Consider the following 62,442-nt stretch of genomic DNA (forward strand, 5'->3'; position numbering starts at 1 on the left):
GATTGGTCTATCAATGGCTGGTAGTTGTGAGAGCCATATGCATCTTCTGCAAGAAGTATCATTCCCCCCATTTCCAGTGCTGGGAACCTAAGTAGAGCCGTGCTGGATCAGACCAAAACCCTAAAGGTCCAGCATTCTCTTCCCACAGTGGCCAACCACTGCTATTCTATGAGGCACAGTGGCCAACCACTGCTATTCTATTCTTCTAACCCTGCTATTCTATGAGGCAAGACTTGCATGATTGAAGAGCCAGGACATTTTTTATTAGCTGGGACACCGACGTCACCTGTCACCCCCCTCAGACTTCCCGGTTCCTCTGAGCTTAGCCGCAATCCGCACCGGGTGGGGTGGGGTGGGGGAATGGATTTCCCCAGCAACAATATATTGTTCCTATTGTAATGCAGAGTATTTGGGGGTTGCTTGGCTTTGAATGAGCAATCTAGAACCATTTGTTTTACAAGAGACCTGCTCCTGGCAGAGATTAAACTGCTAGAACGGGTTTGTTGATATGGATCAACAGAGCCGCCTGCAATATCAGACTCTCCTTTGGGGGGTTACATCATGACAATCCCTCATTGTCATGATGAGTAACTGCACTACAGAGTTTACCATTATACCACTGGGAAGCCCACAGGCAGGACACGAACGCAACAGCACCCTCCCGCCCATGTTCCCCAGCAACTGGTGTACAGAGGCTCACTGCCTGTGATCCTGGAGTTAGCATAGAGCCATCAGGACTAGCAGCCATTGATAGCCTTCTCCTCTGTGAATTTGTCTAATCCCCTTTGAAAGCCTCCCAAGTGGGTGGCCATCGCACCATCTTGTGGTAGCCAATTCCATAGCTTAACTACGCGCTGCGTGAAGAAGGACTTATTTTTGTCCATCCTCAATCCCCCGCCACTCAGCATTGTGGGATGACCACACTGGGTTCTGGTACGATGCAGGAGTAATACAAACACACAATGCTGACTTGGAATTGCCCATATTATTATCTGGTGTCGTGACAAAGTTTGTTCATGTGCCTCCTTCCCCTTACTTCTCAGGCGTGGCTTTGCCGTTATTTCCTTGGGAGGCTGTTGGAAGATCTTCCGCGGAGCCCTGCGAGAAGCAGAAATGAACATTGGTTCCTGTCCAGGGCACAGGAAGCGAGACCCGAGGCCTGGACTCTCGGTACCACCTGCCCTGTTGATCCTGCCAGCGCTGGGTCCGCTGCTCTACCTTTTCCCAACAGGTGAACGCCTCATTTGGTAGGGAATGTGGCCACCCAATGGAACATTGTGGGGAGACTGTCTCAGGGGGCTCACCCATTTTCAGCCAGCAGGTCAGTCAGCCTCTGTCCTCAGTGCTGGTCAGATCCCAGATATTTTAACCAAGCCCCAAGGCACAAGAGTGCTTGTGACCACCATTGGCTTCCGCTGTGTGTGTCACTCTCTCTCCCCCTGTCCTGCTCACGGTGGCATAGGGACGGGGCTCCAAGGATTTAGCCATGGCCTGTCCCAAAGGCAAGATCAGTACGCAGTCCAGCGCTCCAACACAGGGGGGTCCAGAGAAGAGCAAACGTGCCAGGTGAAACAAGAGGCATCTGAAAGCAGGTGCAGAGACGTTGTTCCAACGCTGTGTGCCTAGAACAGAAGGCTTTTAAGCTGGAGCCTCACCCAGAGCACAACTGCAGGCCATCGATGCCGCATGAGGCATGGTCTACTCATGAGTAGAGCCTTTCTCACGAGTATGCCTTTACTCACGAGGAGTCCAGGTGAGCACTCCTGCCTCTGGGAGCTGGCTGAGCCTGCACCTTTAGGCATCTGGCCTCCCTGGGGTTGGTAGCCACTCAGGGTCTGCCTCCGGGTCTGAGAGCGGGCTAAGGGGGTCTTGAGGGGAAGGTGTGACAGCCATCTCTCCCAAGGGCTCAGGAACCCCCTGATCTGCCTCAAGGTCCGCCAGGACAGGCAGCTCCTCCGTGATGGTCAGCTCGGGGGTCTCCAGGTCATCCTCGGAAGAGGAGTCTTCCAGAAGGAATGCGACACCCTTTTACTACTCTGCTGTAGTCCTCCCTTCTGACAACCTTTAGATTGTATGCGCCACGAGGCAGAGACCTGGGCACGAATGGGGCTGTATAAAACAAATAGAAACAGGAAGTGGCTTCAGAAAGGTATGTCTGCAGGATGTCATTCCCTTGTAACCTCCAGAACTGCTTTATGAGCGCTTTCGCAGATGACATGAGGAATCAGCGTTGCTGGCTACCACCATAAGTTGCGGGGTGTTTTTTACAGTGTGAATACGATAGAGAAATGGCCATTTACAATTTCATAAGAAGAGCCGTGCTGGATCAGATCAGAGAGACGTCTAGTTGAGCGTCCTGTTTCCCACAAGCCGATGAGCAGAGCATGGAGGTAATAGCCCTCTTTTGCTGCTGTTTCCCCCCAGTACCTGGTACTCAGATAGACGACCTCTGTACATGCGGGTTCCCTGCCTAGAAAGCCTTGTCTTGCCTCCTCTTTGCCCATCTTCCGCCACCTGCTAAAATCCTTCCTTTTGGGGCCTATCAAGCTAGAAGACTGTACTTGGTCTTCTCTAACAGAGAATGACATTTTATGCGGGTGTGCCTTGTTTTTAATCTGCCTTGATATTTTTACACTCATTTAAAAAAACACAAAAATTGTGTTGGGGGGGGTGTCTAAAATTTATACACACACAGGAACATTGGAAGCTGCCTTAGACCGAATCAGACGCTTGGTCCATCTAGCCCAGTCCTGTCGATACTGACTGGCAGCCATGGCTCTCCGGGGTTTCAGGCAGGATTCTTCCCTAGCCCTACCTGCAGGTGCAGAGGACTGAACCTGTGACCCTCTGTACGCAAGGCAGGTGCTCCACCACTGAGCCACGGCCCGTCCTGAGAATATTTGGAGCTGGTCCACCTCCATGCATTTAACAACCTGGATCACAAATGGCTAGAAGGGCAACTTAAATCTTCCTGCAAGAGCAGGAAGAAATGCACCTGAATATGGCCAACCTTTCCAGCCTCTCGACTTATCCTGATGGCCGTGAGAGCAGAGATCTTGGCTTTGGTGCTCAGCCAATCCTTAGGAACAGGAACATAGGAAGCTGCCTTATCCCGAGTCAGACCCTGGGTCCATCTAGCCCAGTACTGCCAGCACTGACTGGCAGCAGCAGTTCTCCAGGGTTTCAGGCAGGAAGCTTTCCAGCCCTACCTGGAGATGCCGGGGATCGAGCCTGGGACCTTCTCCATGCAAAGCAGCTGCTCTACCTATGGTTGATAGTATAACTCATATCATATGATTTCCTAATGTTACATTGTAATATGTTTTGATACTGCATTGCCAGCCACCTTGGGCGTTTTCTTTCATTGAAACTAGGGATGCACGATTTGTGAAATCTGTTCTGTCACCATTTTGTGGATTGTCAGGTGCCTTTTGTTCTGTTGCCTGCTCATTGGCTGAATCAGTCCCCCCCCACCGATTTCCTGGATTTGCGCAAATGCGGATTTGCGCAAATCCGCATTTGTGGAAATTCGCACTTGCAAAAATGCGCAAATCCCCCCAAATGCACAAATCCCCTCAAAATAAAAGCATTTTCATGCTTTAGCCTATGGGGGGAATGTTTTTTATTTTATGTATTTTTCTGCGACATAATCTGAAAGTAAAAATACCGTTCACAAGTTGGCAGAATCTGTTCAACTCAGGAAAAGCCGGCCCACTGCAAAATCCATGGGTTGGATTCATAGAAATCTGAACTCATTTGCTTCCATTACAGATTTCTCCAACATCCCTAATTTAAATTAGCAAATGGACCAGGTTGGAATGACTGGGTGAAGGAGCCAAGTTTGCAATACATTGGATTGGGTCACCAGTCCATAAGAACTTAAACAAGAACAGGAAGAATTAAGCTTGATGTCTCATCCAGCATATTGTGTCACACTGCTGACTGATCATTCCTTTGTGAGGCAAATTTCATTTCATTTCTTTCATTTTCTATGCCACTCAATAGCCGAAGCTCTCTGAGCGGTTCACCAAAAATACACATCACAATACAAGATAATTAAAACATAATGTAAAATCTCTTACGTACAGAATTTAAAAACAATTTAAAACAATGAAAACAGTTACAGTGAGATACTGGACCTGATAGAAACAAATGATTTAATTGCCCCATCATATGCTGTCAAATGCGTGGGAGCAAAGGACAGTCTTAACCCGGCGCCGAAAAGACGATGGTGTTGGTGCCAGGCAGGGAGAACATTCCACAATCAGGGGGCCACCACTGAAAAGACCTCTCCCGTGTTGCCACCTTCCGAGCCTCCCTCGGAGGAGGCACTCAGAGGAAGGCCGCTGATGTTGTTCATAGTTACTAGCCCAGAATATTTGGCTGATGGGAGATAATGCTTAGAATATAGGGGTGGGTAACTTGTGGTCCATGGCCTGGGCCTGGCTCCTGATAGCCCCTGAGCAACTCTCCTTTGTTGTCGCAGTGATTACAGACTTTGCCGCTGGATGGAATGGAACCACTGCTGCAAGGAGTGATGGAACCACTGCTGCAAGGCGGGTGTGATTGGATATCGACCCGCGGGCAGTCATGTGTGTGAAAGAGCCAACCACAGGGCACGGTAGCTTAAGCGTCCCTTGGAACAATGCTGTGGCCACTGTGCTCTTTTGGCCTCCCAAACTGCACATGTACCTGACAGCCTGCCTGTCAGTCTCAAGAGTGGGGGGGGTGAGAGGGGGGGGGACAGAGAGAGAAAGGACAGGGAGAGAGAGAGAGAGAGAGAGAGAGAGAGAGAGAGGAGGGGGAGGGAGAGAGAGAGACTGAACAGATTGTGGAAGAATGGTGTGTATAGGTGTGCGCGTTTGTGAGAGAGAGAGAGAGTATGGATGGGTGTGCAGTTTGTATATGAGCAAAAAAGAGAATGAAGGGAAGAAAGTGGAAGAGAAGGGGTAGGGAGGAGAGAGAGAGAAAAGGGGCGTCCTGCTCATTTGGGGCTTTAGCCCCACCCAGCACTGCTGCACAGCCTCTGACCTCTTCCTACCCAAGCGAATGCAGCCAGCCCTTGACTTCAGAAAGGTTGCCCACCCCGAGCTTAGGATCTAGTGGGAATCTATTAATCCATTTTTGAACAGGATGCCCATGACAGCTCAGAGAAAGTGAAATACCCTGCTCCCCATTTCCTGGGAAGGGGGAAGTCCAAAGTTCAGACAGGTAGACAGAAGCAGAGGGCTAAGCTAGACATAAAGACCATGTGTAGGAGGGGGTCCAGTCTGGATCAGGACCTTGGCAGGGCATAGGGAGGCTTTAAGCCTCTGCCCCCACTGTGGTCCTGGTCTGGATCAGTCCCCCCACTTCTCGCTAGCACCTGCTATTTCAATGCACTAAGGAAATGACATCAGATCTAGTTTGTCCCAGAGAGAGAGAGAGAGATTGAGAGAGAGAGAGAGAGGGAGAGGGAGAGGGAGAGAGAGTGAGAGAGAGAGAGAGAGAGAGAGTTGGCTGAAGACAACTTGTGGGGTACAGGGCTTTTTTCTGGGGATCTAATGTGAAATTAGATCTGACGCCTTATTTGGGATTTCTTAGAACATTTGTCTTACGCTCTTGCTTGCATGTTTGTAAATCAAGCAAAAGTTTAAAAGACGCCTTAAAAATATAGTCCGAAGGAAATCAAGCCCAAGTCACCGTGCCCCCTTGTCGCCTGGGGAAGTGGAGAGCACACACAACCCCCAAATCCAGTCTAGGGATTTCAAATGTCCCGTTTTGAAGTCCCCCAAATGCCATTTCCGGCTTTCAGTCCAGGCCAGGGTTGTTCCGCCGCACGCCAATAAGCAAGTGTCAAGTATCTAATCTGCACTGAGTGATCTTGAGGATGAACTCGGGCACGGGGACGTGAAGCCGGTTCTGTTCCCCAGGGAACAGACAGCCCCAACCACATCTGCGGCTTAATTGCTTTTGCACCAGAGTATTGCTCTATGTCAGATGCATCCAGGCTTAGGGCCAGCAAGTGCGCCGGTACTGTGTTAATCCTCAGGTCTCCCGCATGGTGCTTGTGAGCTATGCCCAGGGATACCTCTGTTGGACTCACCAAGCTCCCTGCCCCTCTTGATTTTCATTTTATGTTTTAATATTTTTTAAAATTATTGTCTTTAAATTGGTTGCTGCAATTTAAACATGACATGCTGCAAAGTGAAGTGCCAACTTTCAGAGCTACCTTCATTTCCCGGAGTGCCTCTGGGATCCATGTGCCAGTCTTGGCCAGGTCTCTGGTCTCTGAGCTTCATCCGTTCGCTTTCTATGAAATGGGCATTGTTGATTATTGATATTAATTATAAGCTGATGCAAAGGCAAGGAGCCTTTGCCAGGAACATCTTGTTTTCATTGCCCGAAGCCTTCTCTGTTTGGATCCATCATCGTCTGGGCTTTTGGGAGCACTCTGCACATGGACTGGAACTTTGGATTGTTAAGGACTTGCCATGAAAAGTACTGTGAGGCTTTTCATAGACTTGAACTCTCATTGCTGTGGATTGTGGGTGTCTGTTTGTCGTTAGCTCAGCGTACTGGCAGGCTGGCTTTGATCTACGACTTTTGGACTTTCCTCTGCCTGGACGCATGCAGTGTGGAGTCGCCCATGCGAAAGCGGTGGCGGTGAACTCCTTGCGTGTCTGGGTTTACCCTTCCCCTGATCTTGATAGGCCTCGACCATGTAGCCTGGAGTTATCAACAAAAGATTTACAGTTGGACTCTCTATGGGTGTGGGGTTAGGCCTTTCAAGAAGTTATCCCTTGATTGCCTGATGGGGTCATTGCAGGAATCATTCCCATTCCATGTCCAGGTTTGAACCCCATGAAAGGATTGCCTGGGTTAGGTACCCAGGAATCCCGAGTCCCTTCCCTTGTGTTCAGAACCGTGGAGATGGAAACGGAGAAACCACATTGATGAGGATCGCAGTCACGGTAGTAGTATTTAGCTTTGGACGGTTCTGTAACTGCATAGAGCCTATAGCTACTGACCACCAGCTCTGTGATTTCTGGAGAGTGTAACCATTAAGCTTTTGCCGTGGGAGTCCCTGAAATAAGGAAATCTCACTGATTTGGGTGTCCGGTGTCAGATTGCCTGAGCGTGTGCGCTGGGGGGATCAGGAAACCTGACAAGGGTAAAGGAACTTCTATCTTGCAACTTTGATTTTCTTTTAAGGCCTTTTGCATCACTCAGCTCTATTGTGTAAATTCCTGTAGTCATAATTTGTTTGCTTTAAATCTACTAGTCAACGGTTGTAGTTAAACCCTGTGTCTAGAGTGTCAGTCACCCCACACCTACAGCCTAAACCCCATGTTACTTGGAAGGGAAAGTTTAAAAGAAAGGAAGGTGGGACTCTTAAGGAGGCAAGAGATCCTTAAGGAGTTGCTCAGGGAGTCCTGAGGATACCCTGGAGAAGATGCTGACAGGATACCCTGGAGAAGATGCTGATGCTAGGGAAAGTGGAAGGCCAAAGGAAGAGGGGCTGACCCAGGGCAAGATGGATGGATTACATTCCGGAGGTGACGGACTCGACCTTGGGGGAGCTGGGGGTGGCGACGGCAGGCAGGAAGCTCTGGCGTGGGCTGGTCCATGAAGTCACGAAGAGTCGGAAGCAACTGAACGAATAAACAACAACAACAAACAGGGAGTCCAGGTCATAAGTGGAACCTTGACAGATGGGAATCGTAGTCCAACAGCATCTAGTGGGCCACCCTCCCCCGCCTTTTGTGCTAAGCAATATAGCAGCGGGATTTAGAGTCTTCAGGAAATTCCCAGATGCTCTCCCCTTGCGCTCTACTGGTGTAGTTATAAATTTGGAAGTGCAGGCACCCATCATGACAGTCCCCCTAGCCATGTACCCAAGGAGAGTCCTAAAATCCAGGTAGCTGTATTGATCCATGTGAACCAACAGTTCTAGCTGTGAGGATTGCTGCTAAGCTCGGAAGGAGCAGGGGCGTCTGAGACGGGTGGCAGGTGACGGCAAGTGTCCCAGCTAATAAAAAAAGTGCCCTGTGAACCCTGTCTCCACTACACCATTCGGATGTAAGTGGAACTGGGACATAATTCAGACAATGGACCATTATCCTTTCTGTCTCAGCCAGTGGCTCTGAAGTGGCACTGATGCCCATTCCAGGTGAGATCTTATCCAGTTAATGGATGTGAGGTAGCAAGGCCAGGAAAGACATCTATCTATCCCAGATGCTGGACAGCTTCTGCCCCCAGGAGTAAACCAGCCTTCCCCCAACCTGGTGCCCTCTAGATAGGTTGGACTACAACTCCCATCATCCCTGTGGAAGTTAAACACAAAGTTTAACCAGCAGTGGTGGAGTGGTAAACCTTGAAGCACAGGTGGTCATCGTGACAGTCTCCATAGCCACGCCCCCAAGGAGAGTCCAAAAATTGCAGGCAGCTTCACTGATCCATATCAACCAACCAGTTCTAGGAGTTTTCCTCTCCACCAAGAGCAGGTGTTTTGTACCGTTGATGGGTCTTAATTGCCCGTTCAAGACCAGGCAGCCCCCAAATCCTTTGCGTTACAACAAGGAACAATAGATTGTTGCTGGGAAGATTCATTTCCCCCCTAGCTACTTTGGGGATTGCAGCTAAGCTCAGAGGGAACAGGGGCATCTGAAGGGGTGGCAGATGATGTCAGCGTCCCAGCTAATTAAAAAGGTGCTGGTGCTGGGTCCCTGTATGCCCTGTCTCCACTACACCACCGCCCACTAAGTATGCAACTGAGACGTAATTCAGGTGATTAACCATTCTCTTTTCCATTTCAGCCAGTGGTTCCGAGGCAGCACAGATGCCCATTCCAGGTGAGATCTCATTTCAAACATACATGCACGCACACACACACACACACACACACACACACAAAGATTAAGCCAACTCTTTAGAGAGTTGGGAAAGAAAGTCCTTAATAGTGCCTGGAATTCCTAAACAGTGCCTAGAACAGTCATAGAATCATAGAATAGTAGGGTTGGAAGGGGCCTACAAGGCCATCGAGTCCAACCCCCTGCTCAATGCAGGAATCCAAGTCAGAGCATCCCTGGCAGGTGGCTGTCCAGCCTCGTCTTGAACACCTCCAGTGTGGGAGAGCCCACCGCCTCCCTAGGGAATTGGCTCCATTGTCGTATTGCTCTAACAGTCAGGACGTTTTTCCTGATGTTCAGCCGGAATCTGGCTGCCTGTAACTTGAGCCCATGATTCCGTGTCCTGCACTCTGGGATGATGGAGAAGAGATCCTGGCCTTCCTCTCTGGGACAACCTTTCAAGGACTTGAAGAGCGCTCTCCTGTCTCCCCTCAGTCTTCTCTTCTCAAGGCTAAACATGCCCAGTTCTTTCAGTCTCTCTTCACAGGGCTTTGTTTCCAGTCCCCTGATCATCTTTGTTGCCCTCCTCCAAACCCTCTCCAGGTTGTCTGCATCCGTCTTAAAGTGTGGTGCCCAGAACTGGACACAGTACTCCAGATGAGGCCTAACCAGTGCTGAGTAGTCCTGAGAGGAGGCTTTGGACTAGACAAGGGCATAAGGCAAGGGAGTTCTACAGCCATGGGGCATTGTCTCTGGAGATGGCCCTCCATGGGGCACAGCCCTGAGAGCAATTGTGATGCGACAGACTGTTGCAGAACATTTGCAGTTTCTCGCCTCTCCCAATTGTTCTGCTGTGAAGACAAAGGTTCCGATAATCCCATGGAACCAATTTTGGGTAGCCCCAAGTTGAGGAATTCTTTCTTTTTGGGTGGCTGTGTGAGATTCTTCTTCATTCTCACACCGATGGCTAGTAGTGGGTAGCTTTTATCCTTCCAGTGTCATAGTATCAGTCTTTAAGCACCCAAAAGGGTACGAAGGATCCATTTAGGCTGAACATGTGTTACATTCCAAAGAGCAGGTAAGTAATTTAAGAGAACATTTACATCAGTAAATATTAAAGAGCTTTCCAATACAAGATTTATCCGTATAATAACTTCCTCCCCAAAGGAGGCAACTGTTGGGCATTTCCAAAACATAGGAATAAGAGAAGCGTTAACTGCATTACGCCTCCAACAATTAGCCGAGTTTGACAATTAGCCGAGCCGATTAAAAAGGTTTAATAACCTTTATTAAAGAGACATTGTGATGTCCAGTAGACCTGAAAAATGAAAGGTTTTGCTGAATAAGGCGTAACCGAAGATCCATAAAGATATCCAATACAGACACCAAGACGGCGGTCCATTGATTAGACAAAACAGGACATTCCAGTTCCCTGTTCCATTCCTGCTGTAGACCACATGTATCAGATTTATTCATTGATAATAAGTATTTGTAAACATGAATCCTGGGTCGATATATCTGGTCAGCTTCAATAGGTTTTTCCAATAGCAAAGGAGACTCTGAGGCAGTAAAAGCAGCAGGACCAAATCTAGATACTAACAAACATTTCAACTGCAAATGCTGCCATTCTGCTGTAGCAGGCAAATTGCATTTATCTTGCAAAGTTGAAAATAGCAAAAACTCATCATCAACGCCCAATAATTGATGCAGGGTAAAGATAATTTTATCTGTCCAGGTCCACCACAAGAACATTTTCTTTCCAATTATTAAATCTGGATTTCCCCGTGAAGTCAACTTGGCATGGGAAAATGGGTCAAACTGTAATTGGCATGACATCATACGCCAGACGTCTCTAACTGCCAAGATTGTGGGAGGAGCTCTGTCTACTTTAATATGCTGAGAACCTAATGCCATCCATTTAGAGAGAGGCTCCAAACAAGAAGATTCCAACACTGAACTGACCAAGGTGGAAAATCAAATCTGAGTGGAAAGACCAAAATTTAGTACAGGTCAGCAAATAAGTCCAATGGTATGAAGCAAGATCCGGAAAACCAGACCCGCCTTCGTTAATTGGAAGTTGCGTCCTTTTCAAAGATATTCTTGGTGGAAAGGAACACTAAAAGAATTTACGAAACAAAACATTAAGTTTTTGGAAATATTTGCCAGGTATAGGTATGGGGATCCCACATATAACATAAATAATTCGAGGTATAGTATTCATCTTAAGTGAATTAACCTTGCCCCATAAGCTCAACTTTAAAGATGCCCATCTATGTATATCTTGTGCAATATCATTAATCAACTTAGGGAGCAATTCTACCGGGATAGGCGGCTCCCTCCGAACTCGGAGGCGACCGCATATCTAACGCAGGGCAGGAGAAGCGTGGAGGGGATCGTCCCCTCCGCGCTTCACCCGTCCTGCATTTGCAGCTAGACGGCCAATTTCAGAAGGCGGAGCAGGGCAAGCAGCTGCTGGATGACATGTTGGATGTGTCATACTGGCATTTCCACCTTCTCCGCCCCGGAACGCCCCATTTTCGCCTCTCCGTGCTCCTCCTCTGAGCGTGGAGTGCGGGGTCGTTCCGAGATGCCTGCGAGGCTGTGTGGGAGGGGGGGAAGGTTGGTTCTCAGGAAACTGACCTCGGAGCGTGGACTCTGAGGTCAGTTCCCGGAAACCAACGTATCCTATGGCCGTCTAGCCGCTGACTAGTGGCCGTAGGATTGCTCCCTTGTTTAATTTAACATAATCATTTGAAATATATCTCTAGGGATAATTATTCCCAAATAAGTAATAGACTCTGGGCACCATCAAAATTGCCAATTGGATAATACACTAGAGTATACTCTGCCTCCAATTAGCATTATTTCCTACTTTGACCAATTAATTTAATAGCCAGATAATTCACCAAAAGTATTAATCAATTTCATCAAAGCCAGAACCGATGACTGGAGTTTTGAGATAAACAACGAAAGATCATCAGCATAAAGGCTAATTTTAAATTCTAAACCTAAATGGACAAATCCATGAATACTACTATTTTGTCATAGAATCATAGAATAGTAGGGTTGGAAGGGGCCTATAAGACCATCGAGTCCAACCTCCTGCTCCATGCAGGAGTCCAAGTCAGAGCATCCCTGACAGGTGGCTGTCCAGCCTTGTCTTGAATGCCTCCAGGGTGGGAGAGCCCACCCCCCCCAGGTCATTGGCTCCATTGTCGTATTGCTCTAACAGTCAGGACGTTTTTCCTGATGTCCAGCTGGAATCTGGCTTCCTGGAACTTGAGCCCAGTCTTCCGTGTCCTGCATTCTGAGATGATCGAGAAGAGATCCTGGCCTTCCTCTCTGGGATAACCTTTCATGTCTTTGAAGAACGCAATCCTATCTCCCCTCAGCCTTCTCTTCTCAAGGCTAAACAGGCCCAGTTCTTTCAGTCTTTCTTCACAGGGCTTTGTTTCCAGTCCCTGGATCATCTTTGTTGCCCTCCTCTGAATCCTCTCCAGCTTGTCTTCATCCTTCTTAAAGTGCGGTGCCCAGAACTGGACACAGTACTCCAGATGAGTCCTAACCAGTGCCAAGTAGAGGGGAACTAGTACTTCCCAGGATTTGGAAGCTATACTTCTATTAATGCAGCCCAAAGGAGCATTTGCCTTTTTTGCAGCCACATCGCGTTGTTGGCTCATATTCAGCTTGTGATCTGCAACAATTCCAAGATCCTTCTCACTTGTAGTATCGTTGAGCCAAGTATCCCCCATCTTGTAGCTGTGGATTTGGTTTCTTTTTCCAAGGTGCAGAACTTGGCATTTATCCCTATTAAATGTCATTCTGTTGTTTTCTGCCCAGCGCTCCAGTCTATCAAGATCACTTTGAATTTTGTTTCTGTCTTCCACAGTATTAGCTATCCTACCCAATTTTGTGTCATCTGCAAATCTGATCAGCATTCCCTGCACTCCCCCTCCAAGTCATTAATAAAAATGTTGAAGAGCACTGGGCCCAGGACTGAGCCCTGCGGTACCCCGCTCATTACCTCTCCCCAGTCTGAGAAGGTCCCATTGAGAAGCACTCTTTGAGTCCGATTCTATAGCCAACTGTGGATCCACCGGATTGTTGTTTCACCTAGCCCACTTTGAGCTAGTTTGCTCATCAGGACAACATGGGGCACTTTGATGAAAACTTTGCTGAAGTCGAGATATATTATGTCCACAGTATTCCCACGGTCCACAAGGGAGGTTACCTAATCAAAAAATGAGATCAGATTCGTCTGGCAGGATTTGTCCTTGACAAATCCATGTTGTCTAATAGCACACGCCAGGGGTTCCAAACGTAAGTTGAATATCAATGGGGAAAGTGGACAACCTTGTCTGTGTCAGGGTTGGAACTGAGCCCATAGAGCACCAAAGCAGCTCTGATTTTTTCGTCTCTCAGAGGTGCAGCTGCAGGGAGAAGGGCCCCCTGCTCGCATTCCTGAGAGAGATAGTGACCCTGGCAGCGAAAGAACGGGAGATCGGTTGTTGCTAGATGCGACACGCCGGCACAGAGGTGCAAGATGGAGGGCGCCGAGAGGAGGTGCCTTTCCTTGTTCTTGAATGCTCCTTCCTTGTTCTCCTTGACCTCTCAGCGGCTTTTGATATCGTTGACCACAGTATCCTCCTGGATCGCCTGGAGGGGTTGGGCATTGGAGACACCATATTGCGGTGGTTCCGGTCCTTTCTCTCCGGCAGGTACCAGAGGGTAGCACTGGGAGAGGAGGTTTCGCACCTATGGCCGCTCACTTGCGGGGTGCCACAGGGTTCCATCCTCTCCCCGATGCTATTTAACATCTATGTGAAGCCGCTGGGGGCCATCCTCAGGAGGTTTGGGGTGCAGTGTCATCAATATGCGGATGACACGCAGCTCTACCTCTTGTTCAAATCTTCACCATGGTTGGCCTGTCCAAATGTCTGGAGATGGTGAGTGGCTGGATGGGGAGGAATATGCTGAAGCTGAACCCTGACAAGACCGAGGTACTTCTGGTGGGAGACAAGAGGAGGCTGGGGATGTTGACCTGGTGTTGAATGGGGTACAGTTACCCTTGAAAGACCAGGTCCACAGCCTGGGGGTCATCTTAGACTCCCAGCTGTCCATTGAGGCCCAGGTGTCAGCTGTGAGCCGGACAGCGCTGTACCAACTCCATCTGATACGGCAGCTACGCCCCTTCCTTCCCGACCATCTGCTCCCATCGGCAGTACATGCCCTGGTCTCCTCTCGTTTAGACTACTGGAATGCGCTCTACGTGGGGTTACCCTTGAAGACGGTTTGGAAGCTGCAGATGGTACAGAACGCGGCGGCTGCCTGATTAAAGGCAGCCGCCGGCGAGATCACATCACTCCAGTGCTGAAGGAGCTGCACTGGCTACCAGTTGTTTTCCGGGCCAAATTCAAGGTGTTGGTTTTGACCTTTGAAACCCTATATGGCTCTGGCCCAGCCTATCTCAAGGAGCACCTCCAGCAACACCAGACAGGCTGCTCAACAAGATCAGCCTCGGATGGCCTTCTCTCTGTCCCATCAGCCAGGACAGCTAGGCTGGTGAGGATGAGGGCGAGGGCCTTCTCTGTGGAGGCCCCCACTCTGTGGAACTCCCTCCCTAGGGAACTCCGTCATGCCCCCTCTTTAATGAGCTTCCACCATGCATTAAAAACATGGTTGTTCAGGCAGGCATTTGGGGTGGGCTAGGGTAATTTTAGAAATGTGATGTTTTTAATGTTGAATTTTATTGTGTAAACTGTTTTTATTGTTGTACATCGCCCAGAGTGGCTGGGTGACCGGCCAGATGGGCGATTTATAAATTTAATAACTAACTAACTAACTAACTAAATAACTAACTAACTAACTAACTAAATAAATAAAAGGTGCTCAGCCTGCTTGGCGCTATGGCAACGGCTGTGTCCCGATGCCCCACAGGATTCAGAGCTTTCCCACCCTTCTCCTCAAAACGGGGACCAACTGCATAGATGGAGCATAGATTACCCTGTTAGGATACCCTTTGCAGTTCCTTGCTTAGTGGCTGGCAATGAGCATCTGAAAGAGTCATTCAGCTGTAAAGAAATAAAGCCTTGGAGAGAATCCCTTTTGTCTGCGTCTTGTTTGGGTTACTGGAGGGGACTTTAAGAGGCAGTTAGGGCGCTCCTGACAGTCTGGTGCCCCACCCAAGTAAAAACCAGAAAATAAACTGTTAGTCATTACTCTCGCTCTTGGAGCGGAGTATAAAATTTTAACCCATTTCAAAAATTCTATAGGAAAACCAAAATTAGTTAATGTGGTAAAAATAAATTTCCAGTGTCTTTTGTTAAAGGCCTCTTCTGCATTCAAGGAAATAATGGCCGCCTGGTCAGTTCTTTCAGCGTTTCAAGCTACTAGATTTACAACTAATCTAAGATTATCAGCCTCCTGTCTATTTTTAATAAATCCCACCTGGTCCGGTCTAACCAATGTGGCCACAACTTGTTGCAATCGATCGGCCAAGAGTGCGGTTCATATTTTGCTATCTGCATTAATTAATGATTGTTGTTGTTCAGTCGTGTCCGACTCTTCATGACCCCATGGACCACAGCACACCAGGCCTTCCTGTCCTGCGCTCTCTCCCGGAGCGTGCCCAAGTCCATATTCATTGCATCGGTGATGCTATCTGGCCATCTCATCCTCTGCCGTCCCCTTCTCCTTTTGCCTTCAGTCTTTAATTTCAATTAATGATATAGGTCGATAATTAGCACAATAGGTTGCCAGGCTGAGGAATAACGGTAATATAAGCATAATTTAGCAATGAAGAAAGGGGGCCCATCTCAAAAGTGGTTATAGAGGCAGTACAACTTTGGAGCTAAAAACTGGAGAATGTTTTATACCACTCAACTGGGAATCCATCTGGACCGGGTGATTTCCCAGCATTCATTTTCATAATTGCATTCATAATTTCCTCTAAGTGCACAGGAGCTAAAAGGAGCCGTTGTTGTGAAGAATCTAAACACGGAAGATTAATCTGAGAAAAAAAGCATCCGTATCTTGCTCTGATATCTTGTTACCGGTGCTGTAAAGATCAGAATAAAACTTTAAAAATTGTAAGCTTATGTCTATAGGAGAAGTATATACTTTGCCACTCTCATCTTAGTCCAGGGGTGTTAAACGTCAAGGCTGTGGGTCAAATCCAGCCCATATGGGGTCCCAGTCCGGGCCTCCAGGGTTCCTCAGATGGCCACATCCACTTCTCCCCAGTCACTGATTTTGTGGGTAGCTTCCAAATTTTGATGCATTTTCCCTCCATTCTCAAAGGTGGAAATGCCTGAGTTAGTCACAGGAAGAACTTTAAGGTAAAATATGCTGGTATTTGGGGTATTTTGGAGCTGGCCCTTTTGCCTTTGGCCCCGCCCTCCACTGGCATGTGGCCCCCAAGAGCTTCTCTGAAATGGAGGTCGGCCCCTGGGCTGAAATTGGTTCCCCACCCCTGGGCTAGTCCTTCACTGGCCATGCCATGCCTCTCTCTGCCCCAGCAAGGAGTCCCTCTTTGAGTTGTCTAACAACAGGGGTGGGCACCCTGGCACCCTCTAGATCTCTTGGACTACAACTCCCATCAGCCCCTTCCAACATGGTGAATGACCAGGGGTGCCATCTGGAGGACGCCAGGTTGCCCGCCCCTGCCCAAGCTGTTGGTGTTGGACCTGACTGGCGACCTCTTCTTTCTTCCAGAGGTACGGCTGGTCAACGGGCGCAGCCGTTGCCAGGGGCGTGTCGAGATCCTCTACAACCACACCTGGGGCACGGTGTGCGACGACGACTGGGACATCGTGGATGCCAACGTGGTGTGCCGCCAGCTCGGTTGCGGCCACGCCATCGCCATGCCGGCCACCCTCTCCTTCGGCCAGGGGCGCGGGCCCATATTCCTCGACAACGTGGACTGCAAAGGGAGAGAGGCGGCCCTCAGCGAGTGCAGCAGCCACGGATGGGGTATCCACAACTGCTACCACTACGAGGATGTGGCCGTCACATGTAACGGTACAAAGGCTGGGGCCCATTGGGTTGCTGTGGTGATGGGGAGGCAGAGAAGGAGTTGGGGGGCTTGTATCCAGTGGTGGAGTGGCGAACTTTGAAGGGCAGGCGCTCATTGTGACAGTCTCCATAGCCACGCCCCCGAGGAGAGTCCAGACATCCAGGCAGTGTGTGGATCCCTATCAACAAACCAGTTCTAGCAGTTTTATCTCCACCAGGAGCAGTATTTTTGGAAACCAGGTACCCATTCAAGACCAAACCATCCCCAAATCCTTTGCATTACAACAAGGAACGCTCTATTGTTGCTGGGAGGAGTCATCCCCCCCCCTCGGCTCCTGTGAGGATTGCAGCTCAGCTCAGAGGGAACAGGGGCATCTCAGGGGGATGGCAGGTGACGTCCACGTCCCTGCTAATAGAAAAGTTTCAGGGCTGCATCCCCGCGAGCCCTGACTTCATTACACCAGTGTCTGTATTAAAACACACCCTCCATCCGAACACTGGTGAGAATGTGGGCTATGCTTATGCTCGGTGCCTGAGGACAATGGAACCCATTCCCTGGGGAGGTGGTGGGATCTCCCCCACTGGAGGCATCCAAGACAAGTCTGGACAGCCACCTGTCAGGGATGCTCTGACTCGGACTCCTGCACCGAGCAGGGGGCTGGACTCGAGGGTCTTGCAGGCCCCTTCCAACCCTGCTAGTCTATGATTCTATGAGGCCCCTCTCCTCACCGATTGCTGAAAGTTTATTTTCATTGTATTTATTTGAAGCCTTCCTTGGTAATCTTCCAGGGCAAAGCCCCTCCCAAGGCAACGTAGTGTAAAGTAGACATAAAATGGCAGTTTAAAATATGAAATCTTGTCATGCTGAAGGGGACTCTGCAGCCGTGCCGAAATGCGTGTTTCCGTTTGGGTTCTCTTTGCAGAGCTCTTGCCCACCCAAGCAGCAAGAAGGCCCAGCAGCAGAACGGCGATGCCCTCGTTGCAAAATGGGAAAAGTGAGTGCTTTAGGGAGTTCTCTCAACAACCCTCCTTAGCTGTTGGTAATATTTTTAAATTATTCATCATGGTAGTAGACTTACATCTCTCCTCTGTTTAGAACGGGGGTGCGGAACATCTTTGGGGCGCGGAGCCCAGTTGGCTGCCCTCAGGCCCTCTGTGGGCCAGATGATGTCGGTGGGTTTGGCCACACCCACTGGTGTCATGGCCCTGCCAAGCCCTGCCCCCTGGAGCAACCCCAAGAGCCCTGTGTTGGGAATATTGCAATCCCATCTGCAAGTCACTGGAAGGGGCAGCGTTGCAGTTAGTTAGTTCATGGGAATTTTGACCACAGCTGGCCTCTGGATCTCCATAGCCTACAGTGTGGTTTCCTGTGGTTTCTCCATAGCCTACAGTGTGGTGTCCTCTGGTTTCTCCATAGATCTACAGTGTGGTGTCCTCTGGTTTCTCCATAGATCTACAGTGTGGTGTCCTCTGGTTTCTCCATAGATCTACAGTGTGGTGTCCTCTGGTTTCTTCATAGATCTACAGTGTGGTGTCCTCTGGTTTCTCCATAGATCTACAGTGTGGTGTCCTGTGGTTTCTCCATAGATCTACAGTGTGGTGTCCTGTGGTTTCTCCATAGATCTGCAGTGTGGTGTCCTGTGGTTTCTCCATAGATCTGCAGTGTGGTGTCCTGTGGTTTCTCCATAGATCTGCAGTGTGGTGTCCTGTGGTTTCTCCATAGATCTGCAGTGTGGTGTCCTGTGGTTTCTCCATAGATCTGCAGTGTGGTGTCCTGTGGTTTCTCCATAGATCTGCAGTGTGGTGTCCTGTGGTTTCTCCATAGATCTGCAGTGTGGTGTCCTCTGGTTTCTCCATAGATCTGCAGTGTGGTGTCCTGTGGTTTCTCCATAGATCTACAGTGTGGTGTCCCCTGGTTTCTCCATAGATCTGCAGTGTGGTGTCCCCTGGTTTCTCCATAGATCTGCAGTGTGGTGTCCCCTGGTTTCTCCATAGATCTGCAGTGTGGTGTCCCCTGGTTTCTCCATAGATCTGCAGTGTGGTGTCCTCTGGTTTCTCCATAGATCTGCAGTGTGGTGTCCTCTGGTTTCTCCATAGATCTGCAGTGTGGTGTCCTGTGGTTTCTCCATAGATCTGCAGTGTGGTGTCCTCTGGTTTCTCCATAGATCTGCAGTGTGGTGTCCTCTGGTTTCTCCATAGATCTGCAGTGTGGTGTCCCCTGGTTTCTCCATAGATCTGCAGTGTGGTGTCCCCTGGTTTCTCCATAGATCTGCAGTGTGGTGTCCCCTGGTTTCTCCATAGATCTGCAGTGTGGTGTCCTCTGGTTTCTCCATAGATCTGCAGTGTGGTGTCCTCTGGTTTCTCCATAGATCTGCAGTGTGGTGTCCTCTGGTTTCTCCATAGATCTGCAGTGTGGTGTCCTCTGGTTTCTCCATAGATCTGCAGTGTGGTGTCCTCTGGTTTCTCCATAGATCTGCAGTGTGGTGTCCTCTGGTTTCTCCATAGATCTGCAGTGTGGTGTCCTCTGGTTTCTCCATAGATCTGCAGTGTGGTGTCCTCTGGTTTCTCCATAGATCTGCAGTGTGGTGTCCTCTGGTTTCTCCATAGATCTGCAGTGTGGTGTCCTCTGGTTTCTCCATAGATCTGCAGTGTGGTGTCCTCTGGTTTCTCCATAGATCTGCAGTGTGGTGTCCTCTGGTTTCTCCATAGATCTGCAGTGTGGTGTCCTCTGGTTTCTCCATAGATCTGCAGTGTGGTGTCCTCTGGTTTCTCCATAGATCTGCAGTGTGGTGTCCTCTGGTTTCTCCATAGATCTGCAGTGTGGTGTCCTCTGGTTTCTCCATAGATCTGCAGTGTGGTGTCCTCTGGTTTCTCCATAGATCTGCAGTGTGGTGTCCTCTGGTTTCTTCCTCTTGCTCTTCCCCTTCCTCCCCGCCCCCCGACTTCCACCATTGCTGGGAGCACATACTGTACTTTTGCTCTCACTCCTGCTGATGTAAAGGAACACAAAATGGACTGAACAAACCTCTTTTGAAAACTCTACGCTGCGCCTGCATTCTATATGCAAGATTATTTGTGAGTAAAACCATTTGACCTTTCCTTCACCAAAGAAGGGTGCGGCGAAGATAGCCTCGTGTGCACTTGGGGCTGGTAAACACTCGTTCCGTTTTGCCTTTTTGTTTTTCTCCGCGAATTGCCTTTCTAACGGGAGGCGTCAGGGCTAAATAATCCCATCAAGCTGCAGGCTGGATTAGCCCCACAGGCCAACAGTTCCACACTCCTGTTTTAGTAGAACCACTCAAAATTGCAGACCGTCATCGCCATGTGGGGGATCGCTTAGAACGGCCCCGTGATTCTCTCCTCTCCTCCAGGTGATGGCAGCATCCGGCTGGTGAATGGCGCCAACTCCTGCCAAGGCCGGGTGGAGATCTTATATGAAGGGAACTGGGGCACAGTGTGTGACGACGACTGGGGGCTCAGCGACGCTGGCGTCGTGTGCAAGCAGATGGGCTGCGGTCGTGCCGTGGACTACCGGACCAACGCCTACTTTGGCTACGGGACGGGGCGCATCCTCCTGGACAACGTGAACTGTGACGGGAGCGAGCCGCACCTCTCGTCCTGCTACAGTCTCGGCTGGGGCATTCATAACTGCGGCCACCACGAGGATGCGGGGGTCATTTGCTCCGGTGAGCCACCTTGGCCTTGCAGGCATCCACCGGGGGTCAGAATTCAAGGGACATTGGCCTCCGCTGCATACATTTGGGGGGCGGGGGGGGAGAGTGAGTGGTGGCCCCCAGTTTGGGAGAAGAAGCTTCCCTCTCGGGGCTGGGAGCAGTGGAGGCTGGTGGCTCCGACGTCAGTGGGGCGGTGAATCTGCTCTGGGTTTCAGTCAGAACCAGTCAGAACTCTAAAGGAGCTCTCCAAGGTGCGGACGATCCGCTCTGGGTTTGGATTTTAGTCAGAACCAGTCAGAACTCTAAAGGAGCTGTCCAAGGTGCGGATGATCTGCTTTGGGTTTGGGTTTCAGTCAGAACTCTAGAGGAGCTATCCAAGGAGCAGAGGTTACGCTCCAGGTTTCAGTCAGAACCAGTCAGATCTCTAACGGAGCTATCCAAGGTGCGGATGATCTGCTTTGGGTTTGGGTTTCAGTCAGAACCAGTCAGAACTCTAAACAAGCTCTCCAAGGTGTGGACGATCTGCTCCAGGTTTGGGTTTCAGTCAGAACTCTAACGGAGCTATCCAAGGTGCGGACAATCCGCTCCAGTTTTGGGTTTCAGTCAGAACCAGTCAGAACTCTAACGGAGCTATCCAAGGTGCGGACGATCCACTCCGGGTTTGGGTTTCAGTCAGAACCAGTCAGAACTCTAACAGAGCTATCCAAGGTGCGGACGATCCGCTCCGGGTTTGGGTTTCAGTCAAAACCAGTCAGAACTCTAACGGAGCTATCCAAGGTGCGGACAATCTGCTCCGGGTTTGGGTTTCAGTCAGAACCAGTCAGAACTCTAACGGAGCTATCCAAGGTGCGGACAATCTGCCCTGGGTTTGGGTTTCAGTCAGAACCAGTCAGAACTCTAAAGGAGCTGTCCAAGATGCAGATGATCTGCTCTAGGTTTGGATTTCAGTCAGAACTCAAAAGGAGCTATCCAAGGAGCAGAGGATATGCTCTAGGTCTCAGTCAGAACCAGTCAGAACTCTAACGGAGCTATCCAAGGTGCGGATGATCTGCTTTGGGTTTGGGTTTCAGTCAGAACCAGTCAGAACTCTAAACAAGCTCTCCAAGGTGCAGACGATCCACTCCAGGTTTGGGTTTCAGTCAGAACCAGTCAGAACTCTAATGGAGCTATCCAAGGTGCGGACGATCCGCTCCGGGTTCGGGTTTCAGTCAGAACCAGTCAGAACTCTAATGGAGCTATCCAAGGTGCAGACAATCTGCCCTGGGTTTGGGTTTCAGTCAGAACCAGTCTCTAAAGGAGCTGTCCAAGATGCAGATGATCTGCTCTAGGTTTGGATTTCAGTCAGAACTCTACGGGAGCTATCCAAGCAGCAGAGGATATGCTCTAGGTCTCAGTCAGAACCAGTCAGAACTATAACGGAGCTCTCCAAGGTACACCGACACCAGTGTACAGCAGCTTTCCCAACCTGGCGCCACTGTCCCTCCCTGCTGGCTGGGAAATATGGGAGTTGCAGTCCAACACATCTGGAGGACGACAGGCTGGGGAAGCCTGGTTTGTACCGTGCACAGCATTTAGCTTTGAGTTTAAGTCCGACTGGGTGGAGCGTGCTCAGCTCTACATAGAGGGCTGTAGGAATTCGTTCCCCGTCATGCAGCCCTTGGCCCGAAATCTGTTGCTGGCGTAACAACACCGTGTGACCTCCCTTTCCTGCTGCTGTGTCCTCCCAGGTCTCGGGATGACAACAGTCACGCCTGTCACCACCTCAGGGGCCCACAACTACGAGGAGTTGTTCACCGACACAGCCACAGGTGAGAGAGAGCACGGCGGGCTTCATCCCAATCCCCCCAAATCCCAGCATGGACAGTTGACGGCAGGGGTGGGCAGTCATCAGACTTGCAGGATCTACTTTGTTTTTTTACTAGAACCCCAAGATCCAGCAATCAAAGCCTGGTGCAAAAGACACATAGAATTCAAGCAGTCTTCACCAATCTGGCACCCTCCAGATGTGTTGGAGAACGGCCGTGCTGGCTGGGAATGATAGGAATCGCAGCCAACACCTCTGAAGGGCGCCATGGTGGGAAAGGCTGAATTAAAGAATTCTGCACCCAGAACTTAGTTTTGCACATGACCAGCCATCTCACTGTGCACCCTCATGTGCCTGCATCAAGTGGCACAGCTGGAGGAACAACAAATTGTGCCACTGTCCTTCCCCTCCCCGCCAACAGGGCCTGCCGCCACCTCCACCAGTGGGTGCCCCAGAACCCCGCCAGCCACTGTCCCAGTGTGACATTTGCCGCAGGAAGAGAGCGGCCAGCGGGGCTCTCCAGAGCAGCCACCAGCTGTCTGTTGCTCTCAGCAAGTGTTGCGCAGCTGGAAGACACGGCCACACGGCTCTTGCATGAGCTTGTCCGGGTTGTGCGAGATCTCGTGGGATGTTGCGAGATCTCGCAGGAGCCCGGCTGGGTCTTGCGAGACCTGGGAGGCTGCTTCCTCCAGCCGCATGGCACAGCAGCAAAGGTGACGGGGTGGTGAATGGGAGTGCACATGGCAAGAGGGGGGGTGAGGTGGTGGAGGGGCAAGTTATCCCTTGCTTGAGGTGGGGAAAAAGCTTGTGCCGGCCATGGTCTCAAGTACCAGAACTGAACGGAGTTCACAGTCCTTCCGCTCCTAGTTACTTTGTGGGAGGGAATCATTTCAGTGGGAGGGAGACATTTTGTGGCTGTTGTTGTTGTTGTTAATATCCTGCCTTTTCCCCAATACTGGGACTCAAGGCAGCCCGCTAAAGGAGCTCTCCATTGTTAAACTAGGAGCCAGAAACCCTTTCTGATCTGCTGCAAAACACCCAGAGATCTACCAGGCGATCCACATCTACCTTCTGCCCACCCCTAGTTTATTCAAAGTGATCTTGATAGGCTAGAGTGCTGGGCTGAAAACAACAGAATGAAATTTAATAGAGATAAATGCCAAGTTCTGCACCTAGGAAAAAGAAACCAAATGCACAATTACAAGATGGGGGATACGTGGCTCAACAACACCACAAGCGAGAAGGATCTTGGAATTGGTGCAGGTCACAAGCTGAATATGAGCCCACAATGTGATGTGGCTGCAAAAAAGGCCAATGCTCTTTTGGGCGGCATTAATAGAAGTATAGCTTCCAAATCCCAGGAAGTACTAGTTCCCCTCTACTTGGCACTGGTTAGGCCTCATCCAGAGTTCTGTGTCCAGTTCTGGGCACCGGACTTTAAGAAGGATGAAGACAAGCTGAAGAGGGTTCAGAGGAGGGCAACAAAGATGATCAGAGGACTGGAAACAAAGCCCTATGAGGAGAGACTGAAAGAACGGAGCTTGTTGAGCCTGGAGAAGAGAAGACTGAGGGGAGACAGGATGGTGCTCTTCAAGTCCTTGAAAGGCTGTCCCAGAGAGGAAGGCCAGGATCTCTTCTCGATCATCCCAGAGTGCAGGACACGGAATCATGGGCTCAGATTCTGGCTGAACATCAGGAAAAACATTCTGACTGTCAGAGCAATACGACAATGGAGCCAATGACCTAGGGAGGCGGTGGGCTCTCCCACACTGGAGGCATTGAAGGTGAAGCCGGACAGCCACCTGTCAGGGATGCTCTGACTTGGACTCCTGCACTGAGCAGGGGGTTGGACTCGAGGGTCTTACAGGCCCTTTCCCAACCCCACTGTTCTATGATTCTGTGATTCTGTGAAGCTGCCCCTCAAACTCCTGTACCTGCAAGGCAGCAGTTCCATTCACCCTGGAAGAAAGTCTCATGGAACTCAGTTCCCTTCCCTGCCAGTAACCTGCCAAGGGTTGGGCGAGGTTTGCCAGCTCCCCTGTGGCTCAGACACAGTGCTGCAGCAGATGGACAGAGGATGGCATCTGGCCCTGAAGGGAAAAGGCCTGGCTGTGCCTGGCGCCTCGCAGTGGGTCCTGACGGACCTGGCACGGGGGAGCATCAATGGCAAAACCTCTCAACAAGATTGTTAAGAATCGTCATACTGCTAAGTCACAAAATGTTCATATTAAAAATACCAGAACGATTCGATTTCTGGGAAGGTAACAAATCAAAAGTCTATGAAAGTCTACAGTATTCTGCGGAGACCAAACTCAGTGATGGCAAACAGGTAACTAGACACTGAAGCTGTTTCTCCTAGGGAAGGGCTAACGGACCCCCTCACTATCTGAAATCTGGCAGCCGAGTTACAAATCCAGTGTTGTACACTCAGATGAAAACTCTCTTGTGTTACAAACGTTCGAAGCATCTCTGAATCTTTGCACATGTGTGTCATCGAAGTGCATCTCGAGGGCCTTGTAGGCCCCTTCCAGCCCTGCGATTCTGTGACATTGTGGGATGCGGTTGTGCATCTATGTATACCTGGAAAACCGCTTGCTGTTAATGCCGATCAGCCTTCCCCAACCTGGTGCCCCCCAAATGTTTTGGACTACAACTCCCAGCATCTCTGACCATTGCCTATGCTGGCTGGGGCTTATGGGAGCTGGTCCAAAACATCTGAAGAACCCCAGGTTGGGGGGGGGGGGCTAGCGCAAACCTTTGGAAGACCTTCCTGACTGTCAGAGCCGTCTGACCGTGGAACAGACTTCCTCGGAAGGTGCCAGCATCTCCTCTGTTAGAGATTTTAAAGCCATGGCCGGCGGGCCGCCTAGCAGGGATGTTGTCACAGCGGACTTCCCGCATTAGCAAGGGGTTGGAGCAGATGACCTTTAAAATTCCTTTCAGATCTCTGGTTCTGCGAGCCGAGAGTCAAAGCGCAGAGCATAGCTATCTTCCTCATGCCCTGCTTGGGGGTTTCCAAAGTCATCTGGCTGGAAAGCCCTCAGAGACTGAATGCTGCTGTGATTCCCTGCAACCTATTCAACTCCTTTAACCTTTCCGACATACAGGAGAGCGTTCACGCTGGCCAAGTTCCACGTGTTACCTTCTGCGCTTTTGGTGGGTAGATATAACCGTACCTTATACTCTGAGCGTTTCTGGGCCTGTGAAGCTGGCGTGGTGGGGACTGGGCCACGTCCCACTGCATTGTTCCTTCTATCGTGGTTTTCGGCATATCTGTATTACGCCTGCTTTACAAGGAGTACCCCAGAGGTCTGAAGTGTTTTATACAGATTATCTCCTGGCTGGCCAAAATTCTCAGGTAACCTCTAAGGCGGCCAGATTCTGTGCTGCTGCAGTTGTTTGTCAGCGTGGGATGATGCCCGTTGTTTGATAATGTTTTAATTTGTTAAGTATTTTATTATTATGAGTGGGTTATGTGTAATTCTTATTTACTTGCATTTTTAACTCTTATTGCTTCTATATTATTGTATCTAGAGTGCTATTTCACTTTCATAGAATCATCGACTCATGGAATCGTAGGGTTGGAAGGGGCCTACAAGACCCTCGAGTCCAACCCCCTGCTCAGTGCAGGAGTCCAAGTCAGAGCATCCCTGACAGGTGGCTGTCCAGCCTCGTCTTGAATGCCTCCAGCGTGGGAGAGCCCACCGCCTCCCTGGGTCATTGGCTCCATTGTCGTATTGCTCTGACAGTCAGGACACTTTTCCTGATGTTAAGCTGGAATCTGAGCCCATTATTCCGTGTCCTGCACTCTGGGATGATTGAGAAGAGATCCTGGCCTTCCTCTCTGGGACAACCTTTCAAGGACTTGAAGAGCGCTATCCTGTCTCCCCTCAGTCTCCTCTTCTCAAGGCTAAACATGCCCAGTTCTTTCAGTCTCTCCTCTTGGGCTTTGTTTCCAGTCCCCTGATCATCCTTGTTGGCCTCCTCTGGACCCTCTCCAGCTTGTCTGCATCCTTCTTAAAGTGCAGTGCCCAGAACTTTGCTGGTCTTGTGACTGTAATAAGCTGTTACTTACCTACTTCCTAACACCGCTCTGACGGTCCATTTTTTTGCAGTCACAGATGGCCAAAATCAGGCCTCTCCCGAGACAGAGTTGTTGATGATGACTTCGTCCCTTGTCCTGCTGGAAAAAAGAAGTAAGTTCCGAGGCCCTTTGGGGATAGAAATGTCAGGCTCTGAATTGCATCGGAGCTGTGAAATCCCTAAAGAGAATGGCTGGAGATATGGAGAGAACTGAGAGCCAGTGTGGTGTAGCGGCTAGAGTGGAGCTGGGAGATCCGGGTCCTGGTCCCCACTCAGCCATGGAAGCTCACGGGTGACTTTGGGCCAATCACAGACTCTCAGCCCAGCCTACCTCACAGGGTTGTTGTTGTGAGGATAAAATGGAGGAGGAGGAGGAGGAGGTATGCCGCCTTGGGTTCCTTAAGGAGGAAAAAGGGCAGGATATAAATGTAATAAATAAACGTGGCTCTCTGAACGCGGCTCTCTGGGTAGTGATTTGGGTCATCATCCATGCCCCCCCCCGACTCCGGGCCATGGATCTTGGCCCAGAGGTCCTGTCCTAGCTGCACCACTGAGCCCAAGTGAGCCAAGTGGCAGCCAGAGCTGCTTTGAGGCAGCAGTGAAGTTGGGTTGTTTTGGACTCCGACTTTATGGTCTTCTAGCTGGGAGATGGGCTGCTGTAGCTGGCAATGCATCTTACTTCACTGACCTCAAAGTGTGGTCAGCCAGCCTGCTGGGTGGGGCTCTGGACCTCTGCCGCGGTGCCGCTGCCCTGGGGTTTTCAAGGCAGCTCTCGCGAGGGGTGGTCCCTAGCGCGTCACCAAAACAAGAGGGCAAAAGAGGACGTGGGTTCTCACAGGCTAACTTGTTCGTTTGTTTGTGATATTTACATACCACGAAATATAATAACATCCCTAAGCGGTTCACGTATAAATACTGAAATCACCTTTAAAATAACAGTATTAAAAACACAACATTAAAAACAATTCCAGTAAAAGCAGTCCAAGGGGGAGTTAGATGGAGCAGCCTGGTTAACTTAATTGCAGCCCAGGGAAAGCCTGGGTGAACGCGTGTGGTTTTGGGAAGATGCCACATTTTCTGCCTCTCCAACTGCAAGAGGGAGGGTTTTCCAAAGGGTGGGTGCCACTACCAAGAAGGCCTGTCGCCGGGGTATTGCGTGGCGCCATTATGTTAGTTTTAGAATGACCAGCAAGGCCTCCTCTGATGATCTTAGAGGTCGCCTGGGTATGTACAAGGGAAGGCAGTCTGCTGGGTATCCTGCTCCCACGTTGTTCAGGGCTTTCTATGACAAGAACGGAACTCAACTCTGCACGTGGCTTGGTAGCTCATAGGAAGCCAGTGTAGTTCTTTTAACACGGGCATCATGTGAGCACCCTGGCTGCTGCATTCTGGACTAGCAGCTTCTGAACCACGTCCAAGGGCAACCCCACGCAGAGCACATTGCAGTTGTCTAACTGCGAGGTTACCAGGCTATCCCTATCCAGGAACGGGTGTAGTTGGACTTAGACGTAAAGCTGCACATTTCGGAAGTAATTACCATCCTTGACACAGAAACACAATACATTTCACCCTACTGGGGAAGTCTGTGCCGGGAACTCAGTCTGCTGTCCAGGCACTAAATGTGGATGGGCAACTACAAGGCCCATCTGCCTGCTCTCCCTTCTGATGGCCCTTTGTCTCGAAACTGGACTTGGGTCGGACAGCCGTTCAAAGAGAGGATGCCTTCAAAGAGAGGCCTGCCCTCTGTAAGGGGGGACACCTGGCCACCCTAGTTCTTGCTACAGGAGGCTGTAGGCAAAAAGCAGAGCCTTTGCAGGCGTGGCAACATCCGTCCTGTGCTTTTGGAAACCTCTGTGGAGAAGCTTTCCCCAACCTGGGAACGCTTCGGACTGCAACTCCCATCAGCCCCAGCCAGCATGGCCACTGGACGGTGGGAGCTGTAGTCCGGAACATCTGGATGTTGTACCGTACGCCGCCCTCCTCGTCCCCCATTCGATCAGCAGGTGGCGGCATACGACTGGCGAACGGGAACGGGAGCTGCCGAGGCCGGGTGGAAGTCCTGTACGGGGGGGCCTGGGGCACCGTGTGCGACGACGACTGGGACTTCCCCAACGCCCAGGTGGTGTGCCGGCAGGTGGGCTGCGGCACGGCCATCGCGGCCACAGTACTGGGCTACTTTGGCTACGGCGCGGGGCCCGTCCTTCTGGACAACGTGGATTGCTCTGGCACCGAGGCGGACCTGGCCGACTGCTTCCACCTGGGCTGGGGGCAGCACAACTGCGGCCACCACGAGGACGCCGGGGTCATCTGCCGAGGTGAGAGACGCATGGGCCAGGCCAGCGCTGAGTGGCTGGCTCCCTTCAGCTTCTGCCCTGCCTTCTGGAATAAGCCTCCCCCCGCCCGTGCCCTGCCAGTGCGTTGCACTGCCACCCCCAGCACCCCCCAGCCAGCCGTGCCGAACTCGACCCTCTGCTACGCATGAGTGGCTTGCTTGCCTCTGGGTAAGCGTGCGCAGCCCCAATCTGGATTGGGACTGGGCCAGTCAGGCGGGGGGGATTTAAGTCTCACCCCTCCCAGTTCCGCACCAAAATTCCAACCGGGGGGCGGGGCTGAAAAAAGGGGGGAACTATCGGAATCCAGTGGTATGGACACAGGAGTGCAAAGAGCCCTGAGACCCTGTGACAGCGCAGGGGGTGACTTTGACATAAGAACAGACAAAGACACCCCCCCCCGTCACCTCCTATCTTTAAAAAGCCATGCGGAAACCCTGTCCTGTCCACCAATGAGGGGAAAAACAACAACGCCTCGTAGAATCATAGAACAGTAGGGTTGGAAGGGGCCTACAAGACCCTTGAGTCCAACCCCCTGCTCAGTGCAGGAGTCCAAGTCAGAGCATCCCTGACAGGTGGCTGTCCAGCCTCGTCTTGAATGCCTCCAGCGTGGGAGAGCCCACCGCCTCCCTGGGTCATTGGCTCCATTGTCGTATTGCTCTAACAGTCAGGAAGCTTTTCCTGATGTCCACCTGGAATCTGGCTTCCTGGCACTTGAGCCCATGATTCCGTGTCCTGCACTGTGGGATGATGGAGAAGAGATCCTGGCTTTCCTCTCTGTGACAGCCTTTCAAGGACTTGAAGAGCGCTCTCCTGTCTCCCCTCAGTCTCCTCTTTTCCAGGCTCAACATGCCCAGTTCTTTCAGTCTCTCCTCACAGGGCTTTGCTTCCAGTCCCCTGATCATCTTTGTTGCCCTCCTCTGAGCCCTCTCCAGCTTGTCTGCATCCTTCTTCAAGTGTGGTGCCCAGAACTGGACACAGTACTCCAGATGAGGCCTCACCAAGGCTGAGTAGACGGGAACTAGTACTTCCCTGGGAGAGAAAAACATTGAGAAAATGGCATGCTGGGTTCCACACAGAACTGGTTCTGGTTGCTCTTAGCTCTAAAGGTTTTAAAAAGTTAGGGTGTAAAGTATTAAACTGGCAAGCAGATTTTCAACTCCGTGTTCAAAATAGAACACATTGATGTGCAAGATGCAGACTTTCTCAGGATAAAAGCCTGGGAGGTGAGAATGTATTGTGTTGATTATTATAAGAGCAAAATGTAACCCGCCCTACAAAGTACCCCAGCCTAAAAGGTGTAGGCCTGGTCTGTCTGTCTCTCTGTCTTTAACCTTTTCAAGATTAGCTAAAACTGCATTTAAAACTGCATTTGTGATGCACCTCTTTGCGATTCAAGATGTCTACACTTTTTCCTGGTCCCAGGTGCAGGCGAATATGGAGACCTCTTCTCAGAAGACACTTTTACCACTACGACCTCGACCACGACTCGTCCCAAGGATGGTATGTGGTGCACAGGGCCAATGACTCTCCCTCAGTAATCCCAAAGCAGCTGAATTGCCTGTTGTTTAGCTGGAACCGGGCAAGAGGGAACTGTAGGTGACCGTCTAGGACAGTCCTTTGCAGGGGACAGCACTCTTGCAACAGGAAAAGGGGACTTACTCTCTGAGCACTGCCTTTATGTCCCTTATTCAGCCCGTTTGGGAAGGGGGATGTCTGACGCAGGGAAATCTGACCCTTTTGGGTCCCGATGGGTCCCCCCGACACCGCCCAGCTCAGCTTGCATTTGTGAGCTGAGCTGCAGGTCAGCTCCCCAAATCTGGGAACTTTTCAGGGTTTTTTGTTATTTGTGCAAATAGCCATTTGTGCAAAAATGCGGCCTTAAATAGCACAATTTGTGCATATTGTGGTCGGAAATGGTGTGATTTGCGCAAATCACACCATTTGTGCCCGCAGTTTTGCACAAATTGCACTATTTATGGCCGCATGTTTGCGCAAATGTTCGTTTGCACAAATAAAAAAATATGAAAATCCACCGGCTGGCCCAACTTGTTGAACGCTGAGCTGGGCCAGCTGGTGGAAGACGAAACGAAAACCCGCTGAGCTCCACCCCCTGAACGGATTCCTCTGACATCCCTATTTGGGAATAGGAAGGAAAGAGTCTAGGGCAGCACTGCCACCTCCTGACCTGGTTGCTCTGGGGTAACGCATCCCAAACATTTGAGAACTTCATTGCACGCAATTATTTTTTCCTGAATTAAAATGAGAAAGATGCTCCCATCTGAAAAGGTTTATTTCTAGAGCCAACTTTAGCCACCTTAGAAGGTCAGCCCGATGGATTGGGAGTGGCTGCATGCTCCAATCACACAGGAGTGCAAGAGAATGGCCCAGCCAGGGGAAAGGGGCACAGCCACAGTAGCAAATCACTCAGACTTGCAGTAGATCACCTCCTCCTTGGAGTAACCCTCGGCATCCCCAAACATTTCGATGAAGGGTGCAAAACCTCCTTCAGTCTGCAGGCCAAAATCCATTTCAGAGAAGCGTTTGTGGGGAGGGGGCGGTCCAGCGGTGCCAAAGGCAAAACGGGAGGGGCCAAAACAACCACAAACCCCCATCCCAGCCCATTGTAGCGTAAAGTCCTTACTCCCAGTAATGAAGGCTTAGGAGAGAGAATTCGATCTTTCAGAATGGGGGTGGGAATGCACAAATGATTGGTGATTGGGGCAAAGGCAGTGTGGTGTCGTGGTTAGAGTGTTGGACTGGGACTTGGGAGAGCCGAGTTCGAGTCCCCACTTGGCCATGAAGCTTGCTGAATACCCTGGGCTGATTACTGCCTCTCAGCCTAACCTAAAGCCGCCCTGGTTTCCATGCAAGGGGGAAATTGTATTTTCACCACTCCAGAATCTGTCTAGATGTGGGGTGGTATACAAATGTTGTAAATAAATAAATAAAAAGGCGGGATATAAACGTAATAATAACATAAATAAAACAGAGGGTGGGCCAGGGGAAGGGCACATGGCCTTCTGGGTAACCCTGAAGGGGCAGATTTGGCTCCCAGACGTGAGGTTCTGTGCCTTGATTTGGATGCAGGGCTGTGGGGGTTCTGGCAACCACTGGGCCACAGAGATTTGGGAGACACCTCCCTGCTTTGCCCAGCTTCACTGTGCTGTTCTCCTCATGACACCCCCACCCCGCCCCCTTTGCAGGTTTCCTGCGTCTGGTCAACGGCACCCATCGCTGCGAAGGCCGGGTGGAGATGTTCTACCTGTCCCAGTGGGGGACGGTGTGTGACGATGCTTGGGATCTCAAGGACGTGAAGGTGGTGTGTCGGCAACTTGGCTGCGGGGGCGCCTTGGCAGCCTCGGGGGAGGCCCACTACGGCCAGGGCACTGGCTACATTTTCCTCGACAACCTCAAGTGCAAAGGGGACGAGCCGTCCCTCCTGCGTTGTTCCCACATCCGCTGGAACGTGCACAATTGCGACCACTCGGAAGACGCCGGCGCCCTCTGCAACCTGCTATGACGCGCTGGAAGAGGGAGGGTCTGGGTGCTACATATGAGCACACGCGCATGGAAAGCCTGCCTGACCCTATGAAGTCTTTGCCTCAGAACCTGAGCCTCTGCTTGAGCAACCCGCCTCTGGTGCGAGGATGCTGCCCAAACCAGGGTGATGAACCGAGGGCCCGGGGGCCGAATCCGGCCCTCACGGGGTTCCAATCTGGCCCTCATGGGGTTCCAATCCGGCCCTCCGGGGTTTCCCAGAAGACCACGCCCCTTTCTCCTGGCCCCATCCCCTTTCCCCTGACCACAATTTGTTTCCCGGCTTCCCGGCTCGTGTGCCGTTTTCCCCCCATTCTAAAAGCTTGGAATGCCTCTCCTAAGCTTTAGTTATTAGCAGTAGCATCTCTAATCTAAAATAAGCTGGTATTGTGAGCATTCCCATCATTTCTGGCCCCTGCCCTTTGAATCTGAAATTGAACCCAGCCCTCAGGCTGAGCGATGTTCAGCACCTACACTTACGCTCCCCCTTCTCCGTTTCTGCCTCCTCAGTCACTACCTGACTCGGACCGGGCTCCTGCCTCCGTCCCTGCATTTCTGTTTGCCTGCTTGGGGACTCCCACCTGGTTCTGACATTACATCTGCCTCCGACCCTGGTCTGCTGGCTGCAGAACTTGTAACTGCTGGGGGCCGTGTTCCTATCTCCCCTCCCACCTACCCTGGACTGACCGTTCCCGGTCCTGCGACTCAAGAACCCGGAGCAGCTGGGCCTTTGCTCTGCAGTGCCAAGTCCCCTTCCGGGACTGCAGATACCAATTCCACGTGACCCGAGGGGAAAGACTGGGTTCCAGCCGGTCCTCGCAAGAATGCTGACCCGTCCCTGGCTCCTTCGAGCAACTTCCTGAGCAGGCACAGGTGGAACGGACCCACCAGGCGATGACCAACCACAGATGTGGAACTGGGAGCAGTGCGCAGGCGTGGAGGGGCTGAGCCGTTCTCTTTTTCGCTCAGCAGCTGTGTTAACCTGTTGCAGCAAAAGCAACAAAGAGCCTTGTGCCCCCTCAAGGACAAACGGATTTACCCCGGCCTAAGGTTTCACAAGCCCCGTCCACTTCATCAAACGCGTGAGGTTTGGATTTCAAATTGGGGGAGAGAGTTGGGTTGTCAGGAGGAATTGGAATACAAAAAGTGCAAAGATCATCTTAACAGTTGCCATTCACAAACTGTTGTTGGGTGATTACACAGACATCATTGCAATGGTGAGCCGTGGGACAGCTGTCGGATAAAAACAGCCTTTGTCCTTATTCAGACCACAGGAAATAGAGTTGAATCTCTGGATGAACTGAATCTCTGGATGATTTGTTCTTCAGCAATTTTGCATTGATCTCTGTCTTTGAATTTCCCTCTGACAACACACTGTATAGTCCCCCGTCCCCTGACACGTGTATATAAGTCCGCCAACTTGAGCCTAACGCTTCATACATTTGATGAAGTGGGTGGCATCCACGAAAGCTTGTGCCGGAATAAAATGGTTAGTCTTCAAGGTGCCACAAGACTCTTTGTCTTTTTCTCCTTTTAAACAAGCACTCTGGCATTGGTTCTTGAGTCATTCCAGGACTGGGCTCTGCTTCCACTGTCTGTGAGTGGTCAAAACGGGTTCTTGCTTCACCCCCCCCCGCCCCACCCCAGGCCAAAGCTGGTGACCCCTGAGAACAGGATGTGCCAGCTCTGACAGGCTGAGCAGCCTTAGGCAGGGCCCACAGCCTCCTCACTGGAACGGCACCTTTGCGGAGTGTACGTCGTGGGTATGAAGGTGTCCATATCCACATTGCCTCCTGTAATGCTGTGCATATAGTTGGCGAACGGACCAGATACAGGCTCCTTCTCCCCCAGCTCCGAGTGTTGGGCCCTGAAAGACAATTTGTTGCCTGTGTGCAAACCTGGGGATCCAACAGGTATTGGGTGCTCCTTCCAGCACGAGTCAAGTTCCTTTCTCTGTTAAGAGAGAGGCATGGAGAAAGGCATGGGGCAATAAAACCATGCCCACTTATGCCATCTGGCCCACAGAAGGCCCAGTGTGAGGCAATTCGCTGCCCCACCTAAAAGAAGTTCCCTACCCCACCGTTCCAGACGAACAATAAAGAGAGACAGTGTGGGGTACTGGCTAGACTGCCAGACGGGGACTGGGGAGATCGAGGTTCCAGCCCCCACTCGGCGATGAAGCTCCCTGGGTGACTTTGGGCCTGTCACTGACTCTCTGCCTAACCTACCTCACAGGGTTGTGGTGAGGATAAATCGGAGAGGAGAAGGACTATGTAAGCCGCCTTGGGTTCCTTGCAGAGGAAAAAGGGTGGGATATAAATGTAAGACTCCGGGAGAGAGCGCAGGACAGGAAGGCCTGGCGTGCTATGGTCCATGGGGTCACGAAGAGTCGGACACGACTGAACGACTGAACAACAACAATAAATGTAAGAATAAATAAATAAATGCATGGAATGGAGGGAAACCCACTCATTCCTAATTCAATTTTCTTCACTTCATCTGCAAATTCACTGGGTGGTTTTAGGCAAGCTGTGATGGAAGGAGCATCACACACACTCATGCAGACTTTAAGATTCAGACAACACCAGCCTACCTTAGAGGGTTGTTGTTAAGGATGACTGAGTATGTGAGATAAATGTTGAGTCTTTTGATGCCGCTGTCGACACAGGCATTCAGTGTTGTTTCCCTATTGCTTTCCATGTGGAAAGGTGTTCTTGCCATCCTCTTTCCCCTGCCATTCAAAGACCCCGAGGGCCACAAGGGCTGGAGAGTGTGTGTGTGTGTGTGTGTGTGTGTGTGTGTAACTGCAGAGAGGTTAAGCCTATGCTCATAACAAGGCAGTACATATAGTACAACGATGCAGATTTTCTGATTTGCATGGTTTATATACCAGAACAGCTTTGGAGAGCGGAGGAAGACGCATATCTGTAAATTTCCGCTCCTCTCTTTATGCTTCTTTAGAACAGAGGTGCGGAACCTCTAATCTGGGGGCCAGATCTGGCACTCCGAGGGTCCTGATCTAGCCTTCCAAGGTTCGCCAGAGGGCCCTGGCCCCTTCTCCTGGCCCCATCCCTTTCTCCCCACCACCGATCGTGCCCCCCCCCATTCTAAAAGGTTGAAATGCCTCTCTTAACGCTGAATTACTGGCAGTAAATGCTTCCAGATAAAATATGCTGGTGTTTGGGGGCCCACCCCTTTTTGTCTTGGCCCCGCCCATCACTGGAGCCCGGCCCCCGAGGGCTTCTCCAAAATGCAATGAAAGTCCAACACCCCTGCTTTAGAATATCCAAAGCTGAGCCCACACGTATCCTGCTGGGGACATATGCAAGGGCTCGAGTCGGGGCGTTCTAAAGAAGCGGCTGTCACGGTGTGCTCCTCAGTGTGTCTACTCAGACGTAAGTCCCTTTCAGGTCATTCAGGCTGTCCCGGGAAAAGGGGCATAGGACTGAAGCCTTAGTCATCACTCCCTTTGCATATTTGGTGCTAGATTCCCCCCCCCCCCGCATATAAAACGCATTTCCCCTGTGTGTAGAACTTCACTGTTTTTCGGTGCCCCAGTGTAAGCAAAGTCAGTGGCAGGAGAGAATCGAATCAGCCCTAAGGAAGCCAGCCTGCCAGCGCCAGGGACAGGTCATCTGAGTCAGAGGTGATGGAGATGGAAGCAAGAAAGAGCAGGGCACAGGGTTTTTTTTGTAGCAGTATCCCGCCCAGAGTGACTCAGAGCAGGTAACCAGTCAAAAAACAGGGCTGTCACCCATGTAAATACATGTAATTTGTGGAAAGGGCAAGAGACTGTCTCTGATTCATTGGTTAATATTATAGTGTGCTTGATCCACCTTGTCGGAGTTTTTAAATAAAAGCCCTTTAAAAACATGCTGTGAGGTGACTCTGTGTGTGCGCGCTCATGTGCGTCTGTGCACGAGCGCGCACAAGAATGAAAATGAAGACATATATTTCTGTGAACTGCCCAGAGAGTGCTGGCTATGGGGCAGTATAGAAACGAAATAAATAAAATAAATCAGGGATAGATAATGTGGTGCCTCTTGGTACCAATCTGCCCCTGGGCACCTTTCTTGTGAATTAACACATTTTCCTACCAGCTGCTGGGATTGCTGTGAAATAGGTTTGTGTTGTTGCTGAAAACTGTGGGTTCAAAGGAGTTGTTTAGTGTGCTGGGGCTCAAAAACACCTCCGCCTTTTGGGGGCAGGTGACTTGTCCTTTGCCACAGCAGCCATTTTGTGGCGGTGCCCAGGACAGTGTCTCAAATTGCCAAATGTGCCCAGGGCCCGAAAGGGTTGCGTACCCCTGACATATATAAATGCTGGGTCCCTGGATAAATAGGGGAAGTTGACACGTGCAAAGCTCGGACCAATGACTCTTTTGCCACATCAATGACTCTTTTGCCACATGCGCAAGGAGTCCAGAGCCTTGAAACTGTCAATGAGGTGTTAATAGCTCTGGAGGGAGGTGTAAATAGCCGCTAGAAGGTTCGCCTTGGCTGTGTTCATGCGCAAACACCCCCCCCCAATTAAATTTCATAGGTCTGATGTGGTGGGCGCTAGTCCACAACAGTTTCTGCCTTCATACATTCTAAGGTGGCATGTCTCTTGTTCCTGCTTTCGCTTCTGGCACTTTGGGGATGCTGTATGAGCGGTATTCTTGCCACCAAGGCGCTGTCGAAACAACAGCCTCCGAAGCCTGATTCTTAAAAAGCCAAAGTAGCTTTTAAGTAGCTTCGTGCTGGGAGCGACTGAAAAGCTCTTTGGCCATGGGGATTATCGTTATTATTTTTAATAGGCTCCTGTGAGGAGAACCCGGCTGTGCCTCTAGGCTGGCCAGGTGTCTGATTTTATGGAGCACAGACCTCCGTTTGAAAGCATCCTCTGTTTCAGAGCTGGGGAACGCTTGGCCCGCCAGAGCTTTATTTTTCATTTCATTTTTGTTTTTACTTATGGAAAGTATTTCACTCCCACCCCTCAGCCAAACATGCTCTCAGAACGGCTCACAAACAATTGGTCCCGGCCCGTCGGCTTACCATCTGAGAAGTCACGGCACACAAGGAAAATGGGATGGGGAGGGAAGAAAAACAAAAGCGGCCTTTTGGCAGCAGCAGTGAAATGAATGGCCCCATTTCCCCTCTCCTCTTGCTCTGTGCAGCCTGCAGGAATGGCTGCCGGTGGTGACGGCTGAGGGAGGGGGAACCTTCGCGGGCGTGGCCTTCTGCCGAGCTGGTGGGATGGCCTCTCCTCTCCCTCTGGGAATAAGCCCCACTGAACACAATATAGGGCTTGTGTGTTGTTGGACTGCAATTCCCATCATCCCCCACCATTTGCTATGCTGGCCAGGGCTGATTAGACTTGCAGTCCAACATGGTCTGGAGGGCCGCAAGTTATCCACCCTTTGCTTTGTTGGAAGGGCCTCGCAGTCCAAGTCTGGCTGAAAGAACGCTAAGATGGGAGAGCAGGCAGATGGGCCTTGAAGTTGCCTTGAAGCAGACTGAGCATCAGGCACACAGCTCAGTAGGGTCTGATGCATTGTATTTCTACTTAAAGCAGAGTAAGTATTTCCACCGTAGATTTGCACAGGGGCACTACGATGTTGGCAGTTTTATTTTCGATGCCTTTCCTAATTATGCCTAACATGGAATTTGCCTTTTTCACAGCAGGGTCAACATCTTCATCGAGCTGTCCACCGCAAGCCCCAGATCTCTTTCCCGGTCAGTGACTGCTAGCTCAGATCCCGTCAGCGCATACATGAAGTTAGGGGTTTTTGTCCCAACGCGCATCACTTCACAGCGATGTGGTGAGGGAAGCCATGGGACCCCGGTCACTGTTCCGAAGGGAGCAAAGCCCAGCCGCCGTGGGACCCCTCGCCTGGCCCACCTCTATCAGCCTTTTTTATGCTAACAGCTCAGATCTGCTTGGATCAATAACATCGATTCATTCCTGCTTCATCATCTCTTAGCAGGAAATGGTGCTGCAGGAGCCGGAGGGGTGGGCGGGGAAAGAAATAAATATTTCACAAGGTCTGAAGCGGAGCCAGTGGTTATTTTCAGGTTGGATTTACAGCCTGTCCAAAGTAAGGAACGAGCAGACAGGAGGGGGCTGTGGACCATTAAAGGAGACAAGAAGGATTAATCCTCCAGTGAGAACTGGCAACCAAGCAAGGGAAAGCAGGGAGCGGGGAAAGCGAGCTTGGGGGCAGAATGTTCCAGGCTCTCTGGGCGCTATTTGGGGGGTTCTCCTCATCTTTACGGCCAAGGGGCCGCTCCTGAACTGATACTCCTCCGCATCTAGATCCAGCCTCGGACTGAGTGAATGTAGCTGCAGTATTCTTGCAACATCCCTCTCCGCATCCCAAAAGATGCAGCAGAAGATTCTCCCTCATCTGCTGTGCGGTATATGCATTTCCTCTGCAGTAGGTCCTCCACTGGTTTCTGGAGCAGCACATGTTAGCAAACTGATCGTAGGAGTTCGCTTAATTTTTTTTTAAAGTAATCATCCTTGAACCCAGCCTGGAGAATATCGATCTTGCATTTACAGAAAAAGCATCACCGAGTGCAAACACAGCGCAAACATTCTTGCATGTGTGTATGTGGATAATGTGCAACAAAATGTTGCAGCATGGAATGCTCCTGGTTAGGGGGGTAGCCGGCCAGCAGCCAGCCACACCCTTTTCCGGGATACTGCATTCCAGCCTGCATGTTTTCTGTTTTATTTCCCAACACTCATTCAGCATTCTGCACTCAGTCCGCATGGTGCTGTCTGGGGCGTCCCCTCTAAGATTCCCCCCGCCCCAAATATTTTGGGGGGTACTTTAATAAAGCTTGGGGTTCACCCAAGCTTACTGATATCTTGTACCTGAGCATGGATGGTGTGGTTTTGGAGAAATAAGGAACAGCATGCCCAGCAGCAGCCTAACATCAGAAATGGAGGGACTGAAAAGGATGACGCTGAGGACTGCCGTAACGAGTAGTTCATTTGTCTGCTGCTTCTTTCTGCTCATTCAGCAAGAGCCGAAAAGTTTCCATTATAAAATATAGCGACATCTCAAGATGATTCACTAACAATTACAAGATGTAAGAAAATGTATATAGTCATGCAAGTATTAACAGCCTAATCGAACCTTCGCCAACCTGGCACCCTCCGGATGTGTTGGACTACACCTCCCATCATCCCGGAGGGCGCCAGGTCGGGGAAATCTGGGCTAATCAAAGCAGCCCATATTAATAGATATATCCCAAGAACAAACAACCCACTAATGGTTCATACTAAGGCCTTATAATGGAAAGACAAAAACCATATCAGGGTGGGCAGTTGTAGACTGCCAGAAAGGAGGATGAAAGAGGCCACGGATTTGCACAAAGTTTGCATGTGCTAATCTGTATAGTTGCAATTTTGGAAATAATTATGATAATTGAAACAGAAAGACCTCATTATCATGTGGAAGGTTGGTACCAGGTGAATTGTAGGGTGGCCAGGTGTCCTACGTCACAGAAGAGAAATCTCTGGTTGGCAGCATCCTCTGTTGGTTTGTTTGTTTATTTATCTATTTATTAAATTTATTAATCACCCATCTGGCTGGTCACCCAGCCACTCTGGGCGATGTACAACAACAAGACAGTTAAAACAATAAAATTCTACATTAAAAACATCATAAAAAAATACCCCACCCCACCCCAAACTTACCCCTCTGTTTCAGGGGTAAGCAACCTTTTGGGCCTGTAGGCACATTTGGACATTTGTGGGACCATCCTTGACACAGCCACAAAATGTTAAATTTTGCTTTAAAATTTAAAAGCCAATTTTAACTCTGCTCTTGTGCCTTTAACAGTTGGGCATCAGGTTCAGGAAGGCCGGTATAGCTGTTAACATTCTGCAGGTTCCTTCTCTCTCTCTCTCTCTCTCTCTCTCTCTCTCTCTCCCCCCCTTTCTCTCATATTCCACTTCCCTTGCCGCAGCTGAGACCCTCCCCTCTTCTGCTGTCCAACCCCCTCCCTCCACAGCTCTGCCCCCACCCCACCCCGCATTCCCATTCTGCTCCTGCCCGCCTTTCTTGCATCTGCTTCATGCCTATGGATGTCAGGAGAAGAATGCACATTGCAGTTGCTAGGCGACTGGAGGATGCCTTGCTGGACCGCTTGCCCATCGGCATTGTGGCGGTAGCCAAAGGGAGGAGGCCCGCAAGAGCCTGGAGCGTTTCGGAGCATCCATGCTGCAGTTGAAGGCGACTGCTGTGGGGCACGGCTTCCATGCTGCTCTCTGGAAGGCCCACACCTGGGACAATTTTCTTGGGTGTCCAGTCCTGGGTTCATAAAGCAGGACTGCACATCCTCAAGATGAGAAGAGAATGCTTGGGCCTTAGTGCTGGCCTGAGACATTTTGCTGCCTGATGTGGAACAGCAGATGCAACCCCCACACCGCCCCACGCATACACACAAATCATAGAATAGTAGAATAGTAGGGCTGGAAGGGGCTTATAAGGCCACTGAGTCCAACCCCCAAGGTGCATATAGTACATAAAACTGTGCAAATTCTTTGAGCGCCTGGGGCAGAACATTCAGGCACACTGGCATTTTATGGCCAGATCTCCTGCTGAACAAAGCGCGCCCCCTGGTGCTGTAAGTCAAAGTTCCCCAACCCAATGCCCTCCAGATGTTTTGGACTTCAACTCCCAGCAGCCCCAGCCAGCACGGCGAACGATCAGCGATGCTGGGAGTTGTACGTCAGACCATCTGGAGGGGGAAAGGCTGCTGTAAGGTGTCTGCAGTGAATCCAAAGTAGGAAACGGTGAAGCTGCTGCTTGAAGATTTGATGGTCCAGCCTTCCCAAACCTTCCAAACGTTTTAGACTACAACTCCCAGCACCCCGACTGTTGGCTGTGCTGGCTGGGGCTGCTGGGACTTGTAGTCCAACATATCCGGAGGATCCCAGGTGGGGGAAGGCTGCGCCCGGCCACAAAACAACAGCAACGCACCCTGTATTGCTGTTGTCATTATTATGCTCTCAGTGTGCGTGGTGCTTTATAGAGTGCGAGAGGACAGATCCTTGCCCCAAGGAGCTTACAATCTGTAATTCAAGACAAGGGAGACCACAGGTGACGAGGAGAGAGCATCAAGGGAGGGCCTCAGATCAGGGAAGGCTGTTCTGTTGGGGAAGCTGGAATGCGCTCCCCGATGAGGCCCGCCGGACACCGACACAGTTGTCACTTTGGCAGCGGGCAAAGCCCAGGCTCCCCGCAGAGCTCCACAGCCGCTTCCTTCAACTGCAGCAACCACCGATGCTCTGCTCTGCTGCGCCAGGAGAGCCTTCTCCAGGCTTTTGAACTCCCCAGTCGACAGCGGGTGTCATTTTTTGGGTGCTTCCGCACAGACAGCTCCTAGCGCTACTGATCAAAAGACATGGTGCCACTATTCTGTCTCCCCCTCCTTAATGGAGTTAGGAAAAAAGAGGGAAGAAATGCAGGCAGGCAACTGCGGCAGGGTTAGAAATGGAAGACGATGGCGTCTGGACCCCCCGTGAAATTTGAGCGATTTCATGATTAAAATGATGAAAGTGCTCCAGGTCTAGGAGCACCCACAGGGCACTAGTTTTTGCTGTCCTGAAATGTTTTCCTGAAGGGTGGCTTATAGAATTTCATAGTAAATCAAATAAATACACTGAGCAGGAGGAGGAGAAAAGAAGCTGGCCTGCTCCTCTGCCTTTAACAAAAGGGGTGTGGAACTTCAGGCCGGCAGGCCAAATCCAGCCTGCTTGTGGGCCAAATCCAGCCCTCTAGGGTTCCCCAGAAAGGCACGCCCTCTTCCCCTGGCACCCTTTTCCCTGACCACCGATCATTTGGTTGTGCCCCAGATTTTGTGCAGTTTTTTCCCCATTCTAAAAGGTCGAAATGCCTCTCCTAAGGCTTCATTACTGACAGCGAGAGCTTTAAGCTGCAACATGCTGGTAGCTCTGGTATTTTGCTTCCTCCCCTTTCGCCTTTGGTCCAGCCTGTTTTTCCTTCAGCCCCGCCCACCCCTGGGATGTGGCCCCCGAGAACGTATCTGAAATGCAATTCGGCCTTCGGGCTGAAAGAGGTTCCCCACCCCTGCTTTAAGAGCATCAGAGTCACCTTGCTCAGAAAAGCTGCATGGAGATAAGTCAAGAGCTCACGCTGCTGTTAAAGGCACAAGAGCAGAGACCAGTAAAAAAAGTTGGCCGCCTTTGCCTTGAATCCAGACAGGAAGTGTGGGGGAAAGCCCCTCAGTGATTCCCCAGCGTGGGCCAGGACCCATTTCCAGCGAGACGCCTGTCTGCTGACCCTTGAGATGGGATATGGTCATGTCTGGTCAGCGAGCTCGCGCTGGTCCCTTGGATCTTCCTCCCCTGGGATACCTTCTGCTGCAGAGCCGTAGCAACGCCGCCCCGCTATTTTAAGGAACTGCAGAGTCACTCGTGCAATCATCTCATCGGGTTTCAGGGGCAGGGCGGGCTCCCTTGCCCTGCTGCCAAGACTGTCTCCGTTTCTCAGAAGCCAAAAGCTTTTTTGGCACGCGGCAGCTGAGTTCTCTTCGGCATAGAATTCCGTGCCATTTCAGCCGTGGAAATGGGCAGATGCCACTGCTATGTCTAGGGGAGGCCAGATCCACAGGAAGACAGCGTTCCTGTGCCTTTACTAATGGGGATTTCTGCAGGTGCATCACGTGCAACTAACAGCCACTGGGCTTTCCGGAGGGAAGGGTATTATCCATGGTAGCCATCTATGCCCTCTGCCTCCATAATCCACATTCCCCTCCAGTCAAGGGCATCCTCGTCATCGTGAGTTTCTTCAAATCCAGCCGAAAGCCATTTGGTCTTCCCTGTGTAAAACTCAGGGTTCAGGCATGCTGGCATTTTAGGGCTGGATTTTAGGGCCTGCAGTTGCTTTAAGGTTTGCAAGGCACCACAGTGTTAGCAGTGCTCGAAGCTCCAATTGTAGTCTACTCTTGTTTCCTGAGAATGCTCGGAAGTGACAGTGCGGATGTTACAGTATGGTGTAGTGGTGAGAGTAATTGGACAGGGACTCGGGGGACCTGGGTTCTAGTCCCCACTCTGCCATGGAGTTCACTGGGTGACTTTGGGCCAGTCACTGACTCTCAGCCAAATCTACTTCACAGGGTTGCTGTGAGGATAAGGCAGGCAGGGGATCATGTACCACCATGGGCTCCTTTGGAGGAAAGGTGGGATATAAATGTAACAAATAAATAAATAGATGTTACAGAAGCAAAATATTAAGAAGCAGGACCTTCGAAAAAAAGGTTGCAGTGTGGAGCGTCCCTGTTCAGTGTTCAGCCAGCCAGCCATGCCCCCTTCAAAAATACTCCATTTCATTTCCCCTCCCACTCAGGTTTCCATTTTTTCTTCCAAACACTCAACTCAGCATTCCACGGATACTGAGCCTGCTCAGGCCTTGGACTGAAGATCGGTTGTACTTCGGCAAGCTTCATGGTTCCCCCAAGCCTGCTGAGGCCACCCTCTTGGGCATGGGTGGTGCTGTTTTGGCTACCTAAAGCTCCACGCTCGCTTACCTCTGAATTTTGGAAACAGAGGGATCGACAGTGACAGCCAGCGTGGGGCAGTGCAGCGCTTCTCTAACCTGGTGTGGTTATGGGCTACGAACACCCATCGTCCCTGACCACTGAACATGCTGGGTGGGGCTGATGGGAGTTGTAGTCCAAAACATCAGGTGGGCGTTGTTCTCCAGCAATGTTTGGAGGGCACGAAGTTGAGGAAGTTTGCTTCATTCTATCAGGTGAACGGCACTGAGATCTAGAAAGGTCAGGGCTAGCGGAAGGAGAGGAAGATCATACAATCCAAGGGTTGGAAGGGGCCTGCAAGACCCTCGAGTCCAGCCCCCTGCTCAATGCAGGAAGCCTGATTCCCAGGCGGTCTCCCATCCAAGTACTAACCAGGGCTGACCCTGCTTCGCTTCCGAGATCAGACGGCATCGGGCCCATGCAGCCCTTTGCTCTGGCACCCCTCCCACTTGGAGCCCCGGCGGGGGCTACTGGATGGAACAGAAGCCCTCCTGGCCAGTGGAGGCTGGTGGCTCCAATGCCAGTGGGGCGGTGCATCCGCTCCGGGCTTCACTCAGAACCAGTCAGAACTTTAAAGGAGCTCCCCAAGGTGTGGAAGCTCCTTTGGAGTGCTGACTGGTTCTGACCGAAACCCAGAGCAGATTCACAGTGGAGTGCCCAGCCTCCACTGCTCCTCCCAGCGCCGACTCAGGGGTTCTTGCAACAGTGCTGAGTCACTCTGCGGAGCCCTCCCCTCCAGACTGCAGCACCCGGTTGCCTGGGATGCAACACGCCGCCCCCCCCCCCGCCCCGCCCCGGCTCCGGCTCCGGCTCCGGCTGAAAACTAATGTGTCAGTGAATTGTTCTTTATGGCCCCTGGTGCTTTCTGCTTACTGGCTTCTTTCTGGCTGGATCCTTCTGCAGAACTCACGGGCTGGAGGGAGGGAAAGAACGGAATGAGCCGAGGAAGAGAAGCCAGGGAGAGCAAGCAAGGAAGGGGAAAAGAGCAAGCAAGCAAGCAAGCAAGCAAGCAAAGGAAGTGCAGCAGGGAAGACTGTTTGTCCTTTTTGCCCACTGGCAGCTCCAGGCTTTGCAGGGCCCTTGGCAGGACACCCCTAATGGGTCCCCGCCCTTGGTGAGTTCTGTCTTCTCCCTGCCTCTGTCCCCACTGCTCCTTTTCCTCCTCATCATGGAGGCGGAGGAGCAACGTTACCCCACATTACCTGGGGAGGCGGTGGGCTCTCCCACGCTGGAGGCATCCAAGACGAGGCTGGACAGCCACCTGCCGGGGATGCTCTGACTTGGGCTCCTGCAGTGAGCAGGGGGTTGGACTGGATGGCCTTGTAGGCCCCTTCCAGCCCTACTATTCTATGATTCTATGGCTCCCACTTGCTTGCTGGACAGGCCGAGACCCAGGGAGCCAGGAGGCCGCGGTGACATCTCCTGCGCCTCCTTCTCACCACCACCGTTGTCGGGGCCGGAGTGAGAGGCAGCAGGGGAACGAACAGGTTGCAGTCGGGAAGAGGGGCATCAAGTCCAGGGGGCTCTGGTCAGTGGGCCCCTGCCAGGGTGTGGGCCCGATCAGGCCTACCCTTGATGCCGGTCCTGCATTTTTACTCTTCTTCCCCACCTCACTCTAAACAAGGAACCCCAGAAGCAAGCAGGCTGGAGAAGATGCACAGGAATCTGAGCCAAAGGGAGACGGAGCCAGATCAAAATCTGCTCGGTTGACAGGCAGCTTTGACAGTGGCAGCATCCTTCTCCCATGGTGCCTGTGTGAACGGGATGCTCACGCTCTCTCACTGTGCCTGGGGTACCAGATGCTCCCGTACCAGCACAAGGCCCTTTGCTGCCTGAGGTGGAGCCAGCGGTGCCGTCAAAGGCTTTGTGACCATAGGCTGGATGGTTTTACAAACACCCCCCTCCCCCCGAGGTGGTCTAAAGTTGGGATCCCCTCTCTGTCCTCCATCACCATTCCATGCTTTACAGCTGCTCGAACGCGCTTAAGCCATAGTTCAGGGCCCCCCGAGCCTTTTGGGTCAGGGGGCACACTTGGAATGTTGAGAGTGTGTCATGGGCACGCTCACAAAAAGGCTGCCATGGGTGGGTGTGATGCCCATTTGTAAAGTGGCTGCCATGGGAGGCATGAGTGGTTACAAACCACTCATTTCCCAGAAGGCAAACCGGCGAGACTGAAATAAAAGTAACTTGTCCTAATACTGTGGAAGGGGCTGGGGCCATGAGTGTCACCTTTCCCTTTGCCCCTGCTGTAAAACTTCAGAAGCCAAATCAAAACACAGGCAAGAGACTTCAATTCTAAGGCTTTAAATCCACTTAATTCAATGGGTCATTCAGATGCTAATTGTCAGTGACCCACAGTCTCCAAAGGAAATACCTGCAGTGAATTCAAAGGAAAGTTGCTCACCTTCTGAGGAACAGGTGAGCTTGCTGTCCTAACTTAAGGGGGGGGATCTGCCTCTTGTTCAGTCGTTCAGTCGTGTCCGACTCTTCGTGACCCCATGGACCATAGCACGCCAGGCCTTCCTGTCCTGCGCTCTCTCCCGGAGCGTGCTCAAGTTCATATTCATTGCATCCGTGATGCTATCTAGCCATCTCATCCTCTGCCCTCCCCTTCTCCTTCTCGTGAGGACTCTAAGTGCAGCTGTTCCCTCTGGGCCTAAGCTCTGCCCCTGCCATAGAATCATAGAATAGTAGGGTTGGAAGGGGCCTACAAGGCCATCGAGTCCAACCCCCTGCTCAATGCAGGAATCCAAGCCAGAGCATCCCTGACAAATGGCTGTCCAGCCTCGTCTATAGAATCATAGAATAGTAGGGTTGGAAGGGGTCTTCCAACCCTACTATTGGTTGCTTCTGTAACATCTATTTATTTAGAATAAATAAATAGATGTTACTATTTATTTATCTTATCAAGATAATATATTATTATCTTATCAAGATTATATATTATTAATAAATAATAAATTATTTATTATTATTCTTAAGAGAAGCAATTACCATCTCTCTCTTGTCTCTGCATCTGCGTCTAGCGTCTAAGAATTCAGGCTCTGCCAGCCCCTTCCTCCCTGTTCGCTGTCTCTCACAGGGATGGGAGAAGAGGGGCCCTCTCCAACCCGCTGTGCCTTTGAAGCTTGAGGAGCAGGCCTATCCATCTCTGTCCAGGCCTGGGCAATTTCCTCCCCCACGTTTTGCGGTTCCTTTTCAGACTCTGAGCTACTCTGCCGATCGCTGCGCTCAGGGGCAACCCTGACAATGAGTCACTTAACCCGAACTTGAAGGGTTAATAGGTACCCGAGTAAGGTGGGAGGGGATCTCTGGGAGGTCTTTCTGCCTTTTCCTTGTCTCTTCCCTCTCCTATTCTTTTTCCTTCTTCCTCCTGCAAGTGATGCTGACCATGGGGCTGACCTCAGCCGGCTTGCCTTGAGATACAAGTTTGCTGTATCTCCAGTAAAAGTCTGTTCCTAACCCACCACTCGAGTGTGTTTTGTCTACATCCGTCCCTGGCTACTGACGGGGAGCTGATTCGGACTTCAAATACGAGGCAGAGTGGGGGCTGAGCTCCAAAGCACAAAGCCACTCCTTTGAACCCAAATAAAGATGGGGCGGGAGGGTCGCTGTTTGCTTTGCAGCCAGCCAGCCAGCCAGCCTCCCAGTTAAAAATAAATAAATAAATAAATAAATTGACAAAACTCTTAAGAAAGAAAAACCAGGAGAGGCAGGGAGTGTGATGGGTGCCAAGGGAGGTGTTCATGACCACATTGGTGCCCATGTTTGAGACCCCAGATGTTTGATTGGTGCCCATGTGCCCATTGATTGGTGCCCATGTGCCCATGTGCCCATTGGTGCCCATGTTTGAGACCCCAGACTACAGGAATAAAATGGAGTTTGCCTCTGCTGTCCTGATGCTGAACACATATACCAGGGAGCAAGCACTGTTCTGAAAGACTGGAAAGACTGCCTTCTCCCATACAAGCCTGCCCAGGTCTTAAGATTTTTCAGAAAGGCCCTTCTTTTCATACCACCATCTTCAGAGGTGTGTTTGGTGGCGACCCGAGAGAGGGCCTTTTCAGTGGTGGCTCCCAGGCTGTGGAACTCTCTCCCAAGGGAGGCGAGGTTCGGTCCCTCTCTGCTCCCCTTCTGCTGGCAGACAAAGACCATTTTATTCGAGCAGGGATTTGTCATGGAAGCTGTTCTGTTGGGCTGGGTGTCTTTATTCTGTTACTGTGTTTTTGATTGTGTTTTGATGCATTTGTTTTATTATTGTTCCAATCAAGTTTGATTTATGATTGTAAGCCACCCCGAGTGCCATTTTTCTTGGTAGAAAGGTGGAGGTACACATCAAATCAATCAACCAATACATTTTGTTACAGAAAAGGATAATATATGTAAAGGAAAACTAATGAAGTGTGCCTCTGTAACCGTGTACTTCTCCGGCTGGCTTCCCCCTGACTAGAAAGTGTTTTTAAAATTAAGGAAAAAGAAAGGATGTAGAAAAGTGCTGCATCAGCACTGCAGCTGACGTTGGGCTTCGCCTGTTTGCCACTGCCCGATCATCTCCTGCTCTTTCCTAAGGCTGAGTTACTGGCAGAAAGGGCTTTAAGCTAAAATATGCTCGGATGTTTGGTATTTTTGTCCTTCCACCCTTTTGCCTTCAGCCCCGCCCACCCCTGGAATGAGGCCCCCAAGAGCTTCTCTGAAATGGAATTTGGCCCTTGAGCTGAAAGAGGTTCAACACCCCTGCTTTAGAATATCCAAAGGTGAGCCCTCTGGGGGCATACACAATGTTCCAAAGAAGCTGCTGCCATAATGCGGCCCTAACTGTGTTTACTCCTAAGTAAGTGCCTTTGAGGCCATTCAGACTCACTCCCAGGAAAGTGGGCATCGGGCTGAAGACTTAGGGGGTGTTTCCATGACAACGGAAGGAGAAACGGATGGAGGAGTACCGGGTTTTTTTAAACGGAATCAGCTTTGCTGCGCTTTGGTCCATGCAGGGCTCCACGAGGGAGTGCTCTGTACCAGTAAAATTGCTTCATAGAACATACATCTGGGTGGGGGTTGGAGTGAACGTCATCTGACTGGCAGGGGCTGCTCAGCCAATAAGAGAGGCTCCCCCCCCCACTTCTCCTTTTGCCTGAAGCTCCAGATATACATGTGCATTTCAGCAGCAAGCACAATGGGAGTCACTCCCTAGTAGACACACATATGCTTGAGCTGGGAAAAAGAGCGGGGAAACACAGGGATGGGAAACCAGCCCCCTTTGTAACCCGATGCTGCACAGGATCTCTATAACAAAGGTGCAAAGTAGTTACTCCCTAAGGCAATAAACCAAGAATCGGAGCCTCGAGATCGTGCTTTAGAGCATTTAGGGACCTTGTGCTTTCAGCTGTGCCATTTCAATCGAGGGGAATCTCTGTAAGTTCTGATGTGGGCATTCAGGGGACAAGCCTCACTGAGCACAGTGGGAGTTACTTCTGAGTCACTAACTGGTTTGTGCAGGGGCAGGAAACACCCCTGGACTGGGTCACAGTGAAAGGCACACTCCTGGGCAGGACCAGCACACCCGAGGTCAATGTGGGGGCTGGAGCACACAGCAACTATACTGGGGAGAACCTGACGAGGACAAGAATCGGACTTTAAGCAGTCTCAGGAGGAAATCCGTTTTTTCTGTGATAAGCTCCGGGGCAGCTTCTGGATGGCCACGCCGTCATGTATCCTGAACGACTTCCAAATGCAGCCAGCTCAGAGTAAATCGCTCATGGAGACACCCCCATAGCCATCTCTTCCTCCGTATATTTGGTGCTGGATTCCTGCCACATCTAAACCACACTTCCCTTGGTTGCAGAACCACATTGCTTTTCACGGACCCATTGTAAGCAAAGTCCGTGGCAAGAGAGGAGAGGAGAGGAGAGGATAGCACACACAGATCCATCTTCCCACAACTTGCCACTGTTCGCTCACCGCTCTGCCTGACCTCTGCTCAAAACAGAATAATGCTGCAATGCACCAGAGGCCATGCCAGCATGCATTGCCCGAGCAGAGCAATGCATGCACATGTGATACTTCCCTCTCTGCCTGCTTGCTTGGTCAGAGACTGTCTGTGACGTGGTGGAAGGTGGCTACTAGGGAAGGGAACCGGCCCATGTCAGCCACAAACAAGCAAGAATCACCACAGCTGGAGCACCGGCTCAGGAGGATGGGAATGGCCGAGGGGCTGCTCCCCCCCCCCATCTACCACCTGAAGCAGATGCTTCACTCTGCTTCACGGTGGGGCCGGCCCCATCTGGTTGCCATTCGATGCCTCTTAACAGTGAGAGCAAATGCCGTGTTAGCTCGAAAAGCCACTCTGGGGATTTGAGCACAGAGAAGAGGCAGGCAGGGAAAGGGTGAAGCTCCTTTGCTTTCAACCGACCCTGTTGCAAACAGCTAGAAAAGGGCGGTGAGCTCCACTTATGCTCAGCAAAGGTTTTGCATTTCTCCCCTTCGGTTGACTTTGCCTACGTTGCAGCCGGCTGAGAAGCTCCTGCTGCAAAGAGGTCGTCTTTGATTCCCCTGCAACCTCCGACAGCTTCTCCTCTGGGGGCGTGTGTGTGTTTTAAAATTGGCTCCAGATTGGCGCGAGGTCAGCCAGGGCTGCCTCGTCCAGCGCTCGGCTGCCTCGAGCGCCACGCTGCAGCGAATGCAGAGGGCGCCAGCCTCGCTTTGCAGACCCGAATCAGTATGACTTGCAAAGCAGCCCAGCGATTCCACTGCAGTCCCAGGGGTTGCAGTGGAGGCTTCGGAAACAGAATGGCGCGGCAGCCGGGATTCAGCAAGCCCTGCGCAGCCCTGCAGAAGGGTGTTTCCCACAATGCACCGAAAGGAGCTTTTGGGCCTCGCCTCTGCAAGCATGGCCTTGAAGACAAAAATGGGGAGACCTCCCCCCCCGTCCCTGTCCTTGCTGCCTGATCCCCTCCCCTTTACACATTGCCAAAGGCAGTTGTAAGGGTGGGCTGGCCAGGAATCGGTGCGCTGATGTGTTCATGGGGCAGCCCTGTGTCCTACTTTACAGAGAACGATTCTCTATTTGAAGGGCCAAGTCCAGTCTAAGTCCGGTTTAAAGATAAGGGAGTGCGCGTGCGTGCAGAAGTTGTCCATGCACCATTAGTAGTACCTGGGCAGTCCACTGAGCATGCACACAACTCACCTGGTCATAGTCTTCCCCACTGGGGCGAGATGGCATTGCATTTCTCTTTAAAATCATTGTCCTTCTTTCAAAAGCTGCATCTACTGATATAAATTAGCATCTGCAAATTTCCGGCCAATCTGTGTCCTCTGTTGCCCTCTTTTTTGGAGACCCGACATGTTCATGTTCATGCATGGAAGCCACAGTCGAGATGCATTGAAACCCCATCCCCACTGCCCCCTGGGCAGAATCCTGAGGGATGCTCAGTCACCTAATGTGCATATTGACAACAGTTTGACAAGGGTGTCCCCAATGGTAAAACCAGGGTGAGGGTGGGGAGAATTAGGAACACTGTTTTACCAGGGATAGATACTATAAAACAGGGGTACTGCTAGTCGACAGGCTTTTGAGCTGTTCAGTTTTGTTTCGGAGGGAGCAATCCTATGGCTGTTAGTCAGCGGCTTGATGGCCATAGGATACGTTGGTTTCTGGGAACCAACCTCGGAGTGTCTGTTCCCAGAGAACCAACCTTCCCCTGCTGCCTCGCAGGCAGCTTGGAATGGCCCCATGTGCCGCGCTTGGAAGAGAAGCGCAGAGTGGTGCAAACGGGGTGTTCCAGGGGGCCTTCCGGGGTGGGGAAGGCGGAAATGCCGGTACGACACATCCTATGTGTCGTCCAGCAGCCGCTTCCCCCACTCCGCCTTCCCGCGGCTAGGCAACCGAAATTGGCTGTCTAGCCACAAATGCAGGGCGGCTAAAGCGTGGAGGGGACGATCCCCTCTGCGCTTCTCCTGCCCTGCTTTGGATAGGCGGTTGCCTCCGAGTTCAGAGGCGGCCGCCTATCCCCATAGGATTGCGCCCTAAATGTATTATTGTGTTCTTAGATCTTTACCCTGCTGCTGGCATCTTTACTCTGGTTTTATTCTGCTTTAAACTTTGAAAGGTTTTATATTATTTTTTAAAAAACAGTTTCTTACATCTTTCCCCTGCTGCTGATTTTTACTCTGGTTTTATTCTGTTTTAAACTTTGAAAGGTTTTCTATTATGTTTGATCGTGTTGTATTTTTAATTTCTGTGAACCACCCAGAGAGCTTTGGCTACTGGGCAGTATAGAAATGAAATGAAAGGAATGAATGAATGAATGGATGGATGAATAGTTGGAATATATGCCTGTGTGCTATTTGAGTGTATGCTGATGGGGTCTGAGCTGATGGTGACTGACCAGAAAAGGAATCTGGGGGTCATGGTGGACAGCGCGATGAAAACATCATCCCAGTGTGTGGCTGCTGCGAAAAAAGGCAGATTTCATGTTATGCATAATTAGGAAAGGAATAAAAAATAAAACTGACAATATCATACTGCCCTCATACAAATCTATGAGGCAAGCACACTTGGAATACTAAGGACATAAGAAGAGCCCTGAGGCTGGATCAGACCCAGGGTCCATCTAGTCCAGCATTCTGTTCACACAGTGACTGACCAGCTGCAGGCCACAAGCAGGACAGGAGTGCAACAGCACCCTCCTGCCCACGTTCCCCAGCAACTGGTGCACATAGACTCACTGCCTCTGGTACTGGACGGAGCACATAACTTTCAAGACTGGTAGCCATTGGTAGCCTTTTCCTCCAGGAATTTTTCCAGCCCCTTTTAAAGCCATCCAAAGTGGTGGCCTTCACTACGTCTTGTTCTCATCACTGCACCTCAAAAAGGGTATTGTAGAGTTGAGGAAAGGTTACAATGTCTGGGACTTAAAAGCTTTTTTCTAAGCTTTTTTTAGCATAGAAAAAAGGCGAGTCAGGGGAGATGTGATAGAGGCGAAGAAGATGATGCCTGGTGTGGAGAAAGTGGATAGGGGGACATTTTTCTCCCTCTCTCATACAACTAGAACCCAGGGGGGTCCTCCCACGAAGCTGATGGGTGGGAGATTCAGGACAGATCCAAGGAAGGACGTCTTCACACAGCAGAGTTAAACTATGGAATTCGCTACCACAAGATGGACCTTTGGTCTGATCCAGCATGGCTCTTCTTATGTTCGTACGTTCTCCATACCATGAAAAGGGCTGGGGGTACGTCCAAATGGAAGGATGCCCAAAGCACGCTTTTGGTTGGACAGAACCAAAGCATCTGTCTGCATGTATTGCCGCTGCAGAAGGCCTCTTAATTTAGAGGTGCCAAGACAGTGATAAATCAGATCCAGGTTTACTTACAAGCAGTACTTTACTGAGTACCATCAGCACATAGGCGTACCCAAGGGTTGGATCGGACAGCTTCTCTGAACCCAGAGCCATGGGGTACAATGGGTTTTATACCATACATGACAGCAGCAAGTGTTAATTAGCGTTCATCTGCAACTTTCCCAGCATAGAGTAATGGTCCTTGTTCAGAAGGAAAACAATCAGAACCTTCCCAGCACAGCCACCTGTAGCTCAGCATAAACAGAGCCTCACTTCTCAGGCACATCCTAGGCCCTGATAAGATACTAGCCTTCGTTAGCATGGAATGTGCTGAGGCCGTGCTATCGACCTTTGACTCATCTCACATGCTCAGAGGCCCACTAGCCAGGAAATTGCACCAACAATGAACCCAAGCCAAGCATTATGGATCTCTAGGCACCTCTGACACTACAGGTGACTTGGTCACACTCCTGGGGCCATTAAACTGCACCGTGAGGATTCCCATCCTGGAAACTTACTCATAAGGAGGAAGCCAGACTCACTTGCTTTGGATTAGGGCCCTGGTGACAGGCCAGGAAGGAGCCGAAGTACGGCAGCAAAACCAGCTATACTGCTGCTCTGTTCAGGGCCAGCCATTGCCGAAGCAACCCCTTATCTTGCCACACACCCCGTGACTCCTCCGCTGGACAGCTCCTCTGCTATTGGGAACCCCGTGCTCCCTGGTTCACCAAACAGCTCCCCGGCCTTGCAGGTAAGGCAGGACTTGAGCTACACAGCAGTGGTGGTAGGAACCAAACACGGCCGACGGACTTAGAAGAACTCCTCCTGCTGGGGGCATCCATCAGGAGTCAGCAACTGGCCAACTCCAGCCTCAAGAGGTGCACCATCTGTCCCGAGTTGCCAACCCAACAGCAAAAATGGTGCTGGGTGAGTGGCATCTATGCTAAGAGGTGGTGAGTTTTGACCTTGGCCCACCAACCCTTGCTCCCTTCTCATGATGGACATTCGGCAAAACTTGTTGCTGACCAGGAGTGTCCGTTCTAGGGGCCTGTCCACACGGCGAGTTGAGGTCAGCTTTATGTGCACTCAGCTAGCATGGCTTCCCTCAAAGAATGGTGGGAATTGTAGTTTGCTGAAGTTCTGGGAATTCTCTGTTAGATCACTATGTCCATCTCCTCCCCCACCCCCAAACTACAGTCACCAGCATTGTCCCCAATGATGGTTAAGGGCACAATCCTATTGAGATAGGTGGCTACCTTCGAACACAGAGGTGACCGCCTATCCAAAGCAGGGCAGGAGAAGCACGGAGGGGATCGTTTCCACTGTAACCCTCCTGCCCTGCATTTTTGGGCAGCGAGAAAAGCGGGGTGGGGGGGTCGGTTCCCGGAAAACAAGATATCCTATGGCCATCTAGCCACTGTCTAGCGGCCATAGGATCGCTCCCTAAACCAGTTTTAAATCTCCAGTATAGATGTGCTCTTTCTTTCCACCCTTCTGTCTGTCTTGTGGGCATTCCAACTCCTCACATCCTCTAAAAATAATTAATAGCCCTTCCATCCTTTTATTTCAGCCTCCTTGGTGTGTCTGGTCTACTTACTATCTGTCTCTATTCAGCTGTCCTCATTTGGTGATTGGCACCATCCGGCTCTTGGGACCATGTGTGTGGGGTGGGCGTCCCAATGACAGGTGTAAGATCAACTCTCTCCCGGCCTGTCTAGCCCCCACCTGTAATCGTGTCCCCAACGCAGCTGGCAAATTGCCTGATTATCTCTGTTCCTGTTCCTCTGGATCCCAATTTGTAATTGCTCAGTCATCTACAAAGTATATCCAGATTGCTACAGATTGTCCAGTCTGTTAAACATGGCTTTAACCTGTGTGTGCGTGCGCGCGCATACATGTGAGAGACAGACAGACGAGACAGAGCAAGAGCGGGGTGTGAGCAGGTCAGTTCACAAACCCATTGCGACTTGATAGTGACTTAAGGAAGAGATTATTGACGGGCACTTGCTTGTTTCAAAATGGTGATGGGTTTCGCGAACACTCCAAATAGTCAGGGTTCCCTAGCATTCATACTGTACAGCATGTTTTGGAGTGTTCCAATCACTTTACATGCATTAATATTAATAATAATAATAATATTTATTACTCGCGTCCCCTCGGCCCCTGCAAAAAGCAGTCTTGAAGTGACTTACACACACAAATACAGAAATGCATAATTAATATAACAGAACTCAAACCCCAAAATCAATATAATCCATCATCAGCACAATGATATAACTAAAAATAAATACCACAAAAACGTAACGTAATAGCAATGCAACACGAAAAGTGTTCATCCACAATACACAAAATCTCCCCCCGCCCCGCCAACTGACCACCACAAAAGCAGCCCACAAAAACTTAACCATACTTCCCATCTCCACCTTAAAGCCATGGGTGGTGGTGGTGGGGGAGTTTGAATGGCGAAGCAGTGCTGGGGGACGGGGCGTGCAATTTCCCAGTTTCAAGCCCCTCCATCTTAAGGTGCTAGCAGCATCACGTCTCTTTTGGCCCTAAGAGACAGAAGCCTGAACAAGAAAGCCCCTGTTCACATTTCGCGTATTGTTATGAGCTCGCTCAGTTCATCTTGGCAAGCTCTCCTCTCATGCTCACTCCCCCATCTGCAATATGGATATGAAAAATAAAATATGGTAAGGCAGCCTTTTCCAACCTGGTGCCCTCCAGATGAGTTGGACTACAAGTTCCATCATCCCCAGACAGCATGGAAATCCGAATAAATCCAATAAAAAATGTATGGGTTACAACCCTTAAAAAAAAAATAAAATCAAACCCTTCTACAGGAACATTTTCACCCACTTGCAGCTGGGTTTTCTTTTTTGTACACCCAAAACATTATTTTTCTTTTTCTTTTTGGCCAGTTGAGATTCAATCTGAAGTGCACACTCCTGTTGTCGTCTAGTGACTAATGATTTGGATGGTTTTGTCGTATTGTTGTTTTAAATAGTATTTGTCAACCACAGTGAAGACAAATCTTTATGTAACAAAAACAGACATTTCAACAGAGGAAAGAGGAGAATCAAGAGGGTGCAAAGCCAATAAGTCAGCACTACAGGTTTCATCTTCCTCATCACTGTGTTGAAACTGCTGCTGGATGTGAAAGAAAATGGGTCCCGGTTTTGCAAAATTCAGCAAACTAAGCTGAATGTGAGGTTCCTGGAAAAAGATCCGAGGCACTTTGAAGGAAGCAAAAAAGAGTTTTGAAAACAAACTACTGACATTTCTTTGGCTGGGGGTGGGGGGTTAGGGAGTGAGGTTGTTGCCCCATCTCTATTTATTATTTATTCATTTGTTATTTAAAGTATTTTTATCCTGCTCCTCAGCCAAAATGGCTCCTGAAATGGCTTATATATAATTGGTAAAACAAGACAATTTCTGCCTGCAGGCTTAGAATTTAAAAAAGATGCGGCACGTGAAGAAAAAGGGATAGGGAGGGAAGAGGAAAAATATACACATTAAGTAGTCTTTCAACAGGCCTGGTGGAATGGCCCTGCTTTCACTCCCATCTCCATCAGCCTGCTGGAATAGCTGCTGGAGGTGATAGGATACACAGGGATGTATAACACTGCCTTATACTGAATCAGGCCACTCCATCTAATATTGTCCTTGGTAACTGGCACTGGCTTTCAAGAGATCTCTTGGCCTTCCTACCTACAGCTGGATGTATCTGCCAATTTCAGTGTCTCATTTTTCCAATCTCAATGTTTTTCAGTCCCATTTCCACATCTGTTTACAATGTTCCTTTTTAAAAGTCTGCAGGAAAATCTGTAGGCGTGGTCATATAAAGGGGCCATAGCTCAGTGTGACAGAGCACATGCTTTGCAGGCAGAAGGTCCCAGGTTCGATCTCTGGCTTCTCCAGGTAGGGCGAGGAAAGAATCCTGCCTGAAACCCTGGAGAACTGTTGCTGCCAGTCGGTGTTGACAACACTAGGCTAGATGGACCAACAGTCTAAATAAAGCAGCTTCCTATGTTCCTATGTCATGTGCACGTCTCCAAAGAGATGCCTTTTTGTACACCAATATATTTGCCTAATACGCGCCCTTTTTTGCAGGTAACTTTCCCTAACACAATGCGTTTCTGTACATTATTTTCATTTATCTGAGCATTTTTGTGAGCATCTTCCCATAACATACACATTTTTGTATGAATTTCTTTTAAAAAGGGGAACTGTATCGCAAAATGTGGAGGAATGTAAATATCAAATGATAACTTCATTTTGCTATGCAAAGTACAAATTAGGTAGGTTCGCGTCACCCCTAACTCCTCCTCGAGAGTAGGGATGGAAAAATCTGTCTGTTTCACTTCCCCCCTTAGCAACAGCTAAGTTCAATAGGTACAGCCGTTCCCAGCACAGACAGGAGCGTGATGTACCTGTCCGCCATACAGCTGTTAAAGATGAGGAGCCCATCAGAAAAAAAGAGGTGGCAACCCAAATTCAGCAGTAACATGGCTGAATACACAAGAATTCGAAACCAAACTTTGCAGAGCAAAGCAACAACAACAACAATTTATATTGTGCTCCATAGCAGAGCGCATTCCAACTCACCCAAAACATACAACACAATAATATAAACAAAGTCAATAATGACACATTAAGGGAGCAATCCTATGCAGATAGACAGCTGCCTCCGAACTCGGAGGCGACCACCTATCTAATGCACAGTAGGAGGAACGCAGAGGGGATCCTCTCCTCCGTGCTCCAGCCACTCTGCATTTGCGGCTAGAAGGCTGATTTCGGCTGTCTAGCTGCAGAACATCGGGGTGTGGGGTGGGGAGGCTGGATGACATTTAGGAAGTGTCATACTGGCACTTATGAACTCCCTGCCCCAGGAACACCCCTTCTCCACCGCTCCGCACTGTTCTTACGAGTGTGAAGCACGGGGATGATCCATGCCGCCTATCAGGCAGTGGCGGAGTGGGTGGGGAGGCGGTTCTCTGGAACCGACCTCGGACCGCGGGCTCTGAGGTCGGCTCCTGGAAACCGACCAATGTTATGGCCCTCTAGCCGCTGTCTAGCAGCCATAGGATTGTGCCCTAAATAAACTACGAATCAAAATTTTAACTATTTACAAGCAATCAGTTAAAATAACCAACCAATTTGAAACTGAATTACAAACCGATTGTTCCTCACTCCATACATCAGCATCTATGGCTCTGACTCAAACAAATAGGTTTTCAAGGCTCGTTTAAATTTGTCCAACTCTGGTTCCATAAGGAGGTATAAAGGGAGAGAATTCCACAATTGTGGGGTGAGATGGGAAAATGCCCAGAGCCTAGAGTTTGCCATCGTAGTCCAAGGAACCACCAAGATTCTGGAATCTGAGAACCAAGTTCTCCTAAGAGGAGCATGCCACACAGCCAAGTATTAAAAACCCCAGGCCTGGACAGACGCATCTGTTAGTTTTGGTTTCTTTCACATCTGAATTTTTTTAAACCTCGCATTCTTTCCTTCCCATTTATGAAGGAAAAGGAAAGGTTCCTCCTGTGCAAGCACCGGGTCATTGCTGACTCCTAGAGGGACGCCGCTTGTGCTGGCGTTTTCATGGCAGACTGTAGCGGGGTGGTTTGCCATTGCCTTCCCCAGTCGTGACTACCTTTCCCCCAGCAAGCTGGGTCCTCATTTTACCGACCTCGGAAGGCTGAGTTGACCTGAGACGGCTACCTGGGACCGGCTTCCGCTGGGATCGAACTCAGGTTGTGGGGAGAGTTTCGGTTGTAATACTGCCGCATACCACTCTGCAAATGCTGGTACATTCTTATTAACAAAAAGAAAAAAAGAAATTCTCATCCATCCCTACTCAAGACACTTTAAGATATGGAATCCACGACCTCCTACATACAATGCCTGCTTATGCGGGCACCAGCACAGAACTCCAGGGACTGAGCCAGAATCAGTTCCAAAGGAAAGGTCAGTGAGTCCAGAGAAGGACAAGGCTGGAAGCGGGCAGAGGACACACTTTGCACAGACATTATTCCAGCACTCTATGCCTAGAATGCAGGCCATCAACACCACCTGAGCAATGGCCTAGTCGAGAGTAGAGCCTTGCTCACAAGTGTACCTTTTCTCACGAGGAGTCCTTATTCCTCAGGCGGGCACCCCTGCATCTGGAAGCCTGCACCTTTCGGCACCTGCATTCCCTGGGGCTAAGTGGCCACACAGCATCTGAGCCCAAGAGGGAGTTAAGTGCATCTTGAGAAGAAGGCACCACGGCCGGCTTCCCTGAGGGCCCAGGAACCTGCTGATCTGTCTCGAGGTCCCCTGGGTGCTTAGCTTGGGGGGTTCCAGATCATCCTCCAAAGAGGAGTCTTCCAGAGTGGGGATAACAATGCAGAGCGTGAGCTATGCAGTAGTTCATGCCCTGGTCTCCTCTCGCCTAGACTACCGTAATGCGCTCTATATGAGCTCACCCTTGAAGACGGTTTGGAAGTTGCAGCTGGTGCAGAATGCGGCGGCCTGCCTGATTAAAGGCAGCCATTGGCGAGACCACATCACTCCAGTGCTGAAGGAGTTGCACTGGTTACCAGTTGTTTTTCGGGCCCAATTCAAGGTGTTGGCATTGACCTTTAAAATCCTATATGGTTCCGGCCCAGTCTATCTTAAGGAGCGCCCCCAACAACACCAGGGATGCCACTCAGCGAGATCGGCCTCGGTAGGCCTTCTGTCTGTCCCATCTGCCAGGACAGCTAGGCTGGTGAGGACTAGGGAGAGGGCCTTTTCTGTGGTGGCCCCGACTCTGTGGAATTCCCTCCCTAGTGACCTCCACCATTTCCCCTCTTTGATGGGCTTCTGCTGGGCTTTAAAAACCTGGCTGTTCAGGCGGGCATTTGGGGTGGGTTAGGGTTTTTTAGAGCAGCGTTGGGTTTTTGTTTTGTTCAGCTGATTATGTAAATTTGCTATTAGTATTATACGCTGCCTAGAGTGGCCAGGTAGCCGGCCAGATGGGCAGCTAATCAATCGATCGAACAAACAAACAAACAAACAAACGCCTTAGGAATGTTGTCAGCAGGAATGAAACCCGACCCCCCTTAAGTGAGATATGGGAGCCAATAATGTTGGGGGAATTGGGGGTAACATTTGGGATTCCATAGATTTTTTAAAATGTACTTCTCATGTACCTTTGAGCTCAAAGATGTGAAGCATGGGTTGGTTGGTTTTTACTTGTAAGTTTGGTGGGACCAGGATAGGGAGGAACAGTAGCGGCAGCTGGTGGCCACTGTGGCTGGTGGGGCAGACGACGGGTCACTGAGGGAGGAGCCATCCCACAGGGAAATGGCTTTGTGCATGTGTAATTTGACAAATGATGTGCAGGTGCTGGGAGTTCCTTCCTGGTCTGCGGCGGCAGCACAGGAACAGCTCCACAATGGGAGAAGAAAGGTTTTTTCTTTCAAGTCTTGGCCGGGGGCGGGGGGGGGCGGGGTTGGTTGCAGGGGGGGACGGATGGACACTGAACACCCTGCCCTCGGATTGGCACCACACCTGGGGAGGAATAACAAGCAAATTTCATACATTAAATGAAACGCCGACTAAAGGCTAGAAAACGCAGATTAGCAGGAAGCTGTCGTAACCTTGGTGCTGTCGATAGATCAAGGATCCGTGGCCACTGCTGGCTGATGTGAACCTGCTAGAGTCTGGAACTTCCCTATTTGCACCTAGAATCATAGAATCATAGAAGAATAGGGTTGGAAGGGGCCTACAAGGCCCCCTGCTCAATGCAGGAATCCAAGTCAGAGCATCCCTGGCAGGTGGCTGTCCAGCCTCGTCTTGAACGCCTCCAGTGTGGGAGAGCCCACCGCCTCCCTAGGTCATTGGCTCCATTGTCGTATTGCTCTAACAGTCAGGAACTTTTTCCTGATGATCAGCCGGAATCTGGCTTCCTGTCACTGGAGCCCATGATTCCGTGTCCTGCACTCTGGGATGACCGAGAAGAGATCCTGGCCTTCCTCTCTGTGACAGCCTTTCAAGTAATCTCCATCAGATTATTTCCAGAACAGATTGTGGTGGGTTTTAATCCCTTTCTTAAAAGCCGTAGAACTAGCAGGGTCTCTCATTCAGCAAGGTCTTTCGAGCCGCTCGATTTGTGCGCTTTGCCATTTTGTAAAACTCACTTCTTTGAAGGCTGTTTGTAGCTCGTCCCCCTCAGAAGCTGAAGTACAGAGTGTTTAACAGCATGAGTACCGAGTACAAAGCTAAGCGTCCATGCGTGTGCAGGAAATAACTCTTAAAAAGTCTGGACAGATTTGGGTTGGTAAGAGTGCTTATTGTCTCAAAGAGGCTCGATGTGTCACGCTTTTGTCCTTTGCTGCATCCTTGAATTTCAGCTGTGAAATAAAGAGATAAAAATTAAATAGAAGAATAAAATAAAAGAGGCAACCGAGACTGAAGAAGAATCATTAGGAGATCTGGGCTTAATCTGTTCTTGCCAGTTCCGCTTTCTGCAAGGTGTGATGTGTGTGCGGGGAACAGAAGAGCAACTGTTGAATAATTATAGCTATTTTAATATATCTATATTTATATCTATATATGCTATGTTATCAAATAAAAGCAACCAGTTCGATGTACTGGCAAGCGTGTTGAAGTATAATCTGAAAGACCTGGGTTGGAATCCCTACTTGGTGACAAAGTTCCCTGAGCAAACTCGGCCCAGTTGTTGTCTGCCTAGCCTGCCTCACAGGGTGGTTGTGAGGCTAATATGGGGGCGAGGTGACTGAGCTTTGAGCCCCTTGAAGGGGGAGGGGGGATAAAAATGTAATGTAATTCAATTGAATGATTGCATTTGGGGTTTTTGTATGTTTTACTGCGTTTTTGTTGTATTGGTTTTATTTTTGTAACCTGCCTTGTTACCTTTTATGATGAAAGGCAGTCTATAATTTTAATTCTTGGAGGTAACCGCAGGTAACACGTTGATTTACAGTGGTATGATCCTGGGTTGCAAATATCTTGTTTAAGTGCAGCTGTAACTAACAATTTACGCAGATTGGGTGGTTTTCTGAATGCAATGCATAGTGGAGAATTAATTAATTAATTAATTAATTAATTAAAGACTTAAAGTTAAGGTAGAGGTGGGAATCTGTAGGGTTACAGTATAAGTCTGTGACAATTTGATGGTTTTCAGTGGTTAAGACGACACCCAGGATGGGTAATTTTGGGTTTTCAGTTGTGGTGTTACTGGTAAATGTTATCATTGGGTGGATAGTATTGATAAAATTAGTAAAAATCTCC

At 50.4% G+C, this 62,442-nt stretch overlaps 1 protein-coding gene across 1 annotated transcript; it reads left to right on the forward strand.

Moving 5' to 3' along the window:
- Positions 1 to 1,113: 1,113 nt before the first annotated feature.
- On the forward strand, positions 1,114 to 32,871 carry SSC4D (scavenger receptor cysteine rich family member with 4 domains). Its single transcript, XM_084822481.1, has 10 exons — positions 1,114 to 1,231; positions 8,799 to 8,834; positions 16,545 to 16,850; positions 17,768 to 17,839; positions 20,216 to 20,530; positions 22,246 to 22,326; positions 26,438 to 26,518; positions 28,409 to 28,720; positions 30,161 to 30,238; positions 31,942 to 32,871. The coding sequence occupies exons 1-10, from the start codon at positions 1,114 to 1,116 to the stop codon at positions 32,256 to 32,258; spliced, it is 1,716 nt and encodes a 571-aa protein (XP_084678607.1). The 3' UTR covers positions 32,259 to 32,871.
- Positions 32,872 to 62,442: the final 29,571 nt, after the last annotated feature.

The sequence above is a fragment of the Heloderma suspectum genome, chromosome 16, assembly GCF_057233095.1.
Source record: "Heloderma suspectum isolate Gila_16-S chromosome 16, 16-S_ref, whole genome shotgun sequence".
In the NCBI taxonomy this organism is placed as follows: Eukaryota; Metazoa; Chordata; class Lepidosauria; order Squamata; family Helodermatidae; genus Heloderma; species Heloderma suspectum.

What these genes read in the sequence shown, in the direction of transcription:
- SSC4D (XM_084822481.1), top strand. Translation starts at nt 1,114, where the DNA reads ATGAACATTGGTTCCTGTCCAGGGCACAGGAAGCGAGACCCGAGGCCT. An exon ending in TGTGGCCGTCACATGTAACG is followed by an intron (nt 16,851 to 17,767) that starts GTACAAAGGCTG and finishes TTCTCTTTGCAG; the next exon opens with AGCTCTTGCCCACCCAAGCA. An exon ending in GTTCACCGACACAGCCACAG is followed by an intron (nt 22,327 to 26,437) that starts GTGAGAGAGAGC and finishes ATTTTTTTGCAG; the next exon opens with TCACAGATGGCCAAAATCAG.